General features: G+C 39.6%; 1 protein-coding gene across 1 annotated transcript; it reads right to left on the reverse strand.

Moving 5' to 3' along the window:
- Window positions 1-8751: 8751 nt before the first annotated feature.
- On the reverse strand, window positions 8752-56875 carry NID1 (nidogen 1). Its single transcript, XM_074162130.1, has 20 exons — window positions 56665-56875; window positions 49260-49559; window positions 47837-48066; window positions 46784-47211; window positions 45522-45671; window positions 44008-44259; window positions 42665-42865; window positions 40630-40875; window positions 39531-39674; window positions 38329-38457; window positions 35025-35168; window positions 34168-34290; window positions 24465-24689; window positions 23639-23811; window positions 21517-21643; window positions 17246-17417; window positions 15050-15207; window positions 13557-13680; window positions 12292-12404; window positions 8752-10782 (listed from the first exon to the last, which is right to left on the reverse strand). The coding sequence occupies exons 1-20, from the start codon at window positions 56866-56868 to the stop codon at window positions 10661-10663; spliced, it is 3765 nt and encodes a 1254-aa protein (XP_074018231.1). The 5' UTR covers window positions 56869-56875; the 3' UTR covers window positions 8752-10660.
- Window positions 56876-69619: the final 12744 nt, after the last annotated feature.

Consider the following 69619-nt stretch of genomic DNA (forward strand, 5'->3'; position numbering starts at 1 on the left):
ACTATAAATACACTGGTGATGGTTGCAAACAATTAATAGATGATTTGACAAAGAGCTGACTTAATTTCCAGAGTTTGTGAATCACTACAACAAATAGATTTTTGGTCTGTGATCACAGAAAGTTCTTCAGCAAGAAGATTCAATGTATTGCCCACCACAAGCATTTGAATAAACCCCAGATGATGGACTAACACATGACTGTAATCTGATTATTTTTGGCCTTCTGCCACTAGATGGTGTCCAGTTACATAAGCTGTAATCACACCTGCATTAATCAAAAAACAACATTCAGAATTGCTGAATGCTCACTCTTACAGCTTTTGCTGATATTTTGGGTAAGCTATTTTCCAGGGAGATTTGGCTTTTCAAGTCTTACTTTTGATCTCTGTATGATCTTTTAAACAGGGAACGATGAAGTCTTTGATGTGGATTCTTGCATAAATAGAAGCAACAAACCACAGAGCACCTAACTGCAACCAAGGGAATGTGAGCCAGGGTTGAAGTAACGCAAGATATCCTTTCTAAAAGTAAGGGGGAAACAGAAAGGAGAAATGCAAAGGGAGATCCAGAGAGCAAATACCACCACCACTGTCCAACCGAGTGAACAACAAAGATTACAAAAACCAGTCTGCAAAAAAATGAAACCCTTCCTGTGTGTTGTGGAGCTCGGTATGTGATCTTTTACCTCTCCTTTGAGAGCTACTGTAGAGCTCTACTGTTGTGAGTGAAACCGCAAGAGAAATAAAGGGTGCGAGAGCACTGCAGAAATGTGGGATCCAGACACGAATGTGTACTGGAAAAGAGCGTTTTCTCCTTTGCCTTTACTCCTCTTTTACCCGTATAATTAAACACAAGGACAAACGGAAAACTCAGTTACTGCAGTGCTTCACTCTGTTCCCAGCTCTGCTAATAAATAAGGCACCAGGGGGCCTCAGTCACTCACTAGCAAGAAAACCAGGGCACATTAACTATTTACTTGCTGAATTAATACACTTCAAAGTCTTCATTTAGCAAAAGTAAAAACAATGCCTGCAAGGCAAAAGAGGAAGAAGCAATAGAAAAGGAGCATTAAAGCTCTTCTATACAGAAATTTGCAGTAAAATGACTAGAAAGTGTGACTCGAACTCAGTTTTACTGTTTACATGGCAAGTCTCTGAAAGCATGGTTTCCTGGTGGAAAAACAACAAAACCCCCTTAGTTACCAGTGTCACAGTGGGGGATGGAGTGATTTAAAACTGAATGAAAAAAAGGAATTTGTTTGAGACCTTTTGATCCGCTCTAGCGATAGGTAATGAGAGGTGTTTAAAGCTACCCATGCTGTTTATGAAAGAAGCCAAGTCAGTGATGAAACTGATGTCTTCAGGGCGGTTTAGCCGTAATTTAAGAGTTCTCTCAGCTTTTCCTCAGAGTGATACCTGCATGTAAGGCACAAATTTGGCTCTTATTCTGGAAGCGTATTACGAATCGGTGCACCCACCACAAGTAGGCTTCACTGATGCCAGTCAAGTTCCATGTAGTCTTCCTCCTACAGACTTGGGGCTTGTGACTGGTAGCATACTCTAAACCATTCAACAGCTGCCTGACAATCAGACTAATTCGAAGTAACTCACATTTTCTACAGAATTATCTTTATTTTACTTTTTTCTCTTTTTTATCCTCTTCTTTTTTCTTTTTCTATTAAACACTAGAATTGCAGCCATTTGAGCTGCTGTAAGGGGACTGCACAGCAAAGTAACAGGGCTGTGGGATCCAGACAATTACACGCAGCTTGAAAAAAAACAACCAAAAACCAGACTTCTCTGATGCCCAATCTATTTTCCATTTGAGGCAGCTGCAGCTGGATGCATCTTGGAGCTCCAGGCAGCACACCAATCCCAGATACAAAGAACAAAAGATTGTTCTCTTGCACAACTCTGGGAAGCCTCTCAAACCATGAAAACGGACAAGCTCTTAAGGAAACTGTACTTGGAGCCTCTCCCTTTGGAATTAGTAATTTACCTACTCACTTGAAACACTGAATCAGAAATCACTACAACTTAAGTGATACTGGGCAGTTTTGCATTAAGAAAATGATACCTGATCCATACACAACACTAAGGCTAACTTGAGGATGATAAACTGTGTAATTAGGCAGCTATTTAACTAATGACCCTAATACAATACTTAAATTTTAAGACATCATTTGAGTTAACGCAACTTGGTGATACAACTTGACATCAGGAATTAAATTCTGACTTGCCTGAAGGTGTATTGCACTCAGCTGTGTTTTGCTGCTGAAAGTTTTGATGCCTTGTGACTGGACTGACTGTCTTTTAAACATCTCATGAACTCATGAGACCAATGGCAACTCAGAGTGGAACAAATGCAGAATCTGAAATACAGACAGATAGAGAAAATAAGAGCTCTCATCTCCGACATAGCCTTCTGTGACACATGACTAGTTCCACACTCTCCAAACCCATTATTATGTTTCAGATTGCTCTATTAGAATAATTATTTAGTTTGCATTCTGCCTTGTTAGTAACTAAAGTGACAGAATCTTTAATTTAAATGTTTTTCGTAAGGCTCCCTTTTCTGTGACAGCATGAATCCTGGCTTCACTTCAATCCAATATAAATCAGTTAGATACAGGTCCCTCTTGCCTATTGATCTTTTGAGAAAACACTTGGTTGAATACCACAGCCTGATAGGTAGCAGAGTTGCTAACCCGATTCCTATGTTAATAATCTTAATTTTAACAACCTAAAGTTTGGAAATTTTCACATCCCACTAGTGAGTTTGAAGCTGCTGATATCACTTTATGCCAAGTATTTATAAGCAGACAGTAATTTGGCACAGAGCATCCCTTGACACTGAAGGACACCAGAAGCCATCATTGCTGGGTGAATCACATGAAAGGAATGAGGAGCAGACCCAGGAGGGGTCTTGCTCATCACATACGGGATTGAAACCCTCACCCCCCCTTCTGCAGACTCAGTCACTGCAAGGTCCAAATTTCAGCTGGTGCATACCCAGCTCTATGGCTTGACACTGCCCAATGCCTAGGCCCCAGCAAAACTTTAGATGAGCCATTTCTTTGCCTGTCTCACACCCTTCCCAATGAAGCTCCCTCTAAGCGCTCCTGCCCTTCTCTATCCAAAAGCTTTTCAGCTGCGTTGTGAGAGGGCCCCAAAAGATATTCCGGGCAAAAAAAAAGATATTCACAGGCTGGAGAAAGTCCATTGAAGACAACTAAGATGGTTAGAGGGCTGGAGTACATGGCATTTGAGGAAAGGATGAAGTAACTGCTATCTTCTGCTACCTGGAGAAAGGCCAAACCCTTCACAGAGGTGCATCAAAGGAAATCCCCATTGGATTTGAGGACTTCAACACCAAAGTGGTTCAGTACTGAGATATTGTCCACAGACGCTGTAGCATCTCCATCTTTGGAGATTTCAGAAGTTGACTGGACAAGGTCCTGAGCAATCTGCTCTTACGTGAAAGTTGTCCCAGCTTTGAGCAGGGTATTGGACTTGATACACTCCAGAGGTTCCTGACAATCTAAATTTCTGTATGAATTTTCTAAGAAGGCATATAGTTAAAATAAATTTGGGTAAAAATTGTGTATAAATTTGGGTAAAAACGTGTGTTGGTCTTTTGGAGCCAACATGATTGGGGGTCAAGAGCTCAGCTTTAGGAGAAAACATTATTCTTGATAAAAATCTGTGAACAAACTCTTATTGTGTGTTGCTTAGCTGCTGTATGTTTGTTGCTCATTAAAACAATGTCTTAAGGAGTTTTTTGTATAAGAACATGCTCATCCTTGCTTTGTGATACTTCATTCAACTAAAAATCAAGCTGAAAAAGAAAAAAAATTAAAATTGCTTAATTGCAGGAACATAAATTTGTCACAGCACTGGAAAACAAAAATGAAGCTAAATTTTCTTGCTCCACTAGTAACAAAATACTGTATCAGAACAAATGTATAATTTACAGAGTTTTTCAAACCCTAATATCATTTTCCACAGGCAGTGAATCTAGCAGACAAACTAAGAAACATTCAGACAAATATGAATACTGCCAACTTGTACTTGAAAAGTTTGGATTCCAGGGAACACCCAGTGAGGACTGAGCTTTCACAGGGAGCACATAAATCTGTGGCAGCACATCCCCTGAGAGAAACAATTTCCTCCTCTCTGTCTTAGTCAATGGCTAACATTGAAAACATCTTTACTGGTGAAGTCCAGATTCTCAAGTTCATAAAATAAGTCAGTAATATCTACCAGGCAGAGGAGTGTAAGTCACAGACAGCCAGGGTAAATCACATGAAGACCACAGCCAATCTGTCATTGCTGAAAGTTGCTCCTGCCATGACAGAGCATGGACATGTCTATCTGGAGAAGACAGATCATGCCAAATTTTTTTTGGCCCGGGACCAAATCCATTTTATTTAATTGATACAGAGGCCATATCAGACTTCATGCTCTGCCTTATTACTTGAGTGTAACACAGTGCAGGATCTAGCAGACATGCCAGGGTTTAGGCTGAAACAACTGTAAAGCAAAACCTGTTGGTTCTGTGGGTTAAGGTCAGCTAAAAATGTCAGAGTGGCATGTCAGCATGACAGTTGAATTACAAGGCATATAAGCACAGAAGCTGGTTACAGCACATCAGTCTTTTACTGCTTTGAAGAAATCAGTGCCATGGTTGCACTGTCACTTGGGAGCCAAGAGCCTAGAAGGATATTCTGCCTGGAAGAGAATGAAATTAGCTGTGTGGTTTGCCATTTCTCCATATGTATATGTTTGAAAGGACAACAGGCTGCTGAGATAAATGATTAATTACAGTGCAACTACTTAAAAATACACAAGATACATCTGCTCAAAGGTTAATAACGAATAACACAGCCTGTAATACAATGCAAGGGAAAAAAAAACAAACTCATGCTTACAAATGTGTCATCAGGGACCTTTGGATTCAAGCTCCTGGACAGGTTTAGCAGCTTGTTAGCAGACTAGTGCTTTGTCACTGCTTATTATTACAGAGCCCTGTGACACACTTGGAGCACAGTTAATGTACACAGCAAGTCACAGCAACAGCATCTAATCCTGGTAAAGGTGGTGCAGGTGGGGATTAGAAGCTGTTTGGGGAGTACCAACTTCGGGGAGCATCTGCATCATGAAATGCCAGCAGTGGCTCACCAGGGTATCCGAGGCCATCTCAGGAATGAGGGAATTTATGCTCAGCAACATGTCCTTCCTCTGGTAGGAAACTGGATGGAATGTACTGATTCTTCTGGCTTATCTGCTTAGGTTTCTTATCTGCATAATGCAAGGGAGAGGGGTAGGAAGAAAAAAACCTCATACTCTTGGGGTTTGTCCTCAAACGAAATTGGATCTGGGATTCCACAGTTTATCTCACAGTGCCTGAAGAAAGTGCTGTGGTGAATTGGATATTCTGGTCCTAGTGGGAAAGGAAGAGACTGGACAGGTTTTCAAAATCTACTATAGCTCAGCAACTCTACATCTCAGTCTCCCTCACCCTATCCCCAGCACCATACTGCTGAACTAATTGAAGACCACAAAAGCACAGCACAGCAACCATCATGGCAATTGCTCCCACCACCTCCCAAACATCACACACATCTGCATCCACTGCCATCTTCTTCCTCTTCGGTTACCTTCCACCACAATGCCTCTTTCTCCATAACCTTACACTAAGCTCCTGGAAAGATTTCCACTCTCATCCACAATGCTGCTGTGCAAGTTACTGGGTCAGATCCACAGCTGCCACTTGGCATGGCCCACCAACATCTGTACAGCAGGCCATTTTCCTCATGTTGAAGGCCCTGCATTATGCAGCTCCTCTGTGTGCTTCCTGTGTGTTCTGGACACCCCACTGGGTAGGAAACACTGCCTGCCCAAAGCGAGCAAAACCACCGCAAAATGAATGGACTCTAGTAAATAATTAAAAGAAAGAAACCAAAGGCTGAAATACACCACCCTGGTTCCTTGCGGGAATAGCAGTCTGTCCCCATTCATCAACTCCAGAATCCTTCTGGAAAAAACCCATTAAGTTACTGCAGCCCCATCTGCCTTGCCACAGAGCAGCAGGGAAGCCCACTCACTGCATTCCACTGGCCGCCAAGCCTTTTGTTAGTCAAGCAAATCTACAGAGTCATCAATATGTACATTTGTAGGATGCAATGTACTGACCTTTCACCTATTTTATTGGCATGCTGTCCTAAACTTATTTATAAGATAAAGGACAGATTTCAAGTGGAGTAGAATTTAAACAAAAGAAGTGACTCAATCACTTAATGAACAAATTGCTGCCAGATCCCCAGCTGGGGATTCAGGTTCTGGAGGTAATATTTAGTTCTTACAGATAGGCCAAGCAGGGGGCTTCTTGCAACTGTATTCTCTACAGCCCACCTGTTTCACATCCTGCTTTTTTTCTTTTTTATTTTTTTTTTAGCAAGATCTCAGAGCAACACACTATGAAATACTACACAAAAAATAGTTTGCATTTAACTATAGGTTAAACTGATGCATTGTGACACTGCTATTGGGGGGCCATTATCCTATAGTAATCATCTGTCATTCTTAATTATATGCCTGCAAGTTAAAAATCTGGTATGTTGTGACAAAACTGCAATTGGAGAACTGCAGAGTAAGCAGTTTGCCAGCTTGGAACAATACTGGACAGGACACTGGGTTTCAGACAGGCACACTGGATTTCCACTGTGAGGAGAGAGCTCTTCACAGGTTTAAAAGTGAGTAAAGTTGGGGTTTTCCAACACCCTTCAGACTGAAAGGTAGCTGAACCACCCCATTAAGTCACCAGGAATCCAATACTACTTTCAGTAGATTTCATTTTTTTGCAGCTTCTTACATCATTGGTAAACATCACTAAAGGTCTTACCTTTAAATATTTTTGTGTGTGCTGGAAAATCTGAATGCAAGCATTTAAGAAAACATTTAAATTACCTCTGGAATAAATCTAAGAAGTATTTTGTCTTTTGTTTAAGCCATTGAAGCAATTATTCTCCTTCCCTGGAAAACCTGGGAATCTACTATTTCTTGTAGGAAAAAAAGGTGAATCTTTTCTTCACCGGAGACTGACATGATTACCAGTCCTAGCCTATTATAATAACAAAAAGTTAATGCTAATAATGAAATAAAACACATCCCGTTTTCCATTAACTGTTGAAACCAAAACACAATGTAAAAATGTATCTGAAATTTACTTGCACAGTCATGTACCAATAAGCAACAGTGAGGAAAAGCATCAGGTAGATGAATTAGACCCAGACCAGCATGAGAAAACCCTATGTTACAAAAAGATGCCATTGATATGTAACATAAAATTTACATTTTATCATTCAAAATACTTGTGAACTTTTAACTGAAAAAAAATGATAGGCGCAGGACAGATATCCTGAAATGGCTAATGTGAAATCCATGAAAGGATGAGATTCCTGCCCAGACTGTAAACACAGCACCACAGATCATTTTAGAAGCCAAAGATTCAGCAAGATTCAATGAGAAAGCAAACATGTATAGGAATAAAGAACTCTCCAGAGTGTCAGGACCTGAAGGATACTCCAACCACTAGCAGCTTTGCTGGCTGGCTGTTCAAGGTCCTTGTCTGAGCAGTGCCATGACACCTACCTATTGGCACTGTCAGCCTCACTTGGTCCCTTGCTGGTGAAGCCATATCTTCTGCTGGCCTCCTTTCCCTGAGGTAACAGCTTTGTCCTTGCTGCACTCTGACATAAAGCTACAAGAGCTGAAGCTAGCAACAATTATTTGCTGAGAAACCTGATGTTTGAGCTCATTCTCCTCATTTTTAGGGACTGGAATGCTGAAGGTTGCTTCAAAGTTGTGCAGACTGCTACATCTACACCGCTGGCACAGAACTGCTGAAGCTTCCCCTAATCTAGTGCTAGCTACCGTCAGATGTGATACCAGAGTTAACAGAGAGTCACTCAGTCTAAAATCTCAGTCCATAGTAATATTGTTTCTCTCTTTGCTCTACAGACTACACAGGAGCTCACACATTAATGCTAGAAGTTCTGCTGAGGTGTATTTTCCTTGGCATTGCTTAGCACAGAATTAGCTGACTGGGCTCTGGTAAATTAGCAATTGGCATAAAGCACAAAGAGGAATATTGTGTTGGTCCAAATACAAAGCAGGCCATCATCAGTTTTAAAGGATCAGAATAAAAAAATCAAAGCATACAGTAAAGAACAAACTAAAGGCCAAATTCCTTCCAATTCCATGTGTAGTCCCCAGCATAGATCAACACCAATCTCCTCCTGTAACTTCACACACCACCCTTTAGATCCCAGTAGCTCTCCTGGCTGCCCCATTGTCCATCTTTCCAATGGTTCACTTGACAGGCATGCTGTTCTCCAGCTGTCCGTCTACACAGCACTACAGGGCCTTGTGCCACCCCCCTGAGGCACTGACATACTGTAGCCATAAAAGTTGAGTTTAAATATCAGCATCACCACCTTCAACAGGCCACACTTCACTTACTTTGCAACTTGCCCTGCAGCCACACAGAGCCTGCGTGCTGTGGCACCAGGCAGCAAAGAACCCTGTCACCAAGAAACTCAGCACCAGAACACCTTCAAGCAGAGGAATAAATTCTGTCCCCCATGTACTATAGTCCTTGCCCTACATTTCCACTAATGTTAACAAGAGTTAAACAAGAGTTAACAAACAGTAAAAAGTCTGTCAAAACAGAGGAAGCTGTATGTTCTTTAAGCGCTCTCATGTATTTGTTTTGAATAAAATTATTCTACTGGTTTCAAAATACAAAAGCCCCAACAGCAGTTCTTCTCCTATAGTGTTGCATCTTAGAAGAGAAATATCATCACTAGATACGACAGTTAGCAAAAACACAGAACTCAAGAGGAAGAGAGATCTGAGACACCGTATATCACTTCATTCTGCAGGCATGAATATTTTTTTACAGAAAATAAAACCCAAAAAATTTTATTGACTGTACTGTAGATACCTGTACAGAGTGTAAACTTTAATATTTCACCAGATACATGAATAATTCTGGAGAAAGAGTTATCAAGCACCTTCATTTCAACACATTTTTGATATTTACAGTAAGACATACCTGATAAAGTGTATTAATAAAATGAATTAAGAGTTATTAAAAGTTATTTTAAAAATCTTTAAAATGTTTATATGATTTGTTATTTTATGATAAATATACAATTAAAGAGGAAGTTGTCACACAGTTAAGACTCAGAATTGGCTCTGTTTAAAGCTGTTACTGTAGTGTCTGAAGAGTGAGGAAACGGGGATGCTAGCTTACTGCTCTGATCACAACATTGTGAAATGTGTTCTGGCAGAAGGCTCACAAGCCCCTGTTTTGTTCTGCTGTTGCAGGTTGGCTTGTGGGTAAGCTTCCTTCCCAACACACAGTGTGGAAGCCAAACTTCACTCCTAAATTTGTACTGCAAATTTGACATAAGAAAACGCATTTTGATTTTCCCTGTCCACTCCAAACTTACTGCTTTGACTTTCAGCACAACTTTTTGCTCTTACTGAACACTGGCACACAAATGGGGCACCACCATCTTGTTTCTTTTGAGCACCAAGACACAGGTGACCTTTCTGGAAATCAGACTTTCAATGCCATGGTTTCTCATAGTCTAAGAAAAGGCATGGCATGGTTTGCTAAAGAATAAAGATGGCTAAGATAGGATTCAAAGACCACTTTCAGGCTTATGGAATCAAACATAGAAATATTATTTCAAAAGCTCTCAGGGAACTGATGTGACTGTGTGTCTCTTTAAAACCAAAAACCTTCAAATGAATCAACATCCATTCTCTGATGAACTATCAGCAATTGAGATCTATATCTAAAATTTGTTTAATGGATTTTAGGAAACTACTCAGGAATCCACCTCAGACAGAAGAAAAATAAATCTCTTAAAATCCCACAAAAACTTCAAATACATCCACTAAGTGGTGCTAATTATCTATAAAGAATCACATGCTGTGGGAAAGGAGCCAGGGTGAGAACTACCCTCACAGCACATGGATAAAGTATATCCATAATACAAGATTCAAAAGTTGAGATTCAAGTTTTGGAAGGGGAAGGACTGGCAGTGGAAAGGAATACAGTTAGACATTAAATCCATGATATTACTGTGTGTTCCCATCCACATCTACTCATCCTTGGGACCTCCTGGTTGCTTCTCAGTGAGAGGTATGGCCTAGCTGCATATATGATGGGCTAAGCGTGCCACTATGCAGATAACTGCTGCATGCTCCAAGGTACAACCCAGTCTCAGCATCTGAGTCATGCCATCCTCTTTACTCTGTTCAGTATTTGTTATTTTAATTTTGCCAAGAGACACTTCCTCCTAGCCCAGCACAGGTGCAACTAAAGCCTCCACATTTACCATTAAAAGCAAGGAGATAATATTAGAGGGAACAAGATGCATTTGGACCCAACATAGGCAGCTCTGTCTCACCTAAATGCTACAAAACAGTCATTGCCTCTGTGTGTGTGCGTCTGCATATGCGCATGTTGGCTTGCTATCAGCAGCATAGAGCACTTATCTTTAGGGCCTGATTGTGTTGATAGGAGTGAATTTTACAGCACATTTTTCAAAAGGTGTCTGCTGCTCTAAATCTTATTTTAATGCTCAGTTTCTTTCTATACAATCCACTCCAACTGTGTTGTCAGGGCAGCGGCAAGAACGGCCTCCTGGGGTAGCCAAGCAGAGGTGAGTACAACCGCCATTATTCACCGTACAGTAGTTATGCCCTGGGAAAGAACAGAGATGTGAAATGTTAAAGAAAAACAAAACCAAAACCAAAACAAAACCCAAAACACATGCATACAAAAGAAGTGCAGATTTCATGACTACACTAGAAAAACAAGCTATAATGAGATTGAGAGTGAAACTAAACTATGCTCTGGGAAGATGAGAGTCATCATATCCCTTGTTTCATCTTCTGATATTCACCTCAAAAAAAGATCAAGGTATCAAGACAGAGAGGCAACATGAAAAAAAATGGGCAGTTCCTGAAATGCCCTTCATTAATTGGCTGAGTGGTCACAGACATTAGAATGAAGAGACAGTGAGGAAATACAGGAAGTGCAGCATGTGGGTACAAAGTCCAAAATGCTACAGAACATCATCCCTGGATACCACCCACTGCCAAAACACGGAGGAATGATGCATGAAAACAAAAAAAATCAGGTGAGCGGGGAGGAACGTGTCAATGTTGAAGGGTAAAACAAAAGTGAATACAGTGCCAGAAGCAGTGGATCTGAGGGGAAAGGCATCGATCCCAGAACACGAAAAACACTTGACATAGACATATAATGAGAAAGAAATGATACCAAGGTTCTGAATATTATAAACATAAGCACTCAGAGCACACAATGTTGTTTTACACTGCCTACCAAAATGGAACTGTGAATTACGTAGTAGTAACAACATAACTGATTTCTTAATTATTACATTTATATGCATTTTTAAGCTCTAAACCAAGCTTTCAACTAAATTAAATTATGTGGTTTTCTACATACATTGAATACTTTGAAGAGAAACTATCTTCAGGTATTTTTAGGCCTGAAGTAAAACCACCACAACTCCTATAATTCCAGCCACGTTATAATAATAAAAAGTGAACTCTTCTTTCAACCGTGATTTGCTAATATCAACATAACTGAACAGTGATACTGCTTCCCAAAGAACAAATTGTTATTTTAAGGGTATCAACTTCCTCTCGTCTAAGCATCACAAGGGGCTTTTCAATAATGTATCTGCAAAACTTAACATCCAACAGAGCAGAAAGACCAGCCCAAACACACTACTTCCTGCTGTCTTCTGAACATTCCGTTTTTAAAAAAACACTGGATCTCATTGAAAACACCTGGAAGACCATGACATTTCTGTAGTTTAAATTTAAAAATAAGGAAATAAGGCCCTAGCCATGAATATAGCATTCATTTTGGAAGATGACAACATAGCAGCTTTTGCCATGTCAGATCCTTGTCTTGATCATACGCTTGACTTTTCATAAAGGATGGAACAGGCCCCTTCTTTCCACCCTATTCTGGTTCCATATAGCAACCACAACAACCGCTTTTATGAAAAAAATTTAGATGGCTTTTAATTTCTTAGTAAACAGAAATCTAAGCACTAATCAGTTCGTCACTAACTACCTAGGTCAGTTGGCAGCGTGTCAATGGGAGCTGCTACTAAGTTTATTTATACACTAAGGTGTTGCACAGCTGCAAAAACTTGAGAATCATCTGGATTACCTCCTGGGCACTGAGCAAAGGCTGTAGTGATTCCGTAGAGACGGGAGCGCTTGTGAGGCTGGAAATTATCATTTTCTATTGAAATCGTGCGGTCCACTGCTACAACAGCGTCCCTGCCATATGCAGAAGAGAATATACAGAAGTGAGATGAAGGTGGAAGTTCAAGGGAAAACAAAACAAAACAAACAAAAAAGGGAAGAAATCCAAAGTTGCCTCTTTTTTACAATTTGGAAGTAATGCCAGAAACAAAATCCTCCAAGATCTCATCTTTCCTCAAAAACTCAAAGATGTCAAACTTCATTCTAGGCAGCTAAGAAATTTAGCAGGGAGCCACCTTACTAATTTTGAAGGTACTTTCAACACAGGGCAATGTCCCTCTACAGGAACGCATCTGTCAGTAGTTTTGACACGTTCTCCATATTCTGGCCCTCTGACATTTTTTGTGTTATAGCTGACATTGCAGCTATTATGCATAATGATTATGGACAATGTTGTATTTCAGGTGGAGCCTGAAGGAACACAGCTAATCATAAGCAATCTTTTATTCCTAAAGATAAAAGGGCAGTCAAACGACAGACCTGTAGAATGCTGTTTTCCATTTATACAAGCCTATTCTAGAATAGCATTTCCCAGCTGCTAGGTTCTGCCTTGGAAATCTTTACACACATTAATAGCTCTTCCTGCTGCAACTGATGGACTCAATGTGAGTAAGAGTTTGCAGAGAGAGCCCACATAACCATTTACATAAAGGAAAAATAAATATTTAAAAACGCACAGACTGGATTTTTTTCTGGAAAATATAGTAAATCCTAAAGGCTAGGCCATACGTCAGTGTTTTAGATCTTTTGCCACAAAGAAAGTGTCATCAAGACAGTAAAACTTTTTATTTTTCTTATTTCTGGTTGAACATTCAGATATTATAGGACATAGAAAGCCACAAGTGACTAATTTCTGCCCTCTACACTGCAGCAAGTAGAGCCATAAGGGAAACATGTTAGCTCCCACTCCTTTCCCAAAAATGTTCAGTGTTAAAAGCATTTTCTTAGAGGACAAACCACTATGCAGAAAATGAAAACTCGGTTAACTGGCAACATCAATAGGTCAGCTCTACAGATCCATTCCACCCTGCATCAGCTATTGCCAGGAAAGCAAAAAAACAGGAATGTGTGAAAGGTCAGACATGAGAAATGCAATATATACTTCAGTTTCTACCAGGGAGAAGAACAGAGTAAAGCACTCCATAATTTCTTTAGCAGATAACATACCTTCTCCAATCTGTGTAGTATAAATTCTTCCCGTAGCTTGTAACACTAAAAGGATACTGAATTCCTTCAACAATCTTTCGTCGACCAAGCTGATTAGGGTTCATGCATTCCAGCCTCTTGGTACCTGGGTGTAGCAAAACAATTAAGTCTTTGAACCAGAGCAAGAGAGTTCTCATGAGGGATGAAGGACAAGCGTAAGCATGCAAGCATGAACAGAGTAAAACTTCCTGGAAGTCCTTCAGTACGCTGCATAGCCAAAGCCCTCCCCATGGCACGTCTCTGTGTGTGCCAAAGATTGGATGGAAAAGTACTTTGGTACTAATGGTAATCACCACGCCACCTAATTTACAGGAGCACAGATGTCTAGTGCAGCCATGGCCATCGCTCACAAGCTGAAATTCCTGCTACAAATACAAACATCCTCAGGCTGGTACGGAAGCTGACAGAATGTCTCCTCCATTCTGGAGGAATATTCAACCACCAACCAGTTCCACCTCCTCTGGAAGGCATTTTTGCAAAGTTAATTCAGTAAGCATGTTCCCAAAATGCTTGCTGAGTTGGCCCATGAAAGCAAGATTGTAGGAAGAACATCATCTAACTTGTAGCTGCAAATAGGGTGTAAAAAGTTCTAGCTGTAAAGTTACAACACATGTTGGGAACACTCCTAGTGAATGTAAACTCCTGTAGGTTTCTCTTAAGGAGTGGGTTTCAAAATTAGGGAAAAAGGAAAAGAGACAAATGCGAGAACAAGAAAGGAAGAGAGAAAAAGAAAAGAAAGATAGAACAAGGAGATATATCTTGAGGTTGCGGAAAGTGCCTTACAATGAAAAAGAGAGCTCGATCTTTTTAGTTTATCAAGAACTTGAAAGGTGACTTGAAGTGCAAAAGCACCTCCACAGGAGATCTCTGGCAGAGTCTACAGTGAGAAAGACAGCAAGATAAAAAAAAAAAATCAAATGAGAATTAAAAGCACACTTTTTTTTTTAAGCCACTGGCACAAAACTAACAATGGGCTGGTGGCAGAGCTTTCATCTCTTGATCTTTAAATCTAGTGTGAATTGCTCAAGACTTGCTTCAGTGAAATATAAGCCAGACTTTGCCTAAAGTCACAGGTCTTAGAACAATTGTGCCAGGATGACATTCTTTAGAGCCAGATTAGAAGGATCAGTGTTTTTTCCTGGTCTCACTCACAACTTCTTCCACAAAAGCCTAAGCACTACCTAAAGAGACACATACAAGACATGGATATAAACCTGTTGGACTCCTGGTTTTGTGGTCAGAATTGAAATCATTCAACTCGCACACAGTCTCATGTGAACGCTACAGTGGTAGTAACAACAAATAAATCAAGAGATTATTAAAGCCAAACAGAAAGGCATGAAGTCTCAAATGCAGTCCAAAGAGCTATAAACATTAACTGGCTATGCATAATTTCAGGATTGGACATACCTATTCTACTATTATTACGAAGAAAGATTTTAGCACCTCCTTACCTGCATCTACCCAGCACAGCATTGAGGAATAAGGATCAAATGTCAGCCCATTTGGTAACCCAAGATCATCTTTAACAAGAATTCTTCTGTTTGTGCCATCCATGTATGAGGTTTCAATTTTAGGAGCTTCTCTGTTCCAGTCAGTCCAGTACAAGTTCCTTAAGAGGAAGAAAAAGGCAAGAATTAAGAGAGTGTCTGATCTCAAGAGACTGTTGTAATTAAGGAAAATGCTAAGGACACAAAAGCAATATACACACACCCTAAACCCTTTAAATAAATAAGAACGACCACATCACACTTTGATATAGAAGTAACAAAGGCATAGTAAAGATGTAGCAAATGTTGCACTTTCATTAAAAACAAAAAGAGCAACCACACACAAGAAATGCTTTCTCTACCTTGTTTAGGTTATGGGCAAGATACCAGGCAAAAAGAACTCTATTTCAACAGTTCTGAAGACCACTCAAATTGTATATCTACAGTTAGATAGACATCACCGCCCATCATGTCTGCTCAGGCTAAGCAGAAGGAGCATTTGGCATACGTTTGTGAGATTCATTCAAAACTACATCTTTCTTTTCAGTGCACCAAGTAAGCAACTTACAAGGGAATCAGAGTAGTTTATGGTCAGGGTAGAACCCCAGAGAGGGCCATTAATTCCCTGATGCTTTATTATTAATGGTCATTTGGTAGTGGTGTTTTTTTTCCTTGGATGCACTTTCTGTGGCTGAGAGTTTACATGGCTCGTCAACACAAGCACCTTTGTTGCTTACTCCGTAACACACATACACAAAATCTACCAAGAGACAGAAGTCTGTGCTGCTTGACCTAAACCCAGAGTCCTTCTCCGTCACTGGGGCTCTGCATGGAACAGAGGTCTCTCTCCTCAGTCTGATTACACTTGTGCCTCTCTCCTTCTCTCATACCACAAAGTGCATTTGTTTTTCCTTGTGATGCTGTAACTTGGTGTACATCCACAGATGTTTTCACCCCACTATTATGTCACTAATATGTAAAAGTTTATTTTATGTTAAAGGAATCAGAAAAGTCAATACTTTTCATTTAATTTTGTATCACTCAAATTTTCATGGATCACATGCATTCTTTTCTCACTACAAACCTTGTTTGCAAACATCTGGAATGAGGATGCATCTTCCAAAAAACTCTACCTGACCAATATAGTACTTTTGTTCATAAATGAATTCTCACCTAAGAGCATTCCAAATACCTGTTATATCAATTAAGCAATCATTTAGTAGAGCTTCCCAGAAATTCAAGACTGAAAAGAAAGCCTCGGATTCTGTGCTTCTGAGTATTTTGACTGAAATGTCTCTTCTCAGCAGTGGCCATGCTGCAGAAAGTTGCACCAGGACAGTAGTAGGCAAGTTCAGACATTAATGAACAGACATGCAGTACTACCATGGACTCTGTAGGAGATTAATTTTCCCTGTATTTCTTCCAATACTCAGAGAGAAAAAAAAAAAGTCAACAGATCAGAGACTACATAGAAGTATATATGCAGTTTCGTTTTTGCAGGCTGAAACCTTAACTTGAAAACATTTATACTTTTCTGCTGGCACTCTGCTTGGCTAATTCTGTGACTGCAGCTTACAGGCTCCATTTTTAAAGTATGTAGTTATCTGCATCTTCAAACAGAAGCCTAATAGGACCTACTCAAGCGACTGAATGACAGAAGTGAAAATGATGACAGGAGAGACATCATGGGAGTTTTCAAAGAAGGAACACCGTACAGGAAGAAGGGCTGTCATGATAGAAATGAAAATACAAGATTGCTTACTATAGTATTTCAGGCCAGTAATCTTGGAAAAAAAAAACCAAACCAAAACAAAACAAAATGAACAAACAAAGAAAAAAACCAAACCAAACCAAAACTGCAAGGGCAATGCTTTTCATTCTGCAAACAATGTACTGAAAGCAAGGTACAATTTAAGTATTTGGCAAACCTCTCGACAAAATATCTCAGTATCACCTAGCAGGCATTTTGGAAGTTTTATTTCTCGTGTACCACTGAGACACTGGACACAAGTAGATTGTTCTATTTCTGGTTTTTAGTTTTAGGAAAAGATCACCCTGTTATTGTTTACAGACAGCCTAGAACAAGAGTACACACTCATGTTAAACAATTAAATAAACAGAATCAAGCTTTGCACATATCTCTTGACAAGCTATCCATACCCTCTCATAGGATCCGCAACAATTGCTCTGGGGTTCACCAGGCCAGTGTCAAAAAGGATGCGACGCTGGCGCCCATCCAGCCTGGCCACTTCTATTCTATCCAGTTGAGAGTCAGTCCAGAAGATGTTGCGACCTAGATGATCTACAGCTATCCCTTCAGGGCTTCCCAAGTCTGCAGGAGAAGAGAGAAAAACATGCCTAGGCATTATATTTATTCCCAATACATAATGTCAGCCTCGTAAGCATAACTCTTAACTGAGATAAGTTTTTCTTAGTTTTCTGGCTGGGGCCCAACAAAAGCTACTTCATGTCAGTTGGAAAAGGAATACTCACTTTGCCTTATGAAATTTAAATGCACAGAACTCATAAATACATAGAACGACAAATTCTATGAGGAAGCAACTCATCATGCATGTAAACTTTCCTTGGGCAGCAGACACAGAAAAAGAGTTGATAGCAGAGAAATAAACAGTACAGATTATCAGAATCTTATTCAACTCTGCCAAGATCTAGAATGGATTTTATAATCCTTAATATTTTCCCTTTATTGGTACTGGCATACATGGTACCCCTCTGAAAACTGGATTTATGCTATGTTTAGCCAATGTAATACTTAGAGATAATCAAGCTCCAAAGCACTAGAGATAATGATATTAGCTAACCGATGGAATTTAAATCCAGTTCTTTGTTTTTGCAGAGCAATCCTTTTTGGAACATGTTTTAGTACTGTATGTGCACAGTTTTTCTTGGACAGTTAGTTGTTCCAAAAGCAACAGGAAATAGCAGATAATGACCTTACTGCTTTAGCATTAGTAATTTCTAACTCAGATGAAGGATGAAGAATAAATATATAGCACTCCAAGGTTTAATTCAGCCACTATGAAAAAAACTGTTCTATACTTTTCAAAGGTCATACATCCATTGAAAAAGAGCAGGCAGGCTGTGTGGGATGTAGTGAAGCCAAAGACAGGTACAAATCAATTTTAGTCCAATTTAAGTTCCAAAAGAAAAAGAAATAATTGTTTGTGGTCACTCCCAAAAAGAGGTGAAGTGACCCTTCTTACTAGCCAGCTGTTGAAAAAAGTACCTTTCAAATGCAGATCCCCACATTACATAAACATCCAAGAATGACAGAATGTGGCCCATTACCTTCTATTAATTCTCAAGTTTATTTACTGACAGGCATTAAACAAACAGTATGTGACACAATCTTACTGGAGAGAAGGCATTTTGTCCAGAACACTGGGTAGAACCATCTAAAATTTGCTACTGTGACTTTTCTAAGAGTAATAGTTGCACAATAGCCTAAGTAGCCTCTGCTCTCTCACACAGGTGGATTACACTTACCACACTTAGTCTGGACACGTGACATTTTAGATGTATATTCATTAATGAAGAGGCATGAAAGAACAAATAAGATGTACCTCACTGCATCTGACTCACAGTTCATACAGGGGGCCGGGGTGGGAGGGCAAGAAAGTAAATGTGAATCAGTTCTCTCTTTACTCCTCCCAAGGGCACTAGGGCATACTTTAACTTAGTTACACTGCCTTCACATTACTATTTCTCCAAGTGCCTCTGTGGAGCTAAACCTGTCATCTACAGGAAACCACCTGGCATTTACCACAGACCCTCAAAAGGTCCTGCTTCTTTTCTTGCTAATGGCAGAGGCTGCTGAGACTGGCCTTGTTTTGAAGTGATGGTAGTGACAAACGCCAGTCTCTGGGATCAGAAAAACCACCAACTAAATGGGGGTGGAGGAGCTCACAGCCTCTTTTAGGGAACAGAAGAAGGTAGCAGGCAAAAGACATGCTGCCGCTGATTCCCAGGAGCCCTTGTTCCCTGACTAGTTTCCTTGCTTCAGTTTCCTTGCTTCAGCTGTATGCCAGGAGATTTAAAGAAGTCTAAAATAAGTGTCTTTCCTGTCTGGTTGACAATGAGCCAGAAAAAACTAACCCCCATGGAGGGGTAAGGGAATATATAGGCTTCATGTATCACCAGTCTTTCCAAAGGCACAAATATGTCCCTGCTATATTGTCATCAGGACTGATAAAGTGATAGGCTCTGTCCCTGGGGACAGGCTTGTACAGACCTGAACGGCTGATATGACTTAAGTAACTACAGCAAAGCGGAAAGCTCTCCTTCCCGACCTGCCTCCACAGCTCAGAAGCCTCCACAGGCTATACAGCTGCAGAGATAGATGAGAACTATCTATCCACAATATAACATCTTTCTGCAAAGCAGCGCAACTTGGATCGCAAGAACTTTGACAAACAAAAAAACTGCATTCCACAAAAAAATACATGGGAACTGAAGAAAGCAGCTGCAGCTCACAGGAGGAAAAAGTCAAAGATCAAAACAGAACAAAGAATTCTCATGAGTCTTCTGAGAGGGAGGCGTATTTCTATTTCCTAAAATCTTAAAGTTTCAGTTTTGGACAGCATAGAAGACATCCATTCAAACACTGAATATTCAACCTTATTTTATTCTGACTCCTTACTGAAGAGCCAATTAATATACAGAAAGTAAAGAGCAACACGGCTCAACACCTCTTTAGGAATGGCATTCACTTCCTATGCAAACAACAGGACAACAGAAATCATGAGATGCCTTTACACATACAATGTTTTTTGTAGCAGATAAAAACCATGAGGTTTCCATGTGGTATTGAAGTATCTTGAATTACCCAAAATAATCAAATTTAGTTGAAAGCCTTCACAAATACATCTAAAATATTTTATACACTGCAGGACTCTTAATGTGTGCACACGCGCTCTCATTAGACTGATTAATTCATATCCATATAAGCAGAGTCTTGGGGGAAAGGGTAGAAGAGCAGGACATAAACTGTAAAAGCACTAACCCCACAGTACCGTCTAGTCCAATTCTTGAATCCTTGAGCAACTCCAAGGGCAAAAACCAAACAAGGAGAACAGGAGAGAAAAGGACTCCACATGACCAAATCTCAGCTAGCCAGTGGCTTACCTACCTTGCTTACCAGAACAAAAATCAAAGAGAGACACCCACAGACAATATTCCACCTGAACATATAAATGCAACTCTTTCATCTGCTTTAGTTGTGATTGTGTTCCACACCCATTCAACAGCAAACTGACAATCCATCGTTCCCTTTTCAAATCATAAATACATTGAACAATGGTGGGTTGATCCCAGCACATGACCTAGGTTTTAATGACAACCTTCCTTCTTCGCATATTTACATCTTGTAGCCCTTGCTTCATTATAAGCATGAATAACATCTATCTACACTAGTCTGATCTTGGCCTACTTACATGTTCCATTCCTTATGGCAAGGAACATGAGACCTTTTCAGAAAGGATGCTGAACCACCCTTTCTGATCAATACGGTTGACAAGACATGACTCTAAAAGAGGTGGGCTACATAAAGGCTGGCAAGCTGGGCAAAACGTAGCACAGCCAGTCCTCAACATAGGAAAGTGAGGTTTTGAGTGCGCTTTAAAAATCTGGGATATCATGACTTGTGAATTTACTCTGAGAGTATTAGTTGTGCTGCCCCACTATAGTGACAGCCCTAAGGATGCCACCACAGGTAGAGAGGAGTAGAGCAGTAAAGGCCTCAATCCTACCTCAAGATTCCTCCCCAGATGTGACAAAGCATCCTCCTCTAAAAGTGACAAATCATCCAAAGGAGGGTTTTTTCTTCCTTTGTTAAACACAGCAAGAATATAAGCACAGCCTAGGACTGTAAATGGGTACAGAAATCCTCTAAACATTTCTGTGAGGAGCTGAGACACACAGCCCTGACCATGAGGCTCTGAACCTTGCACCCATTAGTGCCTTGAGATATGCTTTAAAAGAACCACAGTAGCTTGATTCATCTTTCAAATCCCTCAGCCTTCAATTATAATGTCCCCAGCAACGTTCACAATGGTTTCAATGGTTAATTCAATAATTCAATGGTTAGACAGATACAGTATTCTGCAACTGCAAGTAAGGAAAGAAATATCTCACTGATGTGCTGCTCCCACTTCTGGCCTTAAACTCAGTTTATTTAAAGAGAACTGACTTTTTGCCTGTCTTAGCAGTGGAAAGGCAGTGAAGAGCTATTGCATAGGGAACAGATCTTTTTTTCAGTTTATGTTATCCAGACTTTTCAGTTACTGTTTATCCAAATAACACCAACTCGTAATGCTAGAGCTCAGGCAACACCTGGGAAGTATGTATTACTAAATTCAAGTCTCTAATGCCATTCCTAGGGAGTAGCAAGAGGAAGAATTTTTTGCTGTTACCTGTTTTGATGATGGTTGTTGGCTCCCCGCCATGCAGGCTAGCCCTGCTGATCGAAGGGCCGCTGATGTCTGTCCAATAAACCATCTTGTCTGTGCAATCATAAGCAACTCCAATAACAACTTTGTCCTGTTGGTCAACAAGCAAGTTACATCAGCTTATGCTAAACAACAATTATTTGCCAGCAGCACTAGCTTATGGATCTATGTCTCAAGCCTGAAAAAAACAAAATTCTTGAAGAAAGGTGGGAGATGGGGAAGATAGGCAGAGAAAACGATTGGGTGGCAGTCACTGTAGAATAGCTTCAAAAAATACTTTCAATTAGAAGTCTCCCTTTTAACTAGCAGACACCATTTGCAATTATCTTATTTCAAAGAAGTACTGTAGATATTACTACTGGACACTATATCTCACTTTCGCAACTTCACCTGCATATCCCTTTAAGGAAAGCTCATGTTGTTATTTTACTGTGTTATTCCTCTTGTGCTTTTTTCTCTCATTCTTTCTCTTCAAGGAATAATGACTTCTACCAAATCTGATTTGTGTTCTGCATATTCATCAACCCATCATGATGGCTGCATTTCAGCAGTAACATACATAGCATCATTTGACTCAAAAAAGTTCTAGCAAAGTAAGTTTTTCAAATAAAAAAAATAGCTTAAACAAATACTCCATAAATCATTCTGCTGGAAAAAATATGCTCAGGGACAAGGAACATATATATGCAATTTTCCAGTCAGAAAAAACAAGACTAGAGTTTGAGCTTAGCGTTGAAACTCTTTCTTTTGGGCAAATGAAAAAGACTTTCTGTATAAAATGATAATTTAATGTGGATTCCCAGATCTATTGCCTTTCTGCTTTTGTAACTTGCAACTTCTTAGAAAGGTGGTCCAAAGCCATGCATTAAAACAGATGCACTTATTCATCAGCATACATTAATGTTGTAGGTTACAAAACAATCTGAACATCTCTATGCTGCTAAACACTGTCACTTCACAAATACACAACATGACGACAACACTTAGCAGAGACTGAAAGTTTTGTTGTAACAGAAAGCTTTAATGATGAGTTGCATCTTACCTCTTGGAAGCTCTTTCCTGAACATACCTCTAATTTAATTTAGATCAAGTAAAAACTGAGATGAGCTGACAAGGATTCAGAGTCATGTCTCTGTATCAGCCTAACTACCCCGTTTTGTGCCCAGTATTTTACTTTATTTTTACACTATTGCAGCAGCACTTTAGACAAGAGACAAAAGCTTGATTTTGCTCTTGCATCACAGCACAGTTTGTGGTACTATTTACTCAACTGAATCTGTGTAATTTAGTCAGTATCTGGTCTACTAAATATTCACAGTAATGTAAAAAGGAGGCCAGCATGCTGCCTGGTATTGCTATCTATTACAAATACAGTAACACTGGAATGAAAACAGAAATCCCAGACTTAGGGCACAACAAATGAATATGATGAAATTGAAAGTAAGAAGAGTTGGCATGTGTCACAGGTGATGGAAGAGATAGGTTCTCAGCATCAGAGATTCATTTTCAAGGAAAAAAAATTCTCAAGACAGTAGCAAGAAGTGTGGGAAAAAGATTTACCACCCACTGGGCCTACACATGGAGAAGGAAGCAAAAAAGAAGAAAAAAAAAATCTATATATAACTGTAGCCAAGAAGTGCAGAAAATTGACTGAAAAACAGGAAGAGATCAAGACTTCAGAAAAAACTTTGAGGGAGTAAGAGGAAAAAAAAACCCCAAACACATCTCTTCATATACTGCCCTTCTAGGTTTCCTAGACTTCTATATCAGAATCAGAAAGCCAATGGAAGTGTGAGTGCAGGAAAGTTTATATGATGAACAGTTGGTGGCATGTGAGATCACAAATATTAGATTTCTGTCTTATGAGCTAGCCTTTAAAGGCAAATAATTTTTTCTATAGCTCAGTTTTAGGCTTTTTGACTAGTCAGATCAGAAACTTTCAGTGACAAAGTGATGGGATACTGAAATTTTAATCAAGAGTAAAAATTGAGTTTGGAACTTAAATTACCAAATTACAAACACTCTCACTTTCAGCTTTGTCACAAGTCTTCTAAAACACATGGATTTAGTATCGCAGGTTACTTACTGGAATATGCAATAGTGCCTTTGCACCATTTTTCTTCATATTGTTTCCCTCTAGTGGAACATGTTCAATTTTACCACTTTGGGCAAAGAGCAAGTGCGTTCCTGGTGGCAGAGGTACTGTATCTGGTCGAACAGAGGGCCCAATAACAACAGGAGGAGCAGCTGTGCTCAGACCTTGTTAATGGAGAAGGAAACAGATGGGGAAAAAATTAGCTTGTACTGCATAACAAGGCTCCTTGTTATTTGCAGAGACACAATTACAGTCAGACTTCTCAGAAGGAAACAGCCCTATAAGCTGACAATAATAACTATAATCAGATGCAGAAAGCTCCTGAATTTTTCCCTTGGCTGACAGAGAAGGAGCAATTGACATAATAGGTCTTTTCATGTTCAGCTCTGTAATTACTCTTTCCTTCAAATGTTTAGAAAAAAATCTATCTTATTTTGCAGCTGAACTGAGGAAGATGTAGGAAGGAACATCCTTCATTTCCTGAGGCAAGTCAGTTACTACACACTCAGATTTGCCACAGCTCCCAGAGGGCAGAAGCTATAGGGGCCCCCCATAGTTTCAAGGCAGGGAAGAAGTCAGAAAAACATCTTCCTACTCAGAGGCTCACGACAGCTGTCCAGGTGCCCTGGCTGAATGAAGAGTGTATGGTGGAGTTACCGAAGGGCTGCAGCATGAAGCATATCATCACTGGGACAGCAACGATCTGCATTGCTCTAAGTCAGTGCTGTATCTCAGGGGCATGACTAAGCCTCACTTTGGGAAACAGTGCACTTGAGTGGAGGGACATACAGAAGAAATAAGAGCTTCAGCCACTTACATGGCGGTCGAACTCCTGGGCCGCTTCTGGTGCCATCAATCTCATTTCCATCTCTATCCACACACCAACAATATCCACTGCCAGAATGGCACTGAGTGGGTAGGTAATTCCCATGCTCATCACACTGGGGAATGAAGTGACCAACTCTTATCTCCCTGGGGAAGAAAGTGCCTCCACTTCCAAGAGCTAATTCTCGTTCACGCTGGCATTTGGTCTTTTCTGCTTCTGTGAAAAAAACATACAGACCAGTGAATATTTCTGTTTTAACTAATTACTATGTTCCATGATGGTTTGTGTATGCTGATCACGTATACAATGCAAGAATTCTTACCATTGGAGGAACATGGCACTGTTACATACCTTGAAGGCATATGCCTTCAGCGTACCTTCAGGAACAGTCTCCCCTATGTGTAAATATGACACATTTGCCCCAAACTAATGTCATTTTATCTTTCACTGTCTAGTTTAAAACAGAGCAAACAGCCCCTCTGCAGCTTCCTACACTGAAGCATCCTAAACAGAAGCTGGAAAACACTGTCTTTCTCCTTCAGGCACATTAGCAAGAACATTCTGTCCAACTTGTGAACCCAATGCGTCTACTTGTCTACTCATTTGGCAATTATCCATGGACCTTAAAATGTGACTAATTAGCCAGGCCATACAGTGGAAAAAGGCTTTTTTGTAATGCTAATAGTCCAGATTCCCTTCAGAGCCACCAGAAAAAACCACAACATGAAGCAGATGCTGAGTTTTTCTCAAAAACCGAACCAATTTTCTGTTCTGTAACTTTACATCCTAGCTAGGCCTCCTCTAACTCTCTGAAATTAACGGCATATTGTGGAGAAAACTGCTCGTTCTCAGAGTGATAAGACCAATGTTTGTGCTCCATGCCAAGGAACGGTATGCAGGGAGGCCCTTGCTTATACTTATTGCTATAACAACCAAGGTCAGCCAATTTTGTTATTTGCCCCCTTAGAGGGTCGGAAACGGAAAAAACGTAGAGGGGTCACGTCGGTGGGGAGGAGTGGACAGGACAGGTGACCCAAACCTGACCAACTAGGGTATTCCATCCCATCTGCCCCATGCTCAGTATAAAGGCTGAGGGATCAAAGGGTCAGCCCTTTCCTGTGATGGCCGACATCCAGAGAGGACTCTGTCTGTTCATCTGCCTTTGATCCCGATCCGTGTGTTCCTGACTCCAGAGCTGGAATCCAGTTCCCATTCGTCACTGAGTCCAGTCTGGGACTTCCCCAGTGCCTGCCGGTGACGTGACTGTCATCCTGGGAGCTTGATACGGTTTTGTATATATTGTATCTATTTCATTATTTTCTTCTTTATTTTTATTTTAATATTAATTTTTCATTAAAGTAGTTTAGTTCATTCTAAACTTCTGAATCTCCTTATCTCTTTCTCCTCCTCTCTCCTCTTTTAGGGGGGGGAAGGGGGGGGGAAGGGCCATCTGCCGGTCCGGTTTTGGTAAATTCAGCCAAAACCACGACAGTTTTCTATAGAACCTAGGAAATGAAACAACTAATTGCTTTGATGTATATTAGGTTTTCAGAGCTCAGTTATCTAGTTTGAGCACTCATTTGATACTTTCAGACCTAAGAAAGGAATTGCAGGGATGGATTGTCCAGTCCCTGGTAAAGCGCATAAGTAAGGCTAAACAGAAAACAGGAATGTGCAGAGAAACACATAATGTACAATGGCTACACCACATACATGTGTATTACTGTAGGGATTACAGAGGAAAGACTAACTTTCCAGATTATCAAGAGATTCAGGGACTTGGTTCTTTCGGTTTCCATTTTACAAAATAGTCTGGACTAAAATAAACATCTTCTTACGGTATTATCTGTCATGCAACAGGGAATGCCATCTGGATCAATATATCCTTCTAGATGCCAAAAAACATAATGAAATTAAAAGAATGCAACAAAAATAATCTTTTTTCTTCTCTAGACAAAGAAATCTGGCTTAGTTTTACCTTACACTTGAGGTTCCTGAAGAATTCAGTGCATTGGGAGAGAAAGAGCTCTAATTATGGGGGAGTATCTTTTTCCTGTCAATGATTTCTACAGACAGTTAGAAATATTATCACAAAATGCCTGCTAAAGAGGCTTTAACATTACACTGCCTTTTATTTCTTTCTTGTTTTTGCATTGCCTGGTGGACAGCATTAGCTTTGTGTGGCTCAGAGTAGACTCAGCCCAGCTGAGCAAAAAGCTAATCCCAAGCGCCCACAGACTACTGTGGTGTAAATCACACAAATACAAAAAAGAAGGGTAGTTTTTTATTATTACTTAAACTAGTTATGCAAGAAAAAGCTCTGGACAAGTTTCATGCACCTGGACACAATTAGAGAAATATAAATGTCTGGAGAACAGCTCGCTCTAAACAACTGAAATATTTGGCATTAGCTTTACTGTGGGTGGTGGAGAGCCTTGAATCAACCTACAAAACCAGACCCTGAAGCAAAACCTCCATTATCTATCTCAAATTTTGTTTGCATGTATTCAATGCAGTATGCAGGTAAAAGAAATGTTGATTCCAGTAACCGTATAGTTTTGCCACACTTTATTTTATTTTAAGCTGTAATTATATACACTGCTCACGAAAGAAAGCAGGGGGAATACAGAGTACTGATAAACTGACCCACCCTGCTTTTGTTCATTGCAGAACAAAATCTTCATTGCATTCATGTCAGCTTTGAGACACTATTAGCTCCTTCTCAGTGGGATATAAAAACAAATGTATACAATATTTTAAAATCAACAGACTAGATCAACTTTATGAAAATGAGTTAGCAAATATGAATTATACAAAGGAGTGTGTATACACTCCCAGATAGGACCCAGCTGTTATACATAAAATATATTAGTATTATCGGTAACTTGAAATACTAGTTTCTAGTCCTAATTCCCAAACAATGTTCACATTTATAGCTGCATATTTTATACAGGAGTACTGATGGAATTTTTGAAGAGTACTTATATTGCGATGATCAAGACCAATATCACAAATGGCCTGCTTATGCAATTAGCCCCCCTAAAGTCAAGAGAAAAATTAATTTTCAAAATTAGTACTCAGTTTCTAGAAGGCAGATAATATGATTTGTTCTTTCTAAAAAATCCTATCAACACTGATTTTTCAGTTGTATAAAAAGATGTCAAATACCCTATTGCCACTCACTTTTGGGAATAACTATGTATTTCACTACTCCTGAAAGCCTCTTATATTTGTGATAAAATTTTTTACCAGTCTGAAGCGTGATAAGTAATCTATGTTAAAGAAACATTCTGAAAAGAAATAAAACCAGTGCTACCGTGTTCATCTGTGCTGACTCAACCATTTTAACCTGTCTTTCAATGGTAAACTCATTTAAACTCAGTAACATGAATTTAGCCTATATTAAAATTTATAAACCAAAACAAGCCCATAAAGTAGCTATGAGAGTCCAAACCAGGCACTTTGAATCCATACTGTATTTTTTCTCTCCTTATCTCTGAATCATGAGCAGGATTACTATGCTTACACTTTAGAGACACCTAAAGAAAAGTGAGATGAATCCCAGTCCAGTGCTGTAGCCTATGCAGCAATGAAAGCACAATAATCTTAGATAGAGATGACATCTAGTCAGGATAAACAATCTGCTTATACAGTCATGCATTTTACTCAGTGTGCTTAAGAGAAGATACCCTGATTTTGCAAGTTTTAAATCGCATTAATTAATTGTCTGAAATGAAAGTAGGTATGACAGAGTGTGAAAGATGAGACTTGACACAGTAAATAAAGCACATTCCCTGCCTTGATGAGCTAACAGCACTAAACTATACAAAACATATAACAAAATTAGCACAGTTAGTTACTACAGGGGCTACTTTGTAAGCCAGCTTCCAAGACACAAACTTCATGGCTTGTAACTTTCCTTTCCTCCAGTACAGCAGCCTAAATGAGGTTTCTTAGTGCTCTTCATTTAATATATATACAGGAATATTTCATTCAGTCAAGACTCTTCAAAGATACAGAACAATTAACATTAGAAGAGTTCTCTGATCTCTTGATTTCCATTAACTACAACAGGTGGAGCTAAGAGCAAATAATGCTTACCTGGTGTAACGGTGCTGTTACAACTACTACTATATTTGATCTTAGCAAACAGAAAATAACTCTTGCCTATTTCAAGGCTCCATATCCAGGGGTTACCAGCCCCGATTTTCAGAGGTTCTTATCATTTTTGAAACTCACATTTGAAATTCAAGCCAAATGATCATGTCAATGATGAGAAAAATGGCATGCACTAGGGTTAGTGCATACTGTCAGAGATGAACTGAACAGCGAGAACAAGACCTGGGTAATCTTCAGTGGTGCAGGAAAGTGGGGGTGGCAACAGCCTTTTATTAACAGCAGGATCAAGTTTCAGTGTTTCTCAGTATCTATGTTAAACATTACTGATTAGCATTTATTATGAAACTGAGTAAAAATCCATTTTCTGTGTGTTTTGATGCAGCTGGCATTTGGCTGATGAAGGTAAAACATTGACCTAGTCACTTTGTGTTTCCCTATGACACTCCACTTCTGCCCATAAGACAGTATTATTTTCAAACAAAGCACCATACTGTAGGCTACCTTAATTAGATAAATGATTAAAACCTGAAAAATTACACAAGTCAGTGAGCAAGGATCATGAAGTAGTAGTATTTCTATTAAGTTCCCATATTATTTTATTTTAAATTTCCTTATTAAGAAATTTAATTCCTTCATTAGGATTCCAGAGAAAAACATACAACCGTAGGTTGCACCATTTGTGGAAGAGAAACAGGCTACAAAACATGAGAAAGACAAGACCTCATCACTAGGTAAACTGAACTCATTAAAGTCAACAAGTAGATTCACACAGTCAAATGGAAAGTTACACTTCTTGGAATACACTGTGTAGACCAGCCTCTAAAGACAGACCACAGCTATCAGCAGATAACTGCAAGCAGATAAGCAGCCAGCACCCAGCCCAGTGCTGCAGGGATTGTGAGGGGGTATAAATAAGAGTTCAGCATATACACAAGGAACACTGCACAGGTATAGAGAAGCAACATGGGATTGGGGAGATTATTCAAGGAATACTGGGTCCAGCTCTGGTAACCACAGTTTAAAAGGATAGTGAAAAATTGAACCAGTGTACAGAAAAGACCTCCTAAGAGAGAAGGTGTAGTTCAGAGCAGAGATCGAAGGCCTGATGAAGAAGTTATGTTCCATGGACCACAGTACACACAAGTCAGACTATATACATAGAATGGTGCATCCTGAACTCAAGCTAAATGTATAATCTTTCTCAGGAAAATAAATTTGTATTTAAATGTTTTAAATATCTTTTTTTTCAGTTGTTTCATAAACTATCTGGAATTTAAAAGTCACTGAAATATATCGTGGAACTTAAAAAAATGAAATGGAAATAGGATGGATACGGAAAGTGATGAAAAACATACACATACACATTTCCCACATAAGCAACGAAACAAACAGAATGGGGGGAAAAAACCAACCTAAAGCCATATACAAACATTCAAAGTCTTTTTCGTCATAAAGGAAACAACAGCACTGCAGAAAATAATTCATGGACTTTAAAAAAAAAAGATGGAGGCTGAGAAAACAGGATGAGAAACATGGACTTCTTCCCTCCCGTTTTGCAGGGGGGATTACAGTCTGATACACTAAACCAAATTCAATTAGTTCTGCGACAGCATTCACAAATATTTAAAGATCTACTCAAACATGTTTTCATTCACAGGCTAAAGTCAGAAGTGATTTAAAACTGTGTCCAGAATCAGTATGTAATCACAGAGTACTTTTTAATTCCCTGTGAGGATCACTTTATTCGCCATGTATCACAAGGGGTTATACTGACATTTTTAATTGCTGTTCTCAGACTTTGCCAAAAAAGAAGAGGAAAAAACCCGAAACAAAATAACACTTCACTTTGTCCACTCATTTTCCTTTGTAATCCCTCACTTACAGTGTTGCCCTGTTAAGTGCATTTCTCATGTGAAACAGATTGTATACAGAGGACCAGAGAAGGGTTCTTAACAGTCAGACCCCTAGTTCCAAGAATCTAGATTTGTTTCTGTTTAGTAAACAGTGTCTGGGGTCTGCAGGGGTAGAAATACTCAGACATCTGGTTTTTTGAAATGGAAAAATGAAGCGTGAGGAAATAATGAAGTACAGACTTTCTTAATAGCTGTGAGCAGTAGGACATTCCAGCATCATTAACTCTTTCATTAGCCTGCTGGTTCACTCCTACAGACGTTCTCTTGTGAGTGACTCAAATCTATCGTACTTGTTAGTCTACTTGTTTCAAGAGTTGCCGTTCAGCGGTGGTAAGATTCAACAGTAGGTTTCGTATAATAATAGAGACACGAAAGAAGCAAGCAATTGTATACATGGATCGGAAAAGGGTACAGCAGAAGGAATGGAGTATTTGGATGAATGAAACTTTCCATGCTATTAACAACCAGGAAAGACTTCAGTTACATGACTGAGGCTAATTAGATCAAAACCTTAGCGGATAAAAAGGGGAAGAAAGGTTCTCTAATTACAGCTGAATACAATACAGCCTCATCTGGAATCTCAATTCTGAAGCAACTTACTTCACAAATTGGGTGCTAAAGTAAACTAAGCTGCTTTTTGCTAGGCTTCAGAAAGTGCATTTTGATTCCATCTCCTGGCAATGATTAACTGTTGGATATATCCGTTTTAAAAGCACTAAAGCTTTAGCCACAGATGACAACCCAAGGGCAGCTATTGTTCTATTAACACTCTAAGAAGGGAGGAGTAGCTAAGTTTATTGTAAACGCTGCCATTGCTGCAGCCAAGCAGAGCATTACAGATACTCTGTATGTCAGTCAGGATTCAGGAAAAATGAGATCTATCTACACAGATTTTTTTCTGCTCAGAGCACTTTGTGAGCACAGCCAATTGATACAAGTGTTTCTAAAGCATGTCCTTCTACTGGTAGTACAAAACAGCATTAAAAAAAATAAAAATCAGAGAGGCATATAGGAAGACTAACAAAACCTGGCAGATCCCCAGCCACTAAAACAGCAGATACAACAAAACTCTCTAAAATATTTTGTTACTACCATTAAAGCTATGACATGAAAAAATCCCCATTCAAGATACAACTGTGTTGAGTATGGAAAGTCAAGAAGTGTATAGGATAAGCAGCAAAAAATAACATAAAGCAACAACAACACAGTACACTGTGCTTAGCAATTTAGTAGACACACTAACCACTGCATGTGTGTACTGGTTGTGGCTAGGATAGAGTTAATTTTTTCATAGTAGCTTGTATGAGGCTACGTTTTGGATTTGTGCTGAAAACAGTGTTGATAACGCAGGGGTGTTCTCATTATTGCTGAGCAGTGCTTATACAGAGTCAAGGCCTTTTCTGCTTCTCACCCCACTGGGGGTGCAGTAGGCTGGGGGTGCACAAGAAGCTGGGAGGGGACACAGCTGGGACAGCTGACCCCAACTGACTGAAAAGATATTACATACCAGATGGTGTCATGCTCAGGGAAGAAGGAAAATGGGAGGGGACGTTCAGAGTTATGGCATTTGTCTTCCCAAGTAACCATTCCCAAGTGGCCAAGCTATGATGGAACCCTGCTTTCCTGGAGATGACTGAACACCTGCCTGCCCATGGCAAGTGATGAACAAATTCCTTGTTTTGCTTTGCTTGTGTGCACAGCTTTTGCTTTACCCAGTAAATGGTCTTTATCTCAATATATGAGTTTTCTCACTTTTACACTTCTGATCCTCTCCCCTATCCCACCTAGGGGGCAGTGAGTGAGCAGCTGTGTGTACTTAATTGCCAGACAGGGTTAAACCATGACAATGTGAAAAGGTTTTGTTCTCAACAAAAAAACCTGAATTAAATATACTATCGCATTATATTAAAAAATTAATTGTGTCCTGGTAATAAAGTTAATTGGTTGAATTCAAGTATCGGTCTACCAAACCACCTGTTTCAGCTACAAAGGGAATGTGCCAGACATGAAAGCAATATTTCTGCCTCTACATTTAATCCTAAAGAACTGGAAGGTTTAAGGATCGATTTTACTTCACTTCATTCACATCAAGTTTCTCCTCTTGGAGGAATAATCCTAGTTTTATCAGCTGGTTCGTTAGCTAACTATTTTGACACAGGTCAGAAACATGGGTAATTCTTCATCCACCTGGCATTGAAATGAAAATATACATGGGCATTCATGCATGGAAAATCAGTTAAAATAGTATTGAAAGACTGACGAAGTGGCAAAAGCTAGAGCTTCAGAATTAAGCACTGCAAAACCTCCTACAATTTATCTATGATAGAAAAGTCTACAAGCACTGGGTGATCTGACGTAACACATGTTGTTGAGCACATGACAAAGAGTCATGTAAATATAATCTAAAACCAGAAACAATCTTGCAATTTCTTTATGCTTTTCCTATAAAAGATCCTTTGCCTTTTTGTTTTAAGACATGAGTGTCCAATTGTGCAAAAAAAAGTCAGAACTTCAGAATTAGGGAATATAATGGCAAAAGAAAAATATTAAGTTTCAGCAACACATCAAGTAGTAATAGTTTGTCATGCAGACTAGCACTTTTAAACCAGTGCATTCGTTATTAAAACTCCCCAAACACCTCAATTTTGAATCATCAAATACTTTGGACATCATTAACACCACAGTGAAGAAGCTGAATTATAAAGACAGCCTCCCTCCTCAGTCATATTACTTCCTGCTTTCTTTTCCTTTGGCCCTATACCTTTCTTACTCTTGGCTACACAGTTTGAGTTCCAGTCTGTTGAAAGGCACAGGGTCTTTTTCCCAGCAGCAAGAATCTTAGAAGCAGGAGAACTGGGTTTGAATACACCCAGAAGCTAGGGTTTATTTCCTGGATGAAAGCATTCACCATTCTGCAAAACCTGAGGGCTGTCCCATAGGTTTGCCACGCTTTTGAATTAGAGTAACTATAACAGTGCTACTTTGTCCTTCAGCGTTCCTTACTTTCTTTTTTTTAAGCATACCTTCATACCTTTGAGATCAGGAGTTGTATACTTCAAGGACCAAACTACAATGAAAGAACAGAAGTGTGGGAGGGAAAAGAACTTTCTGCTAAACAGAGAACAAGATGGGTAAATACAGAAATAACTAAGTGCTAGTTAGAAACCGGAATTAGTCTTTCTGGACTCTTGCTGCCTATATGTGGCACAGAGGCATCTAGATCCCACTGAAGACAACAGTGCAGGTACTTTGGTCTCATCCTTCGCTTTTCTCCTATAATTGTTGCATTCCATTTACATTGCCAACAGTTCCAAATGTTTTATGATAAGTGCCTACTGTTTATGCAAACCAAATCAATCTGTAGTGAAACTGTTATGAAAAGCAACTTCAAAAGATAGTATCAATTTGAGGCTAAGAACTGCTGAGGACAGAACAAACGAAACATAAAACAGGACATTGAAGAGGATATCATGGAGAAGCGATGTCAAGATACAGATTTTGATACAAGCTTGGTGAGGTTCAAAACTTGAAAGACTTGAGAAAGAATAAAGACCCCAATAAGACAATACACAGTCTGTTACAAAGAGGAACCAAATTAACATATATTCTCCGATTCCCAAATTATGTTTCTGGTCCGACTTTCAAGAACTATAAAATTTTACCTCCTAACACACACCGGAAACCATCCCCACGATAACCTGCCTTACACTGGCAGCTGAAGGACCCAGGAGTGTTGTAGCAGAAAGCATCTGGATGACAGTGGCCCTGTTGACATTCATCTACATCTGTAAAAGAAAAGATCAATCTCAGATAATTGTTCCACCTAATAGACAAATGACAGTGACAAAGTGCGAACCTGCCGTATTACTTTCAGGTGCTTATGTTAGGATATCCGATTAGAATTACAGACTTCTGGAAGAACATCTATACAGAAGTACAAAGGAGAAAAAAACCCCATGTGTGTATTTTAGGTTCTGGCTCTCAGCAAATCCCTGCACTCTGCTATTCCAATGGGTTACTAACATTATTAACTTGCACAATATTTTAGAAATATATGCCTATATTTCTCAAGCAAAAGACTTAACACAGCAAGAGAAGTAGGATTTGGCCAGCAAGGTTTCCAACATGTAGTTAGGTAAAGCTGCTCCCCCACTGCACTCCAATTAACATGAAACAGAATAAAACTTTTTTGTGTAGTCTGAGCATTATGTGTCACCACCTTAGTAATATAAACCAATCCAGTGCAAACAGTCCCAGCAGATGAAGATCTGGTCTGCTAACTTCAATTACTGCAATTTTTGCATTTAGCTCATCTTAGACTTTCTGTAGTGAAAGTGATAGTGAAGAGTGAACTCAAAAGTGAGGGGAGGAATGGAAAACAGCATAATGTAATGCCTGCCTGAGGGACTTAAACTATGACATTTCCTACTTTAAATCACAAGTAACTATAGGACATGGCAACGACCAGCCAAGTTGTACAATAGAGTATAAAAAACCCAAAACAAGTGGTGTTACCCACCCTCACAGGCACGCCCATCTCCGGAGAAGCCAGGGAGGCATGTGCAGATGTAGGCAGACCCTCCAGTGTACACACACTGAGCGCGCTGAGGAATGTCACAGTTGTGTGTGCCTGTCTGGCAATGGTTTATGATGTATTCAACCGCTGCAGGTTAGAAGTACAGGAGAGGTGATGAAAATTTGAATTTTCCTTCACAAAGTCTGAAGCTCATAATAAGTTTACAGGAAGAGAAGGACAGCCGTGGAAGCATACAGAAGAGAAAGGAAACAAGGAAACTGATTTTTTTGTTTTGGGGGCTGGGGTTTTGTTTGCCAAGATCTCCCCTTTCACTGGTGTTATATCTTCTTATTGATGTTTTACGCTCTCCTCAGCACCTCATAAATGTTTGTTAATACAGAACAGGGCAGAAAGGCTACTACTGTGACAGATCTGAATAGCCACGACAGTTTTATTTATAAAAAGGAGTCCTGGATGAGGAAATGTAAGGCATCTCAGAGATGTCTCACATGTTAGCTAAGTGGCCAGTTCACTGCACTGGGAATTACTAGATATCCCACTACACTAACCTAGCACTGACCCAGGGCTGTCATCACTTGGCAATAGAGAGAAGCTGTGACTCAATCAGTAGAAGATAAACACATTTGTCAACTATTGGAGAGATTTTTGACCAACTGTGGAAGCTGGGACCATTCCTGCACCTTTTCATAACTTTCTCATTGTTGACAGCAGTGACTCTGAAGGCATTGCACTGCTTTACACACAAATTATTTCAGGCAGTCACTGGATCCCTGCCTATGCTTACCTGTTATGTCAGAGAAGAATTTAAAATAGGAAGAGGCAAAATACTACAAAAATTTGGGGCCTGGAAATAGATAAATTTGTAGTATGTATAACTAGGAACAGCTGCTGTAACAGAGAGTCCACTGAGGCTTTCTTTATGCAGTTCTTACGAGGAGTTGACAGGGGACCAAGACAAGACTCTACAATGCTCCTTTCATCACAGTACACAGATGGAAACTACCACAGTATCAGCAGAGAAATAATAAAAATCTGCCAGAGCCAGATCTGAAAACAGCCATTTATTTTTTTTTTTATTTCTCTGGAGGAGATGACATCATTGTTAAAATAATTTATATCTGTTCTGTTTGATGAAGTAAGTTTTAGATTACAAAAGTACCTATTGAGAACTGCTTTATAAATGCATAAGATTTGTAGTTGGAGCTCGAAGGGAGTCCCCACGTCCTCCTATTCCTCAGCCTACAACTAGGAGAACAGGATTTATTTACTACTCTCTTCTAAAGCTATCCAGTGAGTCACCGAGCTGGTATGAAAAAGCTGCAGTTCCAGAAAAGCCGAGTCAGAGTTGGTATCCCAGGGCAAGCTGTAAAAGCACAAAAAGGGTAGCTGTTGCCCTTTCTGGGGTCCAAGTTGTCTGTAGGTAATAAAACCCTCCCCTGTGGAAAGGGGAACAAGATTAGCATGACATTTATTTTCAATCTGTTGGGAAACTTGAGTTCATCTTCCCTCTCTTTGGTCTTACAGATGCAAAGTTTGGTTTTGATTGAAGAAAGGGATCAAACTGAAGTCCTTCAAGCTGGGCAAGTAATTAATTAGCACTTGTTAGAAGTGTGACACATCAGCTTCATGGGAAAGCAGTCAAGTGAAGCCAGCGAGGTCATGGCTGCAGGGAAGAACATTCCCTTTCAGATCTAAGTGACATAAGGGCAGTGGTGGACATAATGGGAAGAACATAAGCTGCTCTTCTACATCTCACACAATTCCTTCCGGTGTCCTGGTAGGAGAAGTTGCTTTTTCCAACTGTTCTGCAACAAAGGGGAGACTTAGGGTGCACTGTAAGCAGACATGAATGGTAATTCTTACTAGAGCAGAGAAACTGGGCTCATGATGGAATGTAATACACAGCATGGAAAGTCACACGCTTAAGGGAAGTAACACAACTTTCTGCTGTAAGATGAAGGCTCCTCAGTCTTAGATGAAGAACAGTCTTGGCTATAACAAGGAAAAACCTGAATGCATTAGCTGATCAAAGGGTAACTAAACTTCCACCACGAAGCAGCCACAGCAGAAGAAAACATAATCCTCAGTTGTTATCAGTTATTTTCAAAAGAAACAGTAACTGGTCCAACCATACTGGAAGAGTGTGTAGAGGTTTTGTCGGTATGCAGAATTACTGTCAGGTTGCAAATGAAGAAAAAAATTCTAACTAAAAATAAATAATTTAATCTATAGCCTGTCCTGCAGTTGCAGCTATAGCAGTAGAGTCATTACCCCTTGTTTATCTGCCATTTGTAATTTTTTTATTTAGCTTTTGATATTTGCAATATAATTGACACCCAATAGAATCAGCTTAATGTTGTCGAGGTTAAAGCTTATGGTTTTTCTTTCTATATGGAAAATTCACTTTTAATACCCTTCCCACACAATCAGTTCTGCCAGCTACCAAGTAGAATTTCTACAACTTTAGTGCAAAACAGAATAAGCAGGAAAAAATAACGCTCAGCAGGGCAACATTAGTACAAGTAGAGATTAAAGCAGGCTTCCTCCAGAAAAAAGTTTTTAAATTAAATAAAAATAACTAATTCAGTGACAACTACCGAATTTGAAGTTTTCGTGGTCCATTAACAAACCAGCTAGATCTCCTTCAAATGTCAAAGATTTCGAAAGTGAGATGATTTGTATTTATAACTCTTTCAGCATGATTAACTATTACTTAAGGATAAGCCTGCAATAGTTAAGACACACTGTTTTAGACCTGTGCACTGCATCATCCAAGTGATGAATCTGTAACTAAAATATAATCTGTTATATCTAATTCTGGATGGATATAATAAAGAAACAAAACCCAAGACCCCAAAAAGCCAAATTGCAAGACTACAGAAAATGCAGAAAAAGTCCTGCCTCATCTTGAAAGTGAGATGCTCTGAAATAACAACAAATGAATAACTGCTCGCTTTAATTTTTCTTCTTTTACAAATTTGAATTTTACTTCCATGTGAAATCTACAGCTAAATAATGGTACAGAAAGGACAGAAGCATTCAATAATCATTTCCACTTTCTATTTGGAAACATTCTGAATGGGGAGTTTTAATGAGATGAAAAGAAAGTACTTCAGGCACCTTCTTCAGTTACATAGTGGATTATAATCAATAACTGCAGCATAAACTCCTAAATTCAACTCACATTAGAAGTCAGTGCAGATCCTAGAAGCTCCGTTTTCTGTCTCTGAAATGAGTCACAGCCTGAAAGCTGGTGGGCAGTGTTTTAAAGAAATGTGAAACTCACCAACACAAGTCCGCCCATCTGCTGCAAACTGGTATCCTTCAACACACTCACAGCGGTAGGTGCCCGGCTGGTTATTGCAGACTGCATTGCTGCCACATAGAGCTGGCTGCTCTGAACATTCATCAATGTCTAGAGTATTATAAGGATTTCAGTTATTAGAAAGATGCATTTAATACTGATGTCAGAAAAACCAGAAACTGTGCAGCTGTTGAATAATAGCAGGCATGAATATTAAAACCGTATCTTTGATAGACCATATCTCTGAAGAGACTACAGTACCCTGAAAATAAGTTTTCAGGTAACTGTGTCCTTGACTGATCTACACCGAAAAAAAACCTATAAGTGTTTCTATAATGGAGTAATAAGGCGAAGGGACGGGCAATCAGAAAGGAAGGAGGAACCACTGAGAAAAAGAAAATGCAACCTACAAGGCGATGAGAAGCAGTGATGACTACTGGAGGAGCATGAACTTCAGGAAAGACTTCCCCTTTCATTATCCATATATATCTCTAATCCACTGTTGCTCAACTCACAGCACCAGAGGAGTGAGAGGGATATTGTGATGCTGTTTTCATTTGCAAGTTGATTTAAGGGTTGGAGTGGGGGGGAGGGTTGTGTTTTGGTTTTTTTTATTAAAAAACAACTCAACTAATAGGAATGATGCATATTTCATTAATACACATCTTCACCTCTTGAAAACAAATATTTGTGCCCAAATACATTAAGAATACAGAGCTAGGAAATAAAAGTTTCCTTGAACAGAAGGGATCTTCAAAGCAGATCTTGAAAAAATTGATGACTGCAATGGATTCCACATATCTGTGCTCTGTACGCATGTGCTTATGCCATTCCTTATCTCCCTAAAGAATTTTTAACCTAGTTGACTCATGTTAACCAGAACTTGCATTACAGTAAATTTCAGCTAAGTTCCCATAGGTTTCATGAAAAGACAAACTAGGTAGGAAAGATGCTTTGTAAGCTAGCAAAGCATATCCAAGTTTGACCCTTCAAGACAGTCAAACTTGCTTACTTTGATTATTGAGATATGTCAGGTACCCCAGCATCCCTCTAACCTATCTTTCCCAAAACCAGCCCCTCCGGACAGTTCATTTTGCTGGAATGGCTATTCCTGAGGGTCAATACATTCCAAGCAAAACAAATTCTACATTAGCTGTCATTTTGTAATGAAAGTTTTCTGATACCATAACAAACATTTCCATCTCCACGGAATCCAATCGAACATTCACACAAGAAGCGGTTTCCGGTTCCTGGACGACATATCGCATTGGTGTCACAGTTATGGGTACCAGTGTAGCAAGGATTCCGGTTAATATCAGCAGAACCATCTGACAAGAGAGACCATATTTAGCCATGATGACTCTATCCAAGTAATAGCACTCAGATAAGGCCCAGAAGGAGATTGCTTGTAGTGTACATGAAACAAAGGAAGAGAATACTTTTTGCACCAGGAAGAAAGGGACTTGCAGACGACACACAAGACATGAATCTCAGACATGGCAATAGCACCTGTATTCCTTGTCACTTGTGCAAAGGACTGCTGAGTTAAAAAACAGAGAAGCCACAAAAAACTCTCTAAAGAGCAGGACTGACAAAGATAATGAAACTTCCAGCCACTGACACTAGACTTAAAATGCGATTCTTAACAGCTTGGTTTGTTAATTTTATTTAGTAGAACTTTATCTCTGTAAGAAACAAAAGTGACCATGGTCTTTTCTTGTACTCATCTGGTGTGCATTTCCAGATTGCTCCTTTGCTTTTTTTTTTTTTTTAATTTTAGTGCAAACTTGGACAGCTCATCCAAAATATACAGTTCATAGGCTGCCTACCTTCCAAAGATAAAATGCCATGTTTCAAGATAAATTACAGAAACTAGCTCTTTCAATGGCAAATCTCATTCAACTCTTTTGTCCTCTGCTCTAACAATATAAAAAAATTCATTAATAGAGGAACTATAAAGTAGGTAAAGATAAACGATACACTCCATGTATCTGAGCAGCAATAGATTCAAGGTGGTATGGAGATTATTTCAAGGAATTAGGCACAAACTGCACTGAATTTCAAGAGGAGATAATCACTTAAATACTCTTATCCAAGTGAAAAAACAAACTTTCAACAGTCCTGTTTCTCATCTTAACTGATGGACCTGGACTTCTACCGACTAATGCAACGAATTAATGTAACTCATTAATTAAACCCAGCTAAGGCAGGCTAAAAGAATAGAGAAGCCTGCTCTAAATTACTCACAAAACAGAAAAAGAAAGATTTCCAATTCATACGTACCACTGATGGGGCCGATGGAATTACTCATAGCGTATCGCAGAATCTGCTCATCTCGGTTATACAGGACAAACACACTGTCCACCGAGAGCTGCTGAGTAGCAGAAGCAGCATGGTGAGAGTCTTCGTGAATGCATTCATCAAACGAGATGGTCTGGCGCCACTGATAGGCGCCTGTGTACGTGGAAGCAACCCCATCCCTTTCTGGCTCTGTCACTGTGTACTCCCTGGTGGATGATGAAGTGATCACTGCAACATGGCAACAAACACGCTGATCAGAACAGAGAGCAAAAATACTCTGCCCAATGCTATCTGTAGACTTGGGATACAGCATGAGTAGCGTAAATAGTTTCTTGCCTTTGGAATTTCTATGAAAGGGGACGTATTTCCAGGCACTTGACTAGGCTTACTCTTTCTCAGATATCGCAGCCTTGAGGAATGAGTCATATAATTTATCTTGACATATTTTAAAAATTTAACTTTACTTTGTGGGTTACCAGGTAAAGAAAGGAAAGTTTAACTCGGGAAACTCAGAGGTTTCTTTAGATGAATTTACATAATGGGTCTATAAGCTAAGAAGGACAAGAGCCACCTCACCAGCACGAAACTACGCCCACTTTTAGGTCATTGTAGTCTATTGGCCTTGCATTTTTACAGGGTCCCGAAGAAGATGCATATCTGAGACCTCTTACATGCTTCATAACAGTTTTATATATTGTGAAAAATTGTGACCCAAACTCTTCAGAGCAGATCTGGGCTTGCAGATCTTCCCACAAACAGAAAGCTCCTCAGAGCTCCACTATTCTTCATATGGACACCAGAACACACCTGCATCAATCCACTTGCAACGGCTGGCAAAAGCTGGATTTCTGCTAAGTAATGGTGTATCGTATATGACATAGAAGAATAACTATTTGAGTACTGGTAAATCAAATCCAGCCTGAAGGATGCCTCCTTCCAGCCCCTGACTTCCTCCATGGGGACAGCATTTCTGCCAAGGCAGGTGTTCCACAGAGCACACACTGCCCAAACAACTCCTCCAAAACCCTGAAGCGGTTCAGCACAAAGTGGAAGTTTCCTGCTGCCTCCAGCTCTTCATCCTCACAGTCCATAACAACAGGCAAAGCAGCAAGAGGGGTTCATCATTGGCTACCAAAGCCAGACCTTAGCAGATACAAGTTAGCTGAAAATAGTGTAGTTGCATCATTACTATCTTAAACAATCAAAGTGCGTCCTTGAGGTAAAGTGTACTCTCTCCAATATTCATGTGCACCAGAGTGCACCACAGGCTGCTTCCTCTTTATTGCTTTTTGACAGCTGGGCTGGCTGGCTGGCTGCAACACTCCAACCTCACTTTGTTTTTGCTGTGTTGAAACACGCAGAAGCAAAAGAAGGGAGATTCCCGTGTAAATAGTGAAATGAAGAATGACTCTCTACCAAATCTCAGTCTAAGATAAGAAAGAGAGAGAGAGAGAAGTACGGAAGAGACAATGGAGAAATTGGTAAGTGAATTAAAAGGCTCCTAATTTTCTGGTCGGCTGTTCAAATTCAGCTCAAATAATACTGACAAATGCTGTTACTATCACAAGGTACAGCCATTGCAATGCAGTTTACGTGACACATACTGGTAAATAACTGGTTTGCACAGTCTCATCGGACAAGACTTAATCCAATCCATTGGCCCATCACCAAAGAAGGTACACCAGTATAGCTCCTACTGAGGATACTTGTCCAACTGCCATCAACAGCGTAAAAAAGGCCAATAGAAAGGGAAATCAAGAGTCTTTTGCAAACATCAGTTTAGGGAAAGTTAAACTCACTTTTTTCAATAAAAAGATTAGAAATATTTGCATTGTCCCACTCAAAATCCACCTTCTTTCAGGACCTGTTCTTTAGAGGCAAAAAGCAACTTTCTGTAAATCAAAGGGTCCTAAGTACACTCACTAAGAAGGGAATAAAATAACATTTTTCAGACTGTGTTACTTTCTGCTCTGAGAAATGCATATTTTCTTATCATTTCATTCTCAGCAAACCTTACCAGAACTAGAAGTGTGATAGAGTTCAGTGTATGGTTCTATATGGACCGACGCGCCAGATGGAATCTCAGGTATTCTGCCTTCCATTTCTGTGCTGATGGTAAGGTGACCATGTTCATCAATTCCACTGAATTTCTGCTTTATAACCAGCTTCTCATTGTTGCCAAGAAAAGTTACTTCAGTTTGCCGTGTAAACTCACCACCTAAAGAAACAGTATTAGTTAAACCACTTCACAGTGGTTTCTGAATCCTCTTATTCAAAGTATTGCTTCTAGTAAATAAAATATAAATTATTATTTTCTGTGAGCTTTGATGCAGCATAATTGCTACTGTTTCAGATTTCTACAGAAATACTTTCAAAGGTATGCTGATAATATCTTTGGATACTGCAAAGAAAGTCTTTTATTAAGCACTGAACCCACTGGACTGCAAGTAAGTCTGAAGAAGCAGGGTTTTTTTTAATTAAAAAAAAAAGTCCCAACAAAGCTAATAATAGTAGGGCTTATCCTACCAACTAAAATGGCAAAGAAGATGTATATTTCAGGGAAACCTCCATCAGGAATACAGTGAGTTAAAAAAGAAAAAAAAAAAAAAAAGGAAAAAAGGTCAAGTACATGTGTTTCCAAATCAAAACCAAGTGAAACATATGTTGTAAATTCCAGAACAAACTTCAAACACATCAAATCCAAGAAAAACCCAAAACAAATAGTTATGTTCAACTAAATTCATAGTACAGGGCTGTAGAGGATAAAATTTTAAAAAGAAACACATGTTCTCCTAGAACAGATTGGATCTACAGCTTGAGTTCATGAGCACAACCAACCAGATTTGGCCTCAGACTCTCATGAAAAGCTGTAATTGTGAACTGGGGTTTCCCTCAAATAAGTTAACAGAATCATTTGCATCTCATGCAGGAATTGCTTCTGTTAAGAACTTCAGACCTTCATGAGATCTAATTTTCATTTCCCTTTTGCACTGTTGGTACAATCAGGCAATTAACATGTTAGACCTCTTGTAGACGCAGGGGCAGCTTTTTTTTCAGTAGCTCTGTACATTCTAGTACCAAAAAATTAGGTCCTTTTTAAAAATCTCTTTCTTGCACAGGAACTGGCTGAGCCATTCTTCTTTCTAACAGACTTATGTGCTAGTGCAACAACGGTAAATTAAAAAGCCCAATATCTCTACACTGTAAACAAGAAAAATGGTGAGAAGTTTGATTACAGGCAATCAATTTGCAGCTCAGAATAAGCATGTTTTCAACCTATATTGCTTCTAAATACACATTTCTTTTCTCTCAAGACAAAGCACAGCATGTTTTTTAACATTATTTTAATTTAAAAGTTACCAGTAACGCTGAATCCATTTTTATATCCTTGCTGCTCCACAGCAAACATCCATCCTATGATACCTCCAATAGAGGCAAGAGGCAGCAAGGAATACCCCAAAGTCTCTGGGATTGTGCTGATAGCAGTGTAGGCGCGCCCCTGGTTCATCACAACATAGGAGTGGAGATCAGTGTTCTCGAACGTAACTGGAACAGGGTTATTTCCTACAAAGATTCTTCCTTTGACCTTCCCGTTGACCCTCTGAGGAGAACCTGGCAAATCAGTACAATGCATCAGAACAAAATGACGGTTCTCACATACTCTCTAAGGAATGTGTTCAGGGCGTTCACTATGTTAAAAGATATTAGCGTTGAAAGAAATGGCAAACAAATACCCACAGAATTCAACAGACAGCAAACTGCCTACAAACAGTGTTAATTTGCTTACATACATACATACGGGCGTGCATGTGTGTGTGTTGTCATTATACAGATGACTAAGTGGCCAAAATTGCCTGAAGAGATGCCCTTTACCCTAATTAACAATTTTGTCTACAAGGATAACTCCATAAACAGACTAAGCTGCCGCAGTCTCTCTGGCAGGAAGTGGCACACAGACTTCTTTCAAAGATCACGTGTCATATCAAAACCTACTGAATGTAAATTTGTTCATTCCCTATTAGAAGGCTAACACCATTAGGTGTTAGAATAATTGACCTATCACTCTAACCTATTCTATTTCTTGATTCAAAACAATTGACCGTTTTTAGACTGTCCATTTTTTTACAGAAGTAGCTACTTTGGATTGCTAGTTTTCTTCTGTATATGATTTTGCATGTGCAAATTCAAATTCCATTATCATCAGATCCTTCTTTTCTTTCTCTGGAAAATTCAATTTTACAAACTGAAAGCTGGTAAATTTTGCTTTCCTGTCTCATAAAGCACAAAGTCTGCAGTCAGCTATTTTAGTTGTTGAAATGCATCTATACTCTTTGAGTCAAGTCACTATGAGGATTACAAGTGTATACATAAGAAATTCCTTTATGGATTTTACACAGGAACAAAGTTTAAATGGGTATCTAACAAAAATCTGGCAGATTAGCCCTATAGTAAAGAAGCTTAAGAGTCAGACAAAGAGGAGCCACACTCTTTAGTTTGATGATCAGAGTTAATTTGTTCATCCCCTTTGAACTGTCCTTTTCTAGAGTGAGGACCAAGTCAGATTATAACATGTTGGAACTTCACAACTAATTCTAGCAATAAACACAGTTACACTATCTATTAAGTTATGTCAGTTATGTAAGAGCTTATTTTTTTCTACAAAGTCATGTTAAAATGCATAATGTGTACAATTGACCACCTAAAATCATTTACTTCATTCAAAAAACCCCCACCAATTTAGAAATTATAGCTCACTATTTAAAATATCACTGAGACGTATTGAAAGGTAAGTCTTGCAAGAAGTATTTAACTACATTGCCTCATTCAAAAATGAGTAATTGCTGCATATGTACCTAATTTTCAAAAAAAGTTACCTTCTGCAACACATTGTCTGCCATTTCCTTTGTAACCAGCAATACAACTGCAACAAAATCCGTTGGGATAATCTTTGCAAATAGCATGAACAGAGCACTGGTGGCGGTTGTTAGCACAGGTCTCTTGGACATCTGTGTGGTAGCGAAACACTGTAGAAAATAAGATCAGACACACTTCATGTAATTACTATAGTACTCACATATCCCTGGTTCGGTTTAAAAATCTCTCTAGACTAACTTGATTAGTTTTTTTCTTTTTCTCTTTAAGGAAAACAAACAATTGCAGTTGATTTTTGCTAACCTTGCAATATGCAAGTAACAGTCTACTATTTTGTAGAAAACATCAGAGCTTCAGATATTAGAAAACTGTTCAATTCTATTGATTCCAGCAGATCTGTATTAATACAGATCAGTTAAACTGTCTTGGTGAAACTAAATACACTATAATTGTAACCTGTCCTTGTTTTCAAGCCAAAGCAAAAAGGAGCCTTCTCAATCTCAGAACAATACTCATCAGTACAGTACCCAGGACCATGCACTTATTGATGCACCCTGTAATCCTAATTGGTTTACCCTCTATGTCATGGAGACAGCAATTTTCACATCACCTTCAACAAACAATTACTATCTGAGCAGTCAGTCCCACTGTTTTGAATTTTCTACAAACACTTCCTCAGAAGTTAGAACCACTAATCCCACCCTCATAAAACTTAATGCCATGAAACTCTAACCAACAATTTTTACAACAGTTACTATTCCCAACCTTTGTTAAATCACCTGTATTCAGTAACATACCTATGAAAGGAAATAAGACAGGTTTCAGTAGAAATGATCATAAAATCTCTACCAGGAATAGCCACTTAATGCAGCTATTAAACTTAAGGTCATACCTTTACCACCAGTCCTGGGCAAAAGAGAAGGGGAAATCAGTTGCCGCTAAGAATACAGTGACTTTAGGAACACAATTATCCCTACAGGAAGCTCTCCTTAGGAGAGATTCAGGTTCCACAGACACAGTGTAAATGTGCTCTCCTGTGAACTTGACTGAAGCACTAGTTTATTGGTGAGATCTGAATCTGAGATGACATCCAAGTTAACTACCTCGATGAATAACAAAAACTTATTAAATGTGTCCAGATTTTCAGGTATGAAGGTAGTGAGAAGGAAACAGATTATTCTTTTAGTGGTTCAATTTCTTGCACACCTCTGGTCTTTGCAGCCTATCCACCTTAGAAGCATCCAAGCTGTACAAAAGACCTTACCTATACCAGTTTCATCAAATTCTTCCACATCTATGACTTGGGGTTGCTGTGGGGGGAACTGCTGGACATGGAACTGGCGAGGTGGAGCTTTTGCTGTTGGGAAATCTTGATGACTGTAAAAAGACTCAGTTGAAGGTGTTCCTGTTACATCTTGGTATGAAGTCAGAAAGTCTTCTGCAGCTAGCTGAGGAACACTATATGTAACGTGGTGTTGATCCTCTTCTGTGCTGTCCGTACTACTGGTGACATACTGCTGTCTTATTTCAGTGGAGCCATAGTCTGACATAAAAGGTTTTGAAGTCATCTCCTGGTCTTGTTCATTGGACTCCAGGTTCTCCAAAACATTGCTGATCTTGGCAGGCACAATACTGTTGGATGAGCTACCAATCTCGAACACCCAGACACCTTGTTTCCCAGCATTGCTGCTTCTATCAAAGGGAAGCATATGCCAAATCAAAATGATCAAGCACAAGTTGTGTGGTATTTCTACCCTTCACAAAATTTTATCCTTCACTGAGAAATATCAGGACAAAACTGTCAAATTATCTTATCTACATACTCATCTACAGATACAGTTTATTCAGGTATAAAACACCCCTGACAGTTTGGGTAGAATTTTTTCTCAACTCCCAGAGCTCTTTTGTTGAGAATTTCTAGCCTTCTTATCTCCAAGCTGATGGGAACAGAAGGAAATATTCAAACGAGAAAGACCTTGTTAACACTTACTAGAACCCTCTAACTCATTTCCTTTCCTTCTTGTTCACTTCTTCTTTCAAAATAAAAAGAGTTGAAGTCTTAAGTTGTCTTATTTTTAGAAGGACTAAGTATAGAGCAGCTCATACCAGTGACAATGGAACTACAGACTTTTGACAAATTAGACCCAAGTCCTTATATTCCTCAAGAGGGCGGATATTTATCAGTGGCAGAGTTTGCGATTTCTCATGCAATGGCCAAGGGGATCTTATTTTTTCTCATTGACTCATGCTACAATTAAGAAAAACACGGGACTCCTTGTTGTTTTCTTGAGGAGTTTATACAAACTAAGATGCATACCTGTACAGGTTTCTAATGCTGTCTTCATCATTAGCAATGACATTGTAGGATCCTGGCTTTTCCCAAAAGTAGTAGTTTGTAGAGGCTTGACTAAAGCCAACCATAGCAGGAATCCTTCCATCATCATTCTTGGAATATGTACTATAGAACTGCAAACTATCTTCTGGATAAAGGAAAATAGCATAGGAACTGGAGTCAGAAGAGGCTAAAACAGCCTGGAATGTGTTCCTCTGTGGAAAAAATTTAACATCCACTTACTCATGGGAAAATAATCAAGATAGACAACTGAATAACATTTTTTAAAACACAAAGTCAAAATCAGAATTTCCATCACACATAATGCATCATGTACTTCCTAGGAGAAATCAATATTACGCAAGGTTATGTTTTGCTAAGACAGTTTTAGCTTTAGCACGCATAAACACTAAAAAAAAAGCATTATCAATGGTAAATTAATCTGTTAGGAAATAGCCAGAGAGGCTGCCTAAAACATAAGAATTCTGAGTTCTGCAATGTGCAAAGGATGCTATATCATCTCCTTAAAATAAAAGTGATGTGCTAGGCTACATAGAAAAATTCTGTAAACAGAATACTTAAAGAATAGTTCAAGTTTCATGTTGCTGCAAGTGTCTTTTCCTGTAACAATGCTCCTACATACTGTAGGAACCTTCAAGACAACAGCTATTCATTGCTACCAGGGTGCAGAATCATTACTGTGAACACAATGGTTGTGTCAGGTTAGGCATAAGAAATTCAACTTTGACAAAATAAGATTTGCTAAGTTGTGATAATGTTCTCAACTTTATATATTGTGAGCGGCTCATCAGCTGGGATAATTATGATGCATAAAATTACATATCTTTGCAGAATAGTACCTAACATGGTTTAAAAAGGGAAACGGTTTGCAAGTAATACAAAAAAATAACCCCTAACTGCTTCTTCATTCAATACCAGCTACAAAGCATGACCTTTTTGTGAACGCAAAGCCATCTGTCCCAAAAGGGATTCACAGTCTGAAGTTCCTATTAGTCCATAAACCTACCAAATTTTAGACAGTTTGATATCAAAATGACTTAAGAGTCTGTTGAGAAATGCAATCCAACTGAGTTATATTGCACAGAGGGCAAGATATCCTACTATTTCAGTTCCTACCACATCACACAACATTCAGGGAATACAAAGATATCAACTGTGTAGATTAAAGCATTTTCTTTTGAATGAATAAAATACTGTAAAATAAAAATAAAGTAAAAATCCTGAAAACTTAATTTTGCTACAGCCTTTTCAACAACAAAATACTTTCTTAACTGTACAGGACTCATTTAAATACAAAGGAATTCAAGCCTTCAAAACAACAGGTTCTGGTGTTACACTTCAGCTGAACATGTGTCCAATATGTCTTAAAGATCTGATTAACATTCACCTTTTCTTCCAAAGCATGATCTTCTCCCGGTGCCTGATAAGGAGCCACAAGCTTCCAGGTAACAATGACAACACTGCTGGGATCAAAAGTAGTCTCAGGAAAACCTCTTTTGATATAGTCTGATGCAAGTTGCAAAACATCTGAAGATGAATCTTCTCTGTAATACACATTTCCACGTCCACCAGTTGTGTCCACGTCAGCCATAAAAGGAGCAATAGCTCCAAAACTGACTGGGAATTGACCAAGATATTTTTCTTCACTTGAAGGTTCATTCACTGCAATAATCCCATTAGTGACAACCTAATAAAAAGGTAGAAATTGTAAGATAGATACTGTTCATACGGCTGTCTCTCACACCTATGTGCTCTAGATCACAATATTTTCATTGCATTTCCGAAAGAAATTGATCAAAAGTTGGCCTTGTATTTGTAAAGTAATGGAATTTTTTCAAGTTTTTGTTCTATCCAATGTCAGGTGTCCTGGAATCTCAGTTGCCCAAAACTAGAAGTGTACTTTACTGATGGACCAACCTTTTTTTCCTAGATAAAGATTTTAGCTATTTAATTTTAAGATACTTGGTGCCCCTTCTAACAAAGACATACAAAACCACCACGTCACAGGTTTCCAAGTCTTTCTTAGACCAAGACCCAGCGCAACCCCTCCATGAGTCTGTCAAGAATTGTGTACAGATCCTCCCAGATGACCAAAAAGCTCTTCCCTCTTTCACCTTTTACTCTCCTGAAGACCAGTTTCACAATAGCATGACTGGCAATAGTAAGGATGAAGAAAATATTTGCAACAGTTACTTTTTCAGTCAAGCAGCAATCTAGATTCTTACCTGGTGTAAAGCAGAGTGGACTACAGAGAAGCTGTATCAAAGTCATAGCACACCCCCTGGGAATGTGCTATGAAGGCAGAGGAGGATGCTTAATCTGGACAGCTTAGAAAGCTGCCCATTCCTAAGAAAGTCTGCTGTCAATGGAAAACAAAAAAAAAACAGTGGTGGTGGGGGAAACTGTACAGCTCTCTCGTGTCAAGTCATGACACAACAGGCTATGTCATTTCCATGAAACTCTGGTTATGGAGTCAGGATGCAAGTGCGTCAGTTGAGCTTTCCTTGCTACTACAGCACTGCCTCAGAAGCTGAAAGAACTTCTGAGCACAGAACTGGTCTACACATGGACGCCCACCCAAAAAACTACTCCATGCTTAAATATTGTAATAGCTTGGTTACAGATTTCTCTCTGCCTGGCCAGGGCTGCTCTAATTTTCACTTCACTACAACCATCCTCCTAGGAACTTCTCTGCTGCTGTGCAAGGTTGATTGCAACAAGCCGCTGCTCACTCTTGAGATGTGCTGTGAGCACAGCTCCAATACCAGAGGCTATAGAGGCTAGGAGTCAGAATTTTACAGCAGATACAGGCCACCCTGTAAATTCCCTTACAGCTGAGTACCCTGACACAATCCTATGGAAAACTGTCTCTATTTCTTAAAAATACATAAATAAGCATTAACATATATAAGGGAAACTCTTGGTCTGAAAATGCATACGTACTGGCTCAGTGAGATTTAACTGGTGAATGAGATGATGACTAGTGATGACCACCTCTGACTAAAAATGACATAAATATATACATACAGGTAGATGACCAAGTGTGAAAGCCAAACTCCCTTGGCAAACCACAGCTGACTCACGCACACAGAAGCAGCAAGCAAGACTTACAGGTGTCAGGCCCCGAGGCAGTGCATAAACTGCTCACACAGAGCTTTTTGTCCCAAGCCCTTCTTCCAGATGTGTGTCACAGTATGATTCAGACACATACAAGTGTCTTTCTAAGGGTTTGACTACCTGATAACAGGACACATCTGACTACCTGCAGGCAGCCAGGCACTCACCACTCTAGAGCTGCTGCCACACAGGCAGATGACTCAGAAAGGGACAGAGGTCCCAAAACTGGCACCACAAGCTATGAAACTAAAACTACAGTTTCTCACAGGCTTCTCTCACTCACAGGGATTCTTGCAAGTCCAAGAAGAACAAACTGGTGCTGGATCTCTTCACGTGGTCAAGATATTCACAATGTTACACAATCTTTATGAATGTTTGGAAGAGGGTCAGAATGGCCACCGTGACTCAGACCACAAGGCCATCTAGCCCAGTTGCCCGTCCCCAACCATACCTGGTAGCTTACAGATTCAGCAGAACATGAGAAGGACATGCACAAACTCCTCCAATCAGCCTCCAAACACCTTCAGCTCAAGGGATTCCCTGTGGTTTGACCGTTTATTCATCCTCAGTGGATCTCCTTCACGTATTTGTTAAGTCTTCCCTTCAACACATATAAACTTTATGCATCAACAAAATCCCTTAAAAAGGAAATCCACAGATCTGTGACTCATACCCTGAGGTCTCTCCTACTTTTATTTGTTTTCATTCAGGCTCCCAGCTTCCTTTGATGGCCCCTAGTTTTTGTATTGAGATGTACAGTCAAATCCTACCCAGTCTCTCCCCCTACATAATTTCTTCTTCAGAATGAAGACACCCAGCCCATTCATGCACTCCCCGTATAAGAGCTGTTCCCTGTCTCTGATCATTTTCATTGTCTCCCAATTTTCCTTCCCCTTTTCTGCTACGTACATCTGGAAAAAAAAGGAGGCCAATACTAAATATATTCTTCAAGACACAGAGAAATTGTGAGCTATGCAAGCCTGTCAGGGATGTTGGTTATACATGTCTTGGCAACATCTTTTAAAATCCGGACCACCATTACTAGCACTATGTATAGCAAATCAGAAAAAGTGTAGTATGGGAACTCATGCTACAAATCACTCCTTCATATACAGCACACACCTATACCTTGAACCCTCCTGTGGCTACCAAGGGGTCAGAGCATGGCCCCTGCCACAGGCCAGTGGGCAATCAGCTTGGTATATAACTGGATAATGGTTAGCAAAAACCATTAGCTAAACTTAGCAAATATTTCACACAGTGTATCAGAATTTACTTTAAATTGACATATGCTATGTTGTTTGTAAATGTATTTCATTAGCTGCTACAGTGAAAAATACTAAAAAAGTTAAGATCATGTGAAAAAATGGGAAGTTGACTTCATGCATGAATGTATATCTAGGATATATAAGCAGTATATAATATGCACAAGCATGATGGGAACGCAGGTGATGTTAGAAAGGGGGATGAGAGGTGGAAAATTGTGATTGTTTTTCCTCTCATCATTTCTGACTTAACAGTGGCTACAGATCTTAAGATGAACTATGAATTTTAAGAATACAGAACTAACAAGATAGCATGGGTTACCCCAGTGTAGCAATTGCAGGCAGACGTGCAACAGATCTCATCCAGAAAGGTCCCCAGAACGTCTATAACATCTGTACACCAGAAAATGCTTCATATCCTCATAAAGCAAAGCTAAAACTTACCCTAAAAATTAAAAGCCACCAATAAGGCTATACCACTAGATTATAGTAGGGAAAATGGTAGGCATTAAGACATTTTAGCAAGGAGACATACTCCACCTTTAAAGTAATAAATTCAGAGTAAATTAAAAGTTTTTCCCTCCCTTCTTCTTGCTTATACTTTTTGTACACAAGCACCCCTACTCCCACTCTCAATCCTCTTGTGAGAGATGAGTGGTGTTTGAAGTATTTTAAACAAATTCCATGCTCTTCATCAGATTTGGTGTGTGCAGACTTTGCGGCTGCATGGTCCACCATTTATGGCAGAGATTAAAATAACATTAAGAGAAAATACAATCAAGACTAGTTAATACTACAGAACAAAGTAGACTCCAGGAGAAATGACCTAACATTTGTCCTTCCTCTTTTCATCTGTTAGGGCCATGCTTCTGAGTATTCATTTATTTCCTATCTTGCTAAAAACTTAAATGCAACAAGTCATTTTATTAAGGAGATGCAAAAAGTCAAGCCCATTTTCATTTGTTTGTAGTTTATAAATGAGACAGTTCAGTTTTAAATGTCGAGGGAAAGTTTGATTGCAAGTACTCTATCATGCAGAAAACATTTGCGAGCCATTAAAATGAAAATAAATACACAAAGTGTTAACTTTTGCAAAGAGATTTTTAGTGTAGAGAAAGAACATCTATCATTATGGAAAAAGTGTTTTTAGCTTTCCGATTTAAGTATACATTTATATTGACAAAGATGGTGAATAGTATGATTTAACTTTACCATGTTCCTTTTAAAGTTACACACATAGGTTAAATTGTGAATCCCAAAATAAAGAGAAGTAATTCAGGGTGAATACTGAGTTTCATTGAAGTATCATTCCTGTCAAAAGGGAAAGGGGGGAAAAAAGAAAAAAGGCCTCAGGTGGGCGTTGTCTAAAGACCAGCTGTACTGTACATCTTTCCTTTTAGGGTATAACAGTATTTAACTTGACAGGGAACTAACACAGATGTATTTTTAGCATGTTAAACTTCTGGATTACACACATAGTTAACATACATTCCTGGTTTCAAGCAGAACAAATCACACATACGCTATTACAGGTCCATCCTGAAAAACCAAGTGAGGAGAAGGAAGTACAAAGTAACAAAGTACTTCTGTTGAAACAAAAAAGTGTATCCATATGTGTATAACAAAAATTAAACTTTCCAACAAATGAGGTATTTTCCCCTGTTCATTTAGTAGGCATTTTGAGTACTTGAACATTTCTGAGTAAGAGAGTTTAGAAAAGTTGAATTCATTTGTATAATGAAGTGCCAGTTGGCTTAAAGCAGCAAAATTTTCTAATATAAACATGATCTACTACTAATTTAGGAAGTTAAAATTAGTAACAATTAACAAATTGATCCGAGCTTGTCTTAAAGGACTCCTATTCTTCCCTAAAAGGAAGTAATCCCTAATCCTTTAGCTTTTCCACACCAGTGAGCACTAGTGCAAACTGAAAATGCCTTAATAAAAGTGTACTATTAAAACAAATAGATCAGCATGGATTAGTGATAGGATTCAGTGTTATAAAACTTGCATAGGAAACCACCATACTGAAGATTTCACTATGTGAAAGTCTGTTTCCACTTATAGTAAATAAAAGTTCTCTTTTCTGTCTATGAAAAGAAAAAAGTTCTGTTGCCATGGATTTTATGACAAGTTGATACTAAACAATTGTTCCTTAGAACTCCTTGCCTTTTTATTCATGTGTAGAACTAACTCAGACAACTTAGTTTCTCAACTGTTGGAAAAAATAGAAAACCGACATAAATTTTCAACTGATTGAAGGCAAAATTTGCAAAAATCAATCACTCAAGAATTAAGATAAGGTTATCACATTATCCTGGTGAACCATACAGAAAAATGTATTTTATCACAACTCAAAACCTGATCCAGGAATTCCTTGAAGTATTATGATGTATTGCCACTGATACCACATGTTAATTGTATCAGCTTGATAATATTTACTATCAGCTAGCAATACTTCAGTAAATTCTGCTTACTGAGTAACATCATAGAGCTTAATAAGGACTCACTGCCAATATACAATAATACGGTGTATTCTGAAGGTGCAATTAAGACTGCTCAATACCTTTCCTTAACAAATATACTTCTCCTTTCCCTACTCTCATACAGTTTGTACTGTGCTTCTGTTTTGCAATACCTGTGACAGATTAAATGCAAGTTAAAAGCCTCTGCATATTATGTAGACTGATACTGAAATAGCATTCATTATCAGACAGCCTACATTAAAATTGCCCATCCTTAGTACTGAGTAATCATGCTGCAACGGCTCTAAAAGTGATTCTGGAACAGCCTCTGTATGGGTATTCTTACAGACAAAAACTAACTAGAAGTGTTCCTGTTTTACAACGTGGGCAAGTAACAAGGTCATTAAATTAAAGAAACCTACTGCTGTTAACCAATTTACTGCTCTTTGAAAACTGTCCCCTTTCTGTCACTTATCTGACACATTACTTGTTATCTTTGCTTCTCAGTGACTGGATACACAGCTGGCTATCTTTCAAGATTATGTCTGTGCTTCAAAAAGTGTATTTTTTACTTGGGATGGCTAATCAGTGACCAAACTTAGAGTACGGAAGACAAGACAATGATCTAAGAGTCAAACTGAAGTCTGAACTCTACTTCATACTTGTGAATTACTTTGTCTTTACTGCCAGCTTAAGTTAACAACACCCAGACATAACCTCTCAAAATTTTCGATTTCAGATGTGATTTCAGGATTTATCTAGGTAGGAGCAGTGTGGACAATGAAAAAGAGCACAACTTAAGTGGCAGTACTAGTATAATTCAGCGTAATGTAGGCATGTTAAATCTTCAGTGAATACCCATAAAAAGGACTCAAGTACATGGTAACTGCATGGAATTTTTTGAATGACTGCAGCCACATGGGGTCTAGTTTCCCAAGCATTTCCATGTAGATTAGTCCCCAAAGTTGCATCTTAGACCCATGGTGCATGTTGGTTTATTTGGACATGGAAGTGGGTTTTAACTTGATCAGATTAATGCACTGAACACACTGAACCTTCCCTACTAAGGCCTTTCTAAATATGCTAGTTAGTGTCTTCAATTACCAGCCTAGATGGGGTTTCATGGGAAAAGAGGCAATGATAAAACAGCCAAGACTCTAGCAGCCTTCTGAACACACAATGCCATTTTAAACTTTTTTTTTTTTTGGCTGCTTTTGAGCAGCTCTGCTCCAGACAATCTGTCTTCGATCCCACCTTCATATACCAAACGTCCTCCACTAGTTTTAAAAATGCACACACAACTCTGGGATGCAGATTCTGCTACAAGGCATGCACACATGGCTGAGGTCTGCCTGGAGCTCAAAGCCTGCAATTGCTCTGGAGGCCGATTTCTCCTGCACAGGAGACCCTTGAGCAATGAACATCTGAGAATACACAAGACATTAAGGGGCAGAATAGCCCTCTCAGTGCTAAGAGGTACAAGTCTTGGACAAGTCAGGCTAGACTCTCATAGTTCCAGTTTTGTGACTTTGTGTGCTGAAGCACACAAATTATAGACCATGATGAGCGTGTTTCTTAGCGGCACATACACAGAAAACGCCTGGGGATGGTGTTCACCCTGGATAACTGATTACATTCTCTTTACACTTCTGCTGTCTGTTGTATTGCCTCGACCAGACAGCGTGCATCGCAAAGTATCCGCAACAGCCACAGCGTGAGAAGGTAATTAACACGGCCTGATATCTGACTGAACACAATTGGGACAATTCTGCTCTTTGAACCGACCTCTGACCACGGCGCTCACACAACAGACATAAAGCCAACAAGCGCCACCGCGCACCCACCCAGGCAGCAGCACGGAGAGGGGCTACAAGTCCCAAACAGCCTTTCCGACCCTCCGGCAGCCCGGAGCGGGACCCCGCGCCCTCCCCGGCCCCACACTCACGTAGAGGGAGCGGACGGCGGCGCCGTAGAAGCGCAGCGCCGTGCTCAGCTCCAGCTCCGCCGACCGCGCATCGTCCCCGGCCTCCAGCGCGGCGTCGCCGCTCTCCTCCCCGTGGGGCAGCAGCGACAGCCGCTCGGCGGGCAGAGCCAGGGGCAGCGCCAGGGCCAGCAGCGCCCAGCGCGGGCAGCTCTGCGCGGCGCGCATCCCGGCGGCTCCCGGCCCGCGACGGCGCCGTCCCGCCGCTATAAGCGCGGGCAGCGGGGCCGGCCGGGCCGGGCCGGGCCAATGGCTGCGCGGGGGGCTAGCGGGACCCACCGCCCTCCCCGCCCCGGGGCGACCCCGGCACGGCTCCGCCCACCCCGCCCGCCGCCGGGACCCCCGGGGCCCGCTCCCACAGCCCGGAGCCGGAGGAGGGGAGGAATTCTGTCCCGGATCGTGGTTTCGCGCGCCGGCTGGGAGCCGAGGAGCAAAGCGGGGTTAGCTCCGGCACGGGGGACCCAACCGCCTCGGGGGCTCAGAGCGCGTCGCTTGCGGGGTGAGGAACGGGGGAAGCGAAATCGGCGCGGGGCTGTAGGCGTCCCACAGACGCTTTCAAAGCTACGGCTCCCTCCCAGGACCGGTGGGGTTTCTGGCATTGGGAAATGCGGGCTCTTACGTGCAGTATCTTCCACCAGCACGGCAACGGCCGACGCGCTGGCACAAAGTACCAAATTCAACCTGGAACAGAAATATGAGTCCCTATGCTGTCTTCTGAAATCATTTTGACACCAGGTGTTTATTACCGGGGGGAAACGAAGAAGTACACTGGAATGTTTCATAAATTAACTACATCAATGTCAGAGCTGAATTTGATTGTAAAATAAAACTAAAAAAAACCCCACCCAAACAAAACTCCCAACAAATCGGTAAATAAAAACTTCCTGTGTGAGATACATAGAAAAGAAATATAGGATATCTAAATACATTCTTTCTGACTATGCCTTCTTGTTTCATAGCCTAGTCCTGCTCCCAGGAAACACTCAGAAGCAACTGAAGAATAGATATCTTTCATATATTTTTCCTTGTCCATTAAAGCTGTGACACAGTATGCTGTGATACTTCCACAGATGTTTATAGCAGAAAATCACCCAAGGGAAGGCAGCTGAAATGTTACCCGTATGCTTTTTACTTTTCTTTAAATGCCTGCTCATTTTTTTGGTAAGAAAACATAATTTTGCATTTGGCGAATTGCAAGAGCACAAGACGTTCCAGGTAGAGCTCTAACAATGTCCACCAAAAAGAGAGAAACGCATCTGTATATCTAGTCACCATTATTATCACTGGCAACTATTTACAACTGACTTCTATATTTCAGTGCAAACAGCCACCGAGACAAGTAGCACGGTGGCCTGGGAGGAAGACAAGTCTCTCCACACAATTCAGATCTCACTGTACTTTTACCTGCAACTTCCCTCCATATTTTCCGAACCCATAAAACAGTATCTGGTGGATTCAGGTGTGCCTGGCTAACCACTGCTACAAAAGTAGTCTCTTGGCTGGATCACCATCTCTGAGCACAGTCATATCCACAAAGATGCCTCAAGATACCCAGCTGAGGTATCCTTCTCCTTGTTTGACAAATGGATACTTAAACTACAAGCAGTTAAGCAAACTAACTTCTTACCCACATTAAGCATGTACACTGGAATACTACCACGCTCAAAATCATCCTCCCATTTACAACCTCCCTTCTCCAGCATAAGCCTATTTCCAAACCTGTAGAACCTAAAGGCAATGTGTGCTTGTGTGATGTAGCTCCTTAGAAAAGAGGAAGCCTAAATTAAACACCTCCAGAACCACATATACACATTCACAACATAAAAATGTCATTTCTGTTAGGCTTGAAGTTTTCCATAGCCACATTTTTCCTCAATAAAAAAGTCAGCCTCAACAAGAGGAAGATATAAGCACAACAAGAAGAAAACTCTGAGAGGATATTGCTTTCCTGTCAGATCCACATGATTTCCTAGTATTATGTCCAGAACTTGGAAGATGAGGACCACTGGGAAGCCAGAAAATTACTGTAGTAAATTTGAAATTGCTTTGAAGGCTGAAGAGTTAAATATCTACATCTGCATGTTTAGAACACAAAGTAATAGCCATGTTATGGTAAATTTTTGGTCCATTAGTCAGTATATTGTGATTGTTTAGTCTATTTTACCTTAAGAGGATTGCAGTGTTTCTGTTGTAGTTGAGTAAGTTTACCTTGTATGCAGCTCCCACTTTGACTAGTAATAAGAATTGTTAGTTCTAAGACTAAAAAAATATTTCTAGTTGTCCTTTCTAGCATCTTCAATAATGACTTGAAAAAGGGATGGAAAAGCATCCTTACATATGATGTAATTAATTGGGAGATATTAATTGCTAACACCAACCAGAATGGAGAACGCAAAACACGTCAGTGAAATTTAGGAAGGGAAGAAATTCTTTCAGATGCAAATTGGAATATCACCAACTAACACACCATGGAGAAAAATCTTCCAGAACTTTGCTAGTAAATTCCGAGAAGAATATCACATTTTCAATGGATCATAAATCAGATATGACAGCAGTTTACAAAGCAAGAGTATCCCCAGAGCAGCCACTGAGATCCTGTACAATAAATTAGCAGGTTTTATTGTGTTACAAGGAGGTAGTGACATTTTCTGAAGGGATATAATGACACTGCTTTTCCAGAGATTTCACAGAAAATTCACCACTGGAGAGAATTCAGAGTGAAACAATAAAAAAAGATCAGAGGACCAGAGGGAGTGATGTACAAGGAATTGTTAAAGAACTGAACATGTGTACTTGGCTAAATGATAATGAGGAGGAGATTTGATTAACATCTTCCATTGAAGTGTTTTTAATTCAAATATCTGAACAGTGCTATCAAACAGACGGAGGAATTATATGGCTGAGCTTGAGGAGTACGGGTAAGTAGGATATCAAAGTAACTAAAAGAAGCCATGAAACCAAGTATCAGAAAATGCTTCTTTACCATGGGGTGTATTTTCAGAGAAACCATAGATTAGACATAGTGGAAGCAGCATGACAGAAAGCTTTGGGTAGTCCAACACTAGGACCTTAAAGAATAATTCCGTATTTAATCATAGGATGAGACAGCCCAACAGATTTTGACCTGAGCTTCTATGTTCATATGTTACTGAAATAGCTCACAGGTATACATGCATATATACTTGAAAATTTCTACTGCCTACATGTGAGGAGATTTGGAAAAGGGGATTGCAGATACTGTGACTCTCCTGACCTTCTCAAGCTCCTCCCCAGGTTTTATTAACAGAGAAAAGGGAGTTAGTGTCCCCTTTGCTGGCATGACTGGAGGAAAGAAAGTAATGCCCTGGGCCCCTCATGATGATCTGTTGTCCAAAGATGACAAAGTATTCTAGTGGATGGATCATCAAAGGACAGAGTAACCCTATAGTAATAAACTGGAAAGAATTGAGCATTTGGGATAATGACAGGAAAGAATAGGACGGAGGTCTGCTGAGAAGGAGCATTTTTTAGAGAGACAAGGTCATGGGAATCAAAGGGTCACAAGCAAAAGCAAGGCTTGCAGGAAGATCATGGAGTGAGCATCATAAATTTAAATCACTGTCTTGGAACCTAATGCTCATTGTTTATTAGAGTGAAACATGATGAGATCCCCTCTGTAACTCTACATGTATCACTATGGAGGTCACAAGAGTCAGGAACAACTTCAAAAAAGTGTATTTTGCAGCTGAACTCCCTATAGAAACAGACTAATTTTGAAGTGCTGTTAGATGGTCTTGAGAAGAGATGCACATGAAGGGCAATACTGTACCTCGCCCTCTGCATTTAGTGCAGGGTACAGACGACTGTAGAATCCCTTCTTTTTCTCTCTTACATGGCAACAAAAGGACAAGCTCCTCAGGAACTCATATCCTGTTCTGAACAACAGCTGGGCAAGACTGGGAATGTGTTAACACTTGACCAATGACCTGGTCAGAACAGAAGAGATACACTGCTGCGATATAACGGTACATAGCAGTAACAGATTAGTAACTGCCTGGAGCAGGGCAAGAAGCATGGGAGAGACGGTATCTCTCAGGCTCTTCCCAGGTCTGGTGCTAGGAGGGACTGTTTACATTTCTAGGGTTACTTTCATCTATTTCTATGTGTCATTATTAGAAGCGATAACTATATTAATAAGGGACAGGAAAAAAATACCACGGAGAAAGTTACGCAGTGAAGTTATGCTTATACAGAAGCATGAACATTTTTCTTCATCTCAGTTTATAACTTAGGAAAAATGCAATGGAAAACATAACAGAAAAATATCTGCATCACAGAAACTGGCTAGATAAATAAAGCAGTCTTAAAACCCTCCCATCCACCACACAGCCACATGAAAAATATGATGCTTTTTATCTTTTTTTTTTTTCGTATTTTATCAAAATATCCCTCCTAAATTCTAACGCTTGTTTTCTTCCAAGAACAGAGCTTCTAATCCAGTAAGAATACTAGGACTTCTCTGTAGTAAGAGAGTTGTAGTAGGGCAAGAAGGTATATAATTAGTCTTCTATTTAAATATTCAGCACAACACTAACTACTACACCTACTTTCAGTCAACTACTACACCTACTCCAAGTCTTGTTATTATCTAAAAGTTTTAGCTTTATGCACGAAAAGACTCCAAACAGACAATAATAACTGACTACAGACTTTTAAAAAACACACAGGAGACAGGAATGTATGACCAGTTTCTCGTATATGCAAAAAACAATTACAGTATGAAGAAACATTGTTTTTTTTAAACAATGGGAATAGCATGTGGAAAAGCAATTTGAATGGGACAGGAAGACAGACACTGAAAAGGTATCCTTTACCTCCTATCCACTCTGAGACTAAAGAAATAACTACCCTGACCCACTGATACCTCACTGGGTCAGCTTTCAGAACAAAGATAATAGACACAGGGAAAACACATCTCCTCGCAGTCTGGCGATGAGATGGTATTTAATGCATCTCAAGTTAACCCATCACTTCAGACTGAATGCACACCCCAACCAAAAGCATTGCTAAATTTTGTATTCTGTTTTACTTGGGACCCAGACTTTGACTGCAATGACTGTGAATTTCAGTTGTACATGAAACACACCAAAAAGATGTTGCATTGACTCCTAGCAACAAAGCTTCTAGATGACAATCAATAAGAAAAGAGCACTGGTCTGACGTTAGTGGTGGCTAGAAATTCAATAACAGATGATTACAAGAGAAGGTCAGCCTCAACTTTTCTACAAACATGCAAAATGACTAATAAAGTCTGAAACATTGGCCCAGGCTCTCCTGTGACAGCCAAGCTACTATCTCGCATCCGCTCCTCGTGCCTATAGATCACCCAGTCCCATGGAGCCTGGCCCTGCCTGATAGAATAGTACAACTTGTAACAATCTTCATTTAGAAAAAGAGTACTTGATTTCTCAGATGAGTCTAAATATTCATGAAAATTTTGAAAAGACACTTGACCCATTTTCCCCCATCATGACTGGATGATCTCTTTTACAAGGAAAAAAGACTTATTTCTGAAACTGATTTTCTGAAGTGGAATCCATTGCCTAAGCTAGTGAAATTTACCCAGGAGAATATATCATTACCTTGAGCAGCTGTGAGTAAAACTAATTTTCATTCAGAATATATGATGCCGCGGTGCAACAGAGGCCAACAATTTAATTAGTGGCTGTCCAGTCCTGTTGTCCTATTGTAAGGACTGAATAGTGGAAGAATTGTTGAATAAAGATGACACTTCTTATTAACTGTATGGTCTCAAAATTAGATTGTCATTTATCTTTACACGTACAGATAGTTGTGAAAGTCCTGCATAGAGGGAGAACAAAGTTACCTGTATAAGTCCATGCTTAGCCAGATTGAACACTAGGTATTAATATTTCCTTTAATGAGGTTGCTTGTAAATGTTTTCTTTGTTTGACAAGGTCTACTAAGAAAGAAAATTCTTCCATCCAAAAAAGATGTGTTTCCTGACCTCTCCTGGTCAACTGTTCAAAGTTAGCTATGCCAAAGGCTTTAGGAACTGAAGTTCCTACAAGTTACTGAAATTTATTTGTGAGTTTAAGATCATTTGCTGAGGGGGGTGGATGCAAGTGTGTGCTCAAAGGCTAAAATGTTTCTTCTCAAAAGCTTGCCTGAATCATAAACTTAGACTCCAAGAATGCTGTCAACAGGCAAAATTTTGGAGTGACAATTCTGCTCTTTTCCACACAAAATACTAGTAAAAACTGATGGGTAACAATTCAGTATTTTCACCAGGTTTTTTTATTTCTTTTTTTTTTTTTTCTTCTTAAGATTTCTAGTACCTTGAGTTGAAACTGTAGCTATGAAGTGCTACAAATATAATAATTTATTCTTAGATTAGACACACATAACTTCAATTATGTGCTTGGAGATAAATTTATGTACTTGGAGATAAATTATGTTTAAAATTAGTGGAAATAGTGCATATAGTTGGCTGCAACATACCATGCAACCATAATGCTGAAAGAAGATTTTTCTCTCTTTTTTAAAAAACTGTGTAAAGACTGTGAACTTTCCCCTGGCCTGAAACAGTCCAGATCCAAAAAAACAGGAGTAATTCAATTAATTACAGCTATTTATTCTTCCTGACCCAAGGACTTATATTGCTGTTCACTTCACTTGGAATCTGCAGACTAATATAAACAGTGGCCCGCTCATTTCTTCCCAAACACAGTTCAGTGTTTTAGCCTAGGAGGTAACACTGCGGTTTTGTCACAGAGCAACAATAAAACATGAAGACCTGCACTAAAGCAACTCTGCACAGAAACAATCATGTTGCCCCTGGGAAAAAGACGCATTATTTGCAAACACTAGCATTGCTGCAATAACTTATTCAGTGGAGAAGTGACAGGGTAGGAGCAAGAAAAGCAGGAACTCTCTTTTTTTCCACAAGAAGTTGCTGAGAACAAACTCTGTGTGTAGTCTACACTCCCAATTAAAAGAGGGACAGGGTGTGATCCCCAAGGCCAAGTAGCCAGGACTGGATTGTGTCCAAACTGCTAACCCCTAGATCTCACTGTTTGTATCTGTACTACATAGCATTTAGCTCATGATCGCTGCTGGGTTACTGTAGCCCTAGGACACAAATGTGTTGGTATTTTTCCCCCTAGTTCACAGTGTCTCAAATAAAGTGAACTGTTAAGCAGTCTAACAGTGGTTTTGTTACAGCACAAGACTAAGGGTACACGTCACACACCACAGCCTGTGACACAAGAGTATGTGCAGGTATTTGAAGTCGCAAAGCCTTTGGGCTACATTTGGAAGATTAGACAGGGCCAAGAACAAAGTCTGGTCCTGGCTTGTGACTGCCTTTAGAGCGTGGTCCTTGGAGCAAACTATCCCCAGACCACTCCTGTGCTTTGTCTTGGAAAGAGCCACTTGGAGCAGCCAGGAAATCAGCTAACACTTAAGCAGTTTGGAAATTCAGGGATCCAGTGCATGAGAGAGATTTCTGGCCCTCTCTCATTCAGCAATACAGATATACCTGTATACCTGCAGTCAGAGGCGTATTTTTAAGTTTTTCAAGGGGGAGAGAGAGCAAGACACTTACAATTCAAAAAGTTACACTAGCAAATGAGAGGTTACCAAATCCATTTTCAAGCAATTACTTGTTCTTGCTCTGCAGTCACTCTTGGATTTCTACCTAACAGATCTTCCTTGTCATGTCTTCTCTCCCTTTAGCTCTCTGAACCTACCGTTAACATCCTTTGCCTTTACCTTTTCCCCACAAGGGCCTTTAACTCTGTACCGGTTATGTTCTTCCTAGTTTCCTTCCTTGTCTTTTTCCAGAAGAGGCTTTTTATTAACCTTTTGGGATCTTAGGGCTGACCCACTTTATGGCTCATTGACCAGTTCTCATTCCTTGAGTTCTTTCTCAGAGAAACTCACGTCTGTTTTCCTTTAATTGCAAATCTTTTATGATTCTCTCAAACTTCCTGCATGAAAAACATTTGAATGTTTTCCAGCAGCACAGATCTTTCAAAGCACAGCTCTGCCAGCACGGGTTATTCTTATTTACAAGTAAGGCCACTAAACTTAAGGAAATTACTTAAGAAAGAACAAGTATTGTCCAAAATAAGACCATCTAAATCTGATCCTTAATGCTCTGGGTTTTTTTCTTGAAATATAATAATTCTTATTTACACATTTTATGTATTTAATGCATTTGTCCCTTAAAACAATGATCCAATCCACCAATCCCACCCAGCTTTAGAGCCATTAAATACAGTATGAAATTGCCATTTAGAAACTCGTATTCACCGTGTGTTGGAGAAACAATTATTGACAACAAACAACGGGGGGAAATGTGTATTACATTGGACCTAAGTTTTAAACAAAAATCAAAATTATTAAACAAAAATCAAAATCAAAATTATTGATTTTTGTGGACGTACAGATATTCACATTTTTACCATCTGAGGAAAGAATCTAACTTCTGAAGACTGAGCCACAGCATTTGAACAAATGAGAGCATTGTGTTCTTCCTGAGGGAAATCTACTGCTTCTTCCATATTAGTAAATACAATGCAGTTATTTAAGTACTCAGCACAGGACTTTGCCTCATCCAAAACATAATTATTTTCTGCAGCTTATTCCCTGCAGCAGTGCTAAAGCATAAAGCAGATTTTCATCCAGTAATCACAGATTAGTAGTCTCAACAGCACTTTCCATTACTACTCTGTCAAATCTCAGAACATTTCCTGTTGACTTAAGAAACATTTATTATTATTCCACTTTACAAATAGAAAAATTAAGGGACCAAAGAAACATGGCTTGTCCACCTGGCAAATCAGAAGACACACAGGAAACTCAGTGGAGATTTCCTGAGAACCAGAAGTAGCTTTCTGAAGTGGACCAGATAATGTTTCTTCCAAAGGCAAATGCCAGTTTCAAGTAATAACTATCTCCATGGGTATCCAGAGTGTGAAGCTGTGTAGTTATTCTTAATGTTCACAAGCCTCAGGAAAGCTCACCAACTTCAGATATTCAGGGGGCTACCACAGGGCAGAAATTAATGAAAAATCAAAAGGAAAACTTTGAGTCATTTTTTTTAAGGTGAATATGTAACAAAGGATTCTGTTGCTGGCTGCCAAATTCAGCTTTTTTGGGGGGCTCAGGACTGACAAATTACAATCCAGTAAACAGAGAAAGACACAAAACTTTTGCAACCATTTCCATTCTGTGTGATGGAGGAATTAAAAGGTTGGTCATAAATATCTGCAGGATGTTTCTGATCTCCATAAATTGTTCCATCACTTTGAAAACAGGATGTATGCTTCAGAGTAAAGAAAAACTAACAGGCTGATTTGACACAACAGCAGCAGCAAATCACCCCTGACTGTGCAGCATTTTCCAAATAACTCTCTATCCAAAGACAGCAAAGTACAAAGACAGGAGAATTAGACAGGAACTTCTGCCTGGAATGATTCTCATCTGAATAACACCTTACCTTTAAAGTTTCCACAGCATCACGTCCATTTTACATGGCAAACTATGACCAAGACTAACTTAATTTTCTTGTTTGCTGATGCTCATTTTCACATATTCAGCAGCATGCCCTGCACATTTCATACATCTAAGTATTCTCAAAAACTTGGGAGCATTCCTGCCTGAGCATTTGCAAACTCAGGACTTATATTTATTATCATATATATTATACATACAGAAGAACTTATAAGTACAGTACCCTTATTGTTTCACTGCCACTAACTCTCATAACTTTTCTAGTTTCTATGATTTCTGAACATTCCCTACAGTGTATTAATGTTTTCTCAGGCTTTTCAGAATGACTTTAACAGAAATCCCCCCAGATTCCTCAGCCTTGCCTAAGGACTAGATCTTTGTCATCTCCAAAGAGCCCATCTTCACCAAACGGGCTTTATCCCTCTTGGTACCAGATATAAACATTTGTTGCATGTGTTGCTTCAGCAGAGTAACAATTCGGTTACTGTCCCACCGTTTGAACCACCAGCTTTCAGCTGCTTCTGGCTGTGGTGGAGCCAGACCCAGAACTGAGAACTGCTGAACTTCCACTGGCTTCAGTAACCTTACTCCTTACTTTGAGGAAGTATTTTTTCAATTGAGAAGGAAGAAACCAGGCAGGGGAAAAACTGGATTTCAAAGAGGAGTCAGATGAGAGAAGGATGGCGGGAAAGAGAAAGAGAACATGAGTCTTTTAAGTCAGAGGATACAAATGTAAGCCCTGACACAATGCTGACATTTGTGCATACAAATTGTCCCATTCATTAAAGGGGTTGATCACATAGTAACAAACAAGGAGAGAACAACTTGGGCTATCCAATCCTGCAGCAAAGAAGGAAGAGGTGGACTGCTGCCCAACCACACGTGTACTCCCAGCGCTACCAAATGACATCCAAGGTCTGCTGATCCTGCTGGACTTGGCACCCTGCAAGAAAAAATGGATCTCTTCTCTGACTGAAGGTCTCACTTATTTTCAGTAATTCTCAGCTGAGATGAGTGAATTCTTTAAATGAGTGCCTGGTGTGTTTGAATACAGGACAAATGCTGCCACTCAGTAATAAGAAAGGATGCTTAGAGAAAGTAAAGGAATAGGCATGCCTGACTCACTAGACACATGAAAGGCACTGGCACTGGTCCAAAAGTCAAAAACTGGGTGAAGTTAGTGCTAACCAGAAAGACAGAGCAGCACACAAGAGGCACCAAGAAGCTTAAACTGTGTATTTAGAAGTATATTTAGAATCTTGCTGAGATTGATTCCTGCTTCCTATGTGTAATACTTTATTTCTTCAGACTCCATCCAGCGAGTGTTAAAGAGTTCTTGGCATTGCAGACTTTCTCCTTAGGGTATCTGGCAAACTGAAAATACAATGAAGCAGAAGCTAAGGGTCCCAACAGATTTCCCCCTATCAGAGGTCCCATACCTGGGAAGTCAACAAGCAAAGTATCCAAGCGTATGCAAACCTGCAAAGGATCCATACAACATGCACGGGCTACAATACATGATACTTTTAATATTGCATACCTTGCAACCTCCAAAAGGTGACTTTTCAAAGTTGGCATCAGGATTGCTTGAAAACAGCTAAGAAGCTACAATATCACAAGGAAAAAAGCTCACCACAAAGAATGTACTTAGGCAGATAAGCTTATGCTAAAGGAGGTAAACCTGTTGTACAGCTCCACAGATAGATTTCAAAAGAGAAACAGAGCTCAGACAAACTGAAACACCTAGCATGGCAGACTGAGTCCAGTGACAGATGAGAACCTCTTGCCTGCCCGCCCATGTGCCAAGCCTTACAAATTGAAAGTGACTCCTACCACACAGCTTTTTGCACTGCTCTGTTGCAGGCTCCTTCTCAATGGAAGCTGTTTCCTTCCTGCTCCCCCACCTCTCCCCGCCACGCTGTAGTTAACACACCCTGTCTTTCAGGCTGGAGACGATGCGCACTATCAACCATTATTAACTACTTCCTAGATTTTCGAGGATGTGGTGGGTAGGAGTTCGCACAGGCCACGCTGGGAGGGGAACCGCAGGACCCCGCGCTGGCACACTGTACTTCTCCCGCTACAACGTTACTCTCAGTTTTTTTCACCGTGCTCCGGTACAGAAAAGTAACAACAGCACCCTCCGCTGGTCCCTGCCATGAAGACACTTGCAGTAAAGGGGCTGATTGGAGCTGTGGTTAGATCTGCTATGTTAAACCTAGAGAAATACACCTTTTTACTAAACATGCTAACAGATCATAGAATCATTGAAGTTGGAAAAGACCTTTAAGATCACGGAGTTTAACCATTAACACAGCACTGCCAATTCACCACTAAAACATGTCCCTAAGTGCCACATCTACATGTCTTTTAAATACCTCCGAGGATGGTGACTCAACCACTTCCCTGGGCAGCCTGTTCCAATGCTTGATAAACCTTTCAGTAAAGAAATTTTTCCTAATATCCAACCTAAACCTCCACCAGAGCAACTTGAGGCCGTTTCCAATTGTCCTATACACTTGTTACTTGGGAGAAGAGACTGACCCCCACCTCGCTACAACCTCCTTTCGGGTAGTTGTAGAGAGTGATAAGGTTTCACCTCAGCCTCCTTTTCTCCAGGCTAAACAACCCCAGCTCCCAGTGGAATTCTCCTGAAATGATGGAACTTGTTACTGCTGAGCTTTAACTTTGCATACACAGTTATCTATCACAAAATGTCATAGAGACATTTGTATCTTTTTATTAATCTCTGTATTTTACAGTGAATTAAAAAAGGCTGAGAATTTTCCCTGGTCTCTGTATCTGTCAGTCACTGTGTTTTCAATAGAAAGAACAGAAGGAGACGTAGTTGCTTTCTTTTTGATGAAAGGATTTTTTTTCCTCAAAATAGACCTCATTTCTTCTAACATTAAATTCACTTTTGATATAGGACTATAAGGCTTTTATAAAGAGAATATACTGTCCAAATAACTAGCTTCATGTTTTCTTTTTCTTTTTTTTTAAATAAAAATAACTTTATTTTTACAAAGTTCTGCAAATTAAAATAATTTACATTTAGTGTGTCTCAATAAAAACATTTTGAAGACTGAATTTTTCTTGTGCAACTCATTTTTATAGAGCTCTAGGGGGGAAATTGACCACCTCCCCTCAACCTACTTCTGACTCACAGATCACACTGTCTTTTTTATTGCAAACTTTCTCTGAAATGACTATTTTGCTTCTCTTAATTCAAAATCATTGATAGACATAAACACAATAAAATAGGTAGGCCATTAGAATAGATATGGTAAGATCCTAACTAAATTATAACCAAAGTTGTCTGAAGATACAGACAGAGGCTTGTGTATCCTACCTTTGAAGATACAATCCTGGAAATTCTTTCTTCTTCATATCTTTATAT

This window comes from Numenius arquata, chromosome 2 (genome assembly GCF_964106895.1).
Source record: "Numenius arquata chromosome 2, bNumArq3.hap1.1, whole genome shotgun sequence".
NCBI classification, from domain to species: Eukaryota; Metazoa; Chordata; class Aves; order Charadriiformes; family Scolopacidae; genus Numenius; species Numenius arquata.

What these genes read in the sequence shown, in the direction of transcription:
- NID1 (XM_074162130.1), bottom strand. Translation starts at nt 56,868, where the DNA reads ATGCGCGCCGCGCAGAGCTGCCCGCGCTGGGCGCTGCTGGCCCTGGCG. An exon ending in AGGCACTATTGCATATTCCA is followed by an intron (nt 21,644 to 23,638) that starts GTAAGTAACCTG and finishes GTTGACCAACAG; the next exon opens with GACAAAGTTGTTATTGGAGT. An exon ending in GCTGTGCTGGGTAGATGCAG is followed by an intron (nt 13,681 to 15,049) that starts GTAAGGAGGTGC and finishes TGCTACACCCAG; the next exon opens with GTACCAAGAGGCTGGAATGC.